This window comes from Styela clava, chromosome 2 (genome assembly GCF_964204865.1).
Source record: "Styela clava chromosome 2, kaStyClav1.hap1.2, whole genome shotgun sequence".
Lineage (NCBI taxonomy): Eukaryota > Metazoa > Chordata > Ascidiacea > Stolidobranchia > Styelidae > Styela > Styela clava.
Window position 1 is genome coordinate 30761551 of NC_135251.1, and position 72089 is coordinate 30833639.

Below are 72089 nucleotides of genomic sequence, written 5' to 3' on the forward strand. Positions count from 1 at the left end.
AGTTTTTGCAACACGTAGCTCTGCAGCCGCGTGCAGCCGATTTCCTTGCCTCGTTTTAATCAAAGTGAGGTTTTAATTGAATCGAGTGATGAGAATGTTTTTTCGCATAACACAGTAGCTGGCTGAAAAGACGGACCACAGTTTGATTGCTCGATTACTTGGCAATGGGTATTCGTTATCAAGAGATATCTAAAATTGTGATAAGTAATTCTTTTTCAATCTGAACTGTAAAGAAGAATCACAATTTTAATCAAGCCTTTTCTTTTTCATTGGGTTTATAATATTAATCCCTCTGCAGTTAATCGACGCCTCAAACGGAATGAATTTGCATTACAATGACAAAGTCGTCGATAACTTGGCGACAAGCTCAAAATCCTACTGTGTCTGGAAAAGATCTCTGCGGCTCATGCTTTTTTTGCGTGTATCGCGTGACCACCTGTGGGGTCGCAACAAGTTCATATCTTACTGGATTATTATACTGTTCTTGACTGTTTTCTAGTTTAAACAAGGAGATATCCATTACGTTTCATATGAATGGTCATATTAATCAGGAAAAGCACGCAGAACAGAAAAGGCACGCGTGCCGATTTTTAGGCTTCTTAATTTTGCAAGATTTGATGGAGCGCATCGCGTAATACGGCGCCAACATGTCGCGAAAGACGTCGTAATATGACGGCAGAAGAGAACTGCGTAATGAGCCAACGCAACTTTGTCTACGGTAAAGCGATTGAAACGGCATAAAAACAACAAGACAACAAAATTTCTTGCGGACCGGCAAAAAAGCTTCGCGGACCGGCACCGGTCCGCGGACCGGCGGTTGGGAACCACTGATTTAGAGCAGTGATTCTTAAACTTTTCAAGCTACGCTCCCTTTTTTTCTAGATCCCCACCTCAGTCTTGCACCCCACCTCAGAAATGATTAGCTAACAATAAGCTACCGTACAAATAACGGTGCTCCATAACTATGTGTACCAATATCATGGAGGTTACTAATTTTGTTCAGCTATTTTACATCAAGTGTAACTGTGTAAGGGACTTGAACTTATGGGCAGAGAATATTCACTTGGCTAGGTACCGGAGTCCCCCAACTTGTAATAAACTAAAATAAGGAAAATCGGAATAAAATTATGGCCTAACCCTACCTGGCACACATAACATGCTAGGGCAGTAACCAAATACTAGTAGTACTGGTACTGTGGTAGTAAACTTATCGACTTTCCTCTCCCCTGGATGAATATGTACCGGCTCAAGGCGCGGCTCAATGGGCTAAGCGTTAGGAATACGCTCGCCACCGCACCTCTAATTACTCTGCGTGGGTTCGCAGGTTCGAATCCCATGCATAGATGGTCATGTGCAAGAGGATTGCTGGACTCCTCGCCGTCGTTGGGTGGTTCACGTACGTAACCGCTGGTCGGTTACCGGTACGGCTTCCTCCACCACCAAGTCCATACTTCCGGAAACAAACAATATAACTAATCCCATACCGGTACCCGACTTGGAATGGTAACCGGACAAGAGGACGTGGTTCGCCATATGGATAAGCCGTCTTATCGGGTTTCCTCTTCCCCGAGATAAATATGTAAATCCTATCCTAAATCCCATGCTATATCAATAAATGGATACAGAAATAACCACAACCCACTTCTTGACCTCATATTCTGTGCTGTAGCCACGTTTTCTCCCTAATAGATATGCATTCCCAATAAGCATATGCTCGTAGTTAGTACCGGTATACTTTCAACGTACCGTACCGTACCAAACTTCGAAACCCAAAACCGAACTTGAATAGAAAAATTAAAGACCGATTTCGCACCCGGCCCAGCTGAAGCAAGGGATTTTTGCAGCGAGCGGTATGCTTTCTCTATATGCAACGAACCATTCAGCTGGACGACGTAAAAATGCAGGGAACAATGCCACAATGAGCAAATCTTTGCAAGTTTCCACTCATTGTATATATGCTCATTGGCCTGAATTGGACCACTTCCCCATTTATCAAAGGCTCGAATTATTTGAATGTCCCGGACTCAACAAACCGCCAATGAGATTTGACTTAGTGTTTGAATCGACCCGAGACTCAGGTGACCTGTGACTCGACTCGCGCCTCGGGGTTTGGATGCTTTTACCCAGTACTGCGCTATTTATTCACTAGCCATGTATCTCAAGAAATTCTAAAAAATTGCACTTAAAAGTGATCCTCACGCCATGTAACAACCCCCATCTCGTCACATCCATGAATGGTATTGTTTCAATCTTGGACTTTGCTTTTACGTAACAAATACCTTTTATTCTTTAAAGGTGGGTTATCACGCAAACATTTTTATGGAAAATTTGATTCTATTCCTTTTTTTAAGATTTTTAACGTTTACCGCTTGCATAAAGTGGACTTAATTTTCTACTTATGAATTTTTAAAAACCGCTTCAACGAAAATCGACCCAGGTTCGGAACGGCCTCTGATGACGTAGTAGTGAGAACTCATTCCAGAAATTAGCTCCCTCGCCATTGGCGAGTAAGGTGTTCAACCTCTGTTTTTGGCGTTTAAATCTAGTTGCTCGTCGCGTAGTTTCATAGAGATTGAAACTATACCGGTAATGTATTGTTAAGCATAAATGCTGAGGCATAAGAAGTTCTGAATGTGAGGGATCAAGACACGGTGTTTTATGTAATGATCGTACCGGTACTGACCACCCGTCAGAAGGCTTTGAAGAACTGATCATAGAGTAAGTATTTAACACTTCATTTTGTTTATCGACTGTTTGATAAAATATTTAGTCAAAGCATGATGATACCCAGTCACACTTTTGTATGAACCAAATACCAATCGCCAATTTGTACATTTACCAAAAGTTGAAAAGAGTGATAGTCTATTACCGGTACCGGTACCAGATAAACGTAGAATCCCAATAATGGTTCAGTTTTTTTATATTCATTTCACATTATTATGCAACAAAACAATGTTGTATGTTGAACCTTACTGAACTGTCTGGTGATATTATCCTGATCTTTTTTTTATGTCAGTTCTATCAATTTACTTTGTATACTTCGTTTTCCAGTGCACACTCCCAGATAGCACAACTACGCCGGAACAACCATGGCCGAACGTTGTTCGAACCACCGGCCCAATAATGGCGAACAACCATGTTCCAGCGAAGATTTGGCCGCTCGGCCAACGTCTGTCCTTTCGCTGAAAAGTAACCGTGACATATGGCCGGGCCTACGTAGGTGACACGTTGTAATACAATCGTGGCACATGGTCGGGCCAAGTTAGGCGATGTGTTGTACAGACAGGGTATGATCTATACTACATAGAAATTTCCCACTAATCTAACATTATTTATATAATAAAAAACAAAAGATAACAAAATGTCTTTATTTTACAAATATGTATACATGTAATAAAATTAATCGTAGTTCGTTGCCAGATCATCCAGAGCTGAAAAATATAAAAATTCTGTGTTAAATTGCAGTATTAGCAAATTACAGCACCAGAGTTCAAAGCCTAGTCTGAATGACTGCATCCCAACAAATTTCCAGAGTAGGAATCTTAAGCCAAGTTTCTGCAGTCGCAAATGTGTGAGTGAAGCTTACATTGACAAGACAATAAAAAGTGAGAAATACAGAAATTCTTGATTCCGCAAGGGGGGCGTAGACAATGTTTTGAGGGGAATATTTGTTCGAGGGAATAATGATGATTTGAGATTTTATCTGACTAAAATGTCTTCAAATATTCCTTGTTGAAATTCATCTACCTTATTAGAAACATCATGCACCATGATTAGTCTATTTGTTTAATTGATTTACAATAAATTTATTTATAACTTCATCATTTGCTGTTGGGGGATGATAATGTAAAAAGTACTGTAAGGGAGCGATGATACAACAAATAAGTTCGAAAACCACTGTTCGCCATTATGCACCAAACTCTGGCAACATTGGATTGGCAATTTGGCACTTGACTCTAACCATAATCAGCTTGGCGATATCTCCTTTATTAAATATTTATCTATACTGTTCACTTTTGTATACAAAATCTACATTCAATTTCTTTACTGTTCACAGTTGTTTACAAAATCATTATTCAATTTGACAATCATAATGATAAAAATGAATGGTGTGGCAACTGGCAAGTACATTTTGTTTACTACCAAACTTATCTAAATTTTCTCGCCTGTTTTTATTTTATTATATCTCTGTTGTTGTTGTGTGTGTGTAACTTAATTTAATTCATGAACACGCTAGGCATCTTTTTGGCAAAACCTTATATTCTTTACGCTTCAATCTTAATTAAGGTTTTGTTTTCACTCCAGATTGTCAGATTCTATTTAATCAATTTTTGTTCATTTCCCTTATGAATTATCTTGAGCTGATTTGGAGTCAAAATAATCTTATACTTATAAAATAGAAGAGGGTAGAGCAGAGAAAGATGGTGGAACAATATGATAAACATATTACATACCTTTAATAGCAGAAACTAAGGGCGTCCCACTCACTCCTTCTTATCCACCGCGTCCTGCACAGTTCAAAGAGCGGGAGAGTAAATTTGTTATAACCGAGCTCATGATTCTCCAAACCAGTCTTTCTTGGAGCAACCTCCGAGACTTGACAAATATCTTATCTGGAATGAGTAAATAAGCACAATTATAAGAATACATCTAATGAAAAGGTTTCCATCCGTTGCAAAAGCTCTATGTTAATTATCGCGAGTATCTACTCTAAAATATACACATGTGTTTTGTCCACATCCCATTCGTATAAAAGTGAACAATTTTAATATTGCAATCGGATCGTATTTAGACATTTAAATAATCTTCCTCGAACATGAAGCGAAAATATGGGGCATATTGTATTTCATATATAAATTCGAAGCGCTTCATGCAACAAAACGACAAAAAATAAAAGGCACTCAATAAGATGAGACCCAGCAAAGGTATTTTCACCTATTTTACTTTCATGTTCTGTTTAGCTTTCCAATTAATTATGGAGTAATCTGCAATATTTTAACATTGTACTAAAACTAAACAAATATTCTAAATCTCAGAGATTTTTACATCGTGGATGGCATGTGTTACCGGTCAGCAAACTCTTTTAAATTAATTTTGCTTGCATGCTGGCCGCTGGGGTAAAAAGGTTGAGAACCACTGAACTAAACAGTTAAGTACAACCACGTTACACCAATGCCCCGCAAACTTACAGTCGATTTTCATCAGAAAGATTAAATAGAATAAATTGATTTTTAATGTTTTCTCGTTGTGGGGTCGCAAGTATCTGTAGTCTGTGATTTTACAAAAATTGGGGTCGCGGAAAAAAAAGTTTGGGAACCACCGCCGTAAAGTGTATGTAATCAGCCTATAAAAGTATTCAACTTACGAGCCATTTTTTCATCCTTGAATATTCTGGATCAAAATGTAATCTGACAATGAATTGACAATGAATTTCATCAATTCCTGTATGTCCGAGTCCACACTATAATCAGTGGAAAGTTGCAGATGCCGTAGCTTGTAGCATAAGAGTTTCTACCGCCTGTCCCAACAATTTTTCCATGGACTGGATTGGAGCATGGCTTGATCTCTGAAAATCAAGTTAGTGTTACACAATATATAGTACATGATTGACTTTCAGATGATAAACGTGAACGGATGGCCTATACTAATTTATTATACGTATTTTCTGGCGAATAAGTCTACCCGGCGAATAGGACGAGGCCTGTTTTTAAGCCTGAAAAAATGGGTTTTTGCATATAACCGGCCGATGAGTCGGTGTAGTAAAATCGCATCAACGTCGGGAATCTCAAATTACCATGCAATGCCTTTCGAGCGGTCGCCGCGTTTGCGCATTGGTTAAAATAGCCTATGACTTTTTTTTGTAGCGTAATATTCAGTCCATATATGATAATGCAAATATGATAATCACAGCATTGAAATTTCAGATTCACAGCACGAGAATGTCGATTTATTTAAACTAACCAGATGAGGACGTGGGGGATGCTATCACCGAAGGTATTTTATTGTCCGGATTCAATAATAAGGCGACAAAAAAATGAAAATGATCATACTCGCCTAATAGACGACCCCCCCCCAAAATCAGGCCAAAAATTTGGGTCTAGAAAAGCGACCTGTTCGCCGGAAAATACGGTTTTAACCATATGATGTTGTACTAGGTAATTATTCAACCGATATATCTAGCTATTGTGCAATATTTTATGGCACAGATATGCAAGGAGCTACTATAAAACAAAAACACCTGTTTTGGGCATTGTCCGCATTGAAACATTGAGATGCTTGAAATGACACAGTGTATGAGTGCGTGAAAGAGGGAATTGAAGCAGGTGAATTTTCCAGTCCATTGTCATAGGGCCTATTATAAAAATGGTATATATCATTAAACTTACAATGATAATATTGACACTTGACAGAATATCTAATCGGTAATAATTGTTTAGAATAACCGAAAATATGTCCAAATATTTGTAAAGGATGTGTCGTACAATAGCCTACTTCATGCTTTTAGAGTCGCTGGGCATTGCACAGTTGCATGCACATTTGGCAGTCATTGTACAGAGATGGGCTTCGTCCCAATCGCCCGAATCTTTTTTGCTAGCTGTCTACTTTCCAATTCACTTTAAAATATAATAACACTTAATTAAGGTTGGTTGGGTAAGCTTACATAGCATACATACTGAAAATAAATCATATTAATATATATGATTACCCAATATAATTCTATTGAATTTTAAAACAAAATAGATATTATTCAAAAATCAGTAATTTATTTCTCAACAAAGCTGAAAATATGAATTAGAGCAGGGTTGGGCAAAGTTCTCGGACCACGTGCAAAAATTTTGCGCACCTAGACTGGCGGGCCATGTCGCATCTCGCATGTGTGGTGTAAAAAGTTATACTTTAGAAACAAAATTTTATTTAAAGTGTTACAAAAACAAAAAGGGAAAACAATAATCCTTGAGCTTTTTTTACCCAAAAACATCAAATTTTAGTTTCAGTTTTATTGTGGCAATTGTTAAAACATATTTTAGATTTCAGCCAATTGAGATCTGTATTTAGATTTGTTGAAATTCATCAGACAGAAGGTTCACAAATGTACAACTATTCAGATTACTGGATTAAGTCGTCCAACGGGTTGGATTTGGGCTGCGGAAATGTTTGCACTTAGACAAATAAAGTAAATATAAAAAATCATATCCAGGGATGAAGGACCAATACCGGTACTCGATAACGAATACTGGTAAATAAGAGATGGCAATCTCAGAAAGTTTAACAAAAAAAAAATGCCAAAAGACCAAGTACGGTACCTCATCTCGTTCTGTCGTTACCGGTACCCACGCCCACGGTGTCCAGGGATAAATATGTAACTTTTACCGGTATCTACCATAGGTACCGGTGACCTGACAACGCACTTAGGGTACCGGTACCATGAGATTAACTTACACGGTTACAACTAGGCTATCTCTACTTTCGCCATTCTACTATGAAAGCATTAAGATTAAAAGTTCAATGTCACTGTCCCATCCACGGCAAAAAACAGGCTATCGATTACGAGTACCGCCAAAATGAATGGCGACCTCATGTGCTATATTCGAATCGCGCGCCCATTTCTGCGCATGTTTCGTTGAAAGCCAATCATGGCCTTACCATGGTAAATGGTTGTAAAACCGCGTACAACGGTTGCCGGCGGATTATAACGTTGGCCCAACGTAGTTGTGCTATCTGGGCTGCTATTAACAACACAGTCCAGCTGTTATCGATCAACAACTAATGGAGATTCGTGACAACACATTTATTGGCATGAATGAATTACATATGATGAAAACTTGTAATAAAATTTTAAAAATAAATAAAAACAGATTTGAATAACTGCGCGAGGTCTTGCTGTTTCGGGCTGTGGGTAGTAGAAGTTTGCATGGATTCCAACATAATTTTAAGGCTGAAACGATCCTTCGACTTAGAGGTCTTATTTTAGTTCCATGGAAACACATCAAAAAGGTAACTTGCGAAAATTATATCCATAGTTTTCTGCTTCAAGACAGATCCATCCCTGTGAAATCTGCTGTAACCACCAACTACACATTCCATTCGTTACGGTAGTGTTTGCGCATATACCGGTATAATCAGATAGTTTATATATACCGGAAATATACTAAAAAGACTAGTTATAGGATCAGATAAGCAGAGTAAACACACATGAATTATAAAATCTGGATCATTTGAGACAAAAAATGGCCTGGTATGCGCTTTTTCACTAGAAAATATATTGCAGCAAAAGGGCCGGCACAGAACTCGAGTACGTCTTGACCTCGATTAGTTGAGTTTACTGCAATTTCTCATAATGCAATAAAATTATTTAAAGATATTGGTATTGATTTAAATCACAAAAGCTTCCTCCAAATCCGCCGCCCAATAGAACTAGCACACGGTTCAAAATAAGTACACAGAATGCTGTAATTACCTTTGACCTAATGCAAAGTTTCGCCGACGAGTTCTCACCACTACGTCATCAACGGGACATACTTATTTGCGTTCGATTTCGGCAGGGTCGACTTTTAAAAATTCGAGTCTCGCAAACGAAATTATTTTATGCAAACGGTAAACGCCAAAAATCTTAATAAATTATATAGAACCAAATTTGCTACAAAAATGTTTGCGTGATAACCCACCTTTAATTCATAAACGAGAATATCGGTCAGAGACCGAAGACTTATCGATCGAAAGTTAGAGGATCCCAAAACAGCGCTCTTACTCGATAGTGACACCTTGTGTCCCATCACTAATTAATCAATAACTCGCTAATTATACGACATAATTTGCCCAAAATCAATAGGCTTCTGGTCCGAGATAAGATGAATGCACGTGCAAAATCTGGAGCAGGAGCTCTGGAGATCTCGCTTTCGTGAGATATCGCGTGCATCTAACAGACAAACAAACAGACATACAGACAGACAAATACCTATCAACATACTTACCGATTGAAATCGATAAGTAATAAGAAGATTAAGTAAAACTGAAAATAGTATATTGATCTTCGTTGGGAATCGCCTGGTAATGCAATAAAATACTGTAATATGTATATCACATGGCTCTGATTTATTCTACGATCATACTGTTGAAGCATTCGATAGTGTATTGTCAATTTGATCATGAAATCGACTAAGAGGTAGTGAATTCCACATAATTAATCTATGTGTTTAACATTTTAATCTCTGGTATGTGCGCACATAATGGAAGTTTACTGAAGTTTAAGTTTAAAGCTGTCCACATTTTTTCTTGTCAATCAATGAAGTCAAGAATATCCTAATCACGGCCAGTTTTCCACCACCTTCTCATTAATATAGTTAGACCCCTTATTCACAGGCCCATTTCTATGCGTGTGATATCTTTCCAGTGACTACGTCATACTATAACTCATCTTAGAGAAAAATACTACATTTATCGCGAGATTTTCTGTGTAATCATTCATCTCAATAAAATTTTGTTCAATTCGCTTTCTCGAATATAGAAGAAGTATCTGAAACAATATTGTGACAGTTTTCAATGTTAACAATTTCTAAATATAATTGTCAAGATGCCTGAAGTAACGTTTTAATTCAATTTAGTATAGACACGATTCTGATGAGAATTTAATCCAAATTTTAATTAAAGTATGGCGACTTACAACTAATAATGTAACCAACCGATCGACCGTTTTTTTTGATGAAATAATAAACAGCATGGAAAAGAATATAAATTTATAGAATATTTTTTGCTGTCAAAGTCAGTATAGGCTTATTGAGACATTGTTTTTGTCGTGCGAGTGCCACCTCAGACATTTTTTTATTTTAGGTTCGGGCCTTCCAAATACATTTTTGCGTATTACCGATTCCTCTGCGAAACCATTACATGCAGCTTGTTTTGACTTACTACTCACAAACATGTGAATGAAATTTACAAAGCAGTACCAAACACAAACAAAGAATATCCAAGAATATAATATAAACTTAAAGCATATAGATAACTTATTTGCATGTTATGCAATGTGGGCAAAAGTAGGAAACAATTACTTATCAAGTTGATTTTCGTCATCTTTAGGGGAGAAAATTGCTATATAAAGTATAATTTTATTGTTATAGTTGTTTCATTATTTAATAAGTATGGACCTACAGGTATTAAAATACTCCCATAAAACACCAAAGACGTTGTCTCGCTAGTTTCGCAATTTTAAAAAGCACAAAATCCAATTTTTAAGATACTGCATATCACTTCAATAATATACCAGATTATCTCATTAAAGCAATAAAATGTTGTTAATGCATTTTATAAAGCGATTTTTACGAAAAGCAGCATTCAGTTTTTAAAAATAATATTGGTTGACAATTCAGCCAATTATTTGAATTGATATTTGTATGAATGAATAATAATTCAGTACTACAGTTTAGGAATTAAGTAAATGCAATTTGCCAGAGTGAAGTCCAATAAATTTCTGTTCATCAACACAGAGTCAATCAAAAACTGTCGACAACACACTGGGGTAAAAGTTTTAAGTTCTTATTCAATTTTAAGATTGTCAATTTGTCAGAAATAGATTGTACTCACAAATCGCTGAAAGATCAATATGTGTGGGATATTTCAATATGAAAACTTGATCGATATTTCTGATATATGTGCGGCATTTCATACTGGTAGCAAGCGTATTAGCTATACGGGATCTACCGAATGAAAAGGGCGTTTTTGCGATAGATAATTTGTTTGCAATAAATCGCTTACATGGTTTATACCAGTGGTTCTCGAACGTTTTAGAAAAAATTGCCTAACGGCCTCCTCACGATATTTGTGATTATTCGAGGTTCACTAAGGAAATAATGAAAAACAACTCGCTATAGCAGAAATACATTTGTGTTAGTGTTCAGCAAGCTTCTTCAATTGAATAGAAACGCTATAACAAGTGTTCATGTTTTGTATGCCATTAGTATAGTTCGTGGAATGAGAGCAATTGCTTGACTTTCACCAATTCACCTAATTTGGGTTCCGTTTGGAACAGTGCCCAAATCATGTCTCATTTCCATTATATTTCGAAATTTTGTTTTAATAACGAGTAACGTTACCAAACGTGATTTCCTCACATTAACGTTGCATCAAAATAAAGCACCGATATTGTTGACAAGTACAGATAGTCATCACAAACAACCCGTTAGTCATCACACATTCCTGTGACTGAATGAGAGAAGCGAAACGCTGTCCTAGATTTCCGCTCAAAGTATCCAAGGAATAACTACCTGTAATCAAAACGGTTGAAACTCGGGTCAATTCAGGTCAGTCATTTCAGACATCACGCAAATAAGCTATCGTGGGAATGGGCATTGTTTTTGTTTACTTCAGTCAGATAAGATTTTTAGTCGGGGCAGCAAATGTTGTTGCATAAAGCGTAACTGGCACATCACACTTAATATTGATTGATTGCAGTAATTCATTTGGTTTTGAGCAAGGTATTCCTTTCTTAGACGATAGTGTTTACGTACGTTGATACATCAAAAGCTCAGTGATATTCGTGACATGACCCCCATCTTCCCAAGTTAATATAGTAAATATACTACGTACCACAGCCCATCATGGCTTGGTAGTAAGGTTAAATTTGAGTAAAGTACTTGGTTGTACTTTCTGAATTATTGTTTTTATACCTTTATTTCCTTTATATATAACTAACGCAGTTCCGTGCACCAAGTCTATATGGTTTCTCGTTAAACTTTCGAATGATTCTTTCCTCACAAGAACTATTCTATGGCAGAAGAAATAATTCTCGGACCAGTTGATAATATTCACAGGGGTCAAATCCTGTTCTTCGCATTGGTAATTGCTGTTTTATAATGTAACAAATTCCTATCAAGTCCGGCTTGAGATTACTAACCTGGGATGTAATTGTAAGCATATTATTATGCTTTTCAACGCGATGACGTTATTTCGTACCCTGGACATTATTTTACTCTCATGTTTATTTAGTCTACAAAAATCGTAATAAACTGGGAACAGCTCAAGCTCAGCATTTAAGAAGGGTCTTCCCATCAATTTGGGAAGATACAACAAATGCGCATTCAATACAATTATGGTTGTTGGATTTAGGAAGTTCGCACGGGTGCGTGCGAAACAAAAACGCTAATTCAACGTTCGGGGGCCACAGGTTTTCTCTGCATTTTTGACGAACACCATATTGGTATTGCAGACCTCTCATGAACCAATCTATACTAATTTCTGAGCAAAACAATAATTGTATACACAAAAATGGAATTAGCTTCAACACAAATGCAGCAGAAAGCTACTACTGGCCGTCTTTTCGTGGCGTCTTCCAGAAGGCGGGTAGACCCAACCGATAAATGTAAACGAAAGTCTGCCGAAATCGTAAAACCGTGTATAAATTAACAAATTGCCAACTGTATTTCTGCTACTAAAAATTTACTTTCTGATGTTTCGCAGTGTAGCGTGATCAAAGTAGCTTTCACGCTAAAAGTTGTTTCTCTGATGAAATACATAACATCAAGTAAATACATAATAATTTCGATTTAAAGGCTATATTTTTTATATTTTTCTATAATAGATTTTAAGGTTTCAAACTAATTTTGAAGGAATAGGTAAGCGAAAGTATCAAGGAACAACTTGCATTTTCTAAATATTTTGACTGAACAAACTAACTGGAGTGCAAAAACATGATCTGTATAATATAATAACATTCATTTACCTTTTAATGCGCCTTTTCTCAATCTCAATCTTTTCTCAATTGAGCCATGGAAGTTTGACTGTTCCCATTAATAGCATCGTGGTTTACATACCGGTCATGTTACCTTCGAAAGATGCGCTCCATTTCGATGTTGTGCGGGAGGTCACAAGATGGAATCGGAAATTTCCATGTAACGGCTCCTAACTACAAGAATTCAAAATGTCTTTCTGTTTTAATTCATTTGTGTTTGTAACTCGCGATTGCGGCGCCTCACGACAAAATAAACCCATTTCCGGTCTAAAATACCTCGCCAATCCGCGGACATAATAATGTGTGATCAACTGCCCGATTATACTTCGTTTTGATATATATTTCGCTCAGGCGAATTCGTTATCGTCGTTAGAAAGGTATAAAATTCCAGAAAGTACATTTAATTTAGTATATTGAAAATACATATATATAAAGTATATTAGTATATGAAATAATACATATTCATCGACTCGAAATCCCCGCGGTACGGCTCCTGAGTCAGTCGTCGAGATAACGCCACTCGTTAAAAGGGCCGACTTTTTTTCCTCGGATATGTAATGGTTTTTCTGTTGAATAAAATATTAATTCATATGACCGACATATATATTTAAAATGGCTGCTTTATTTATTTAATTGTGATAAATTAAATCTGCGATTGCGTCGATAAAATAAAGGCACCACTACTCCAGAATCCCATGGCAATCCTCGGACATAAAAATGTGTGGCAAAGTGCCCGATTACATTTTGGTTTGATTCGTATTCTTGCAAATTACACCAATATGAGCTGTCCCTGCAACTCTTACTCCGCTCCATCGTAATGCTGCCACTCGATTAATTTTAAGATACTACCGTTAGAGAAATTCCTGAGCCTGTGATAAAATCCCACAGAGTAAAATTTAGTCGATAGGAGTCGATAGTTTTAGAACACTACAGGTGTGCACAAGAATTTATGATGTATATTATTTATTTGCAATGTCTAAGAAAGTGTTTTTAATCTGTCGCGGTCCGTCACGCTGACGGAAACAATTGAGATTTAAATAAAATTCAATCGCAAATGTCATTAGCGACTTTTTTTTTCAGCGGTTGAAGGCCAGGGAAACGTCCACATGCATAATAACCAGTGTTCCCTCTAACACAGCTTTCAGAGGCTGCGCACACGCATAGATTTACTGCGCACAGACGTATTTCGATGTAATGTAGCAATGTTCTTTTGTTCTTTTTTCACCCTTCATTTGAATTCAAATGAAACCATCTGTTACAATCACTTTCATTTACTATTTTCCATGTATGTTCATTGTTATCTACTGATAACATATAGCCTTCACTAAAGCATTTATAATCTATAGAAAAACTTATTGAATAACCAAAATTTTCTTAAGAGGCCCACTTATTACTCCGTTAGAACGCCAAATTTCTTCATTGGTTTTTGCACAAATATTAGTCATTTCCAAAAAAGTGCGCACACACCGAAATTTCTGAGCACACATACTACAAAAATTAGAGGGAACATTGATAATAACTATTAAAAAATGAACTCCTTTTCTTTAAGCTAAAAATGAACTAAATTTGAGCTAAATTTTGAACCTGGTGGTTGTCCAAAGGTACTGGCATAAATTTCGGTGACGTTAGGCAAGCCAAAAAGTCTGTAATTGCTGTGTATTTTTAACACGCAGTAAATGGGTATTTGCATAGCTCAGTAGTGATGATTTAAACAATCGATTGGAATTTTACGTGTCTTATGTAAACGTTAAAGCAGAAAATACATTAAAGCGCAAAGAGCATACGTTGATTGTGTGTTTAGTTTAACTTGGTTTGACTTTACCAGGTATTGCAAACTGAGCGGAAAAAGGAGAATGTATGATGACCGCTATTTGAGTATGGCTTTATACATACGACAGTGAATGGCAAAGTTGTACTTCGATGCCTTTTTATGCCTTAACAATCTGAGCAATGACGCTATGAGACGAACACTTTTACAGCGCTATCTTAATAAATATAAAGCAACCTGCCTATCACGAAATCATTTTTTTAAAGACAAAAAGGGGGGGGGGGGGGGCGTAAAGTTTGTAAAATTTTTCAAAGGGGGGGTCGCGGCTCGAAAAGTTTAAGAACCACTGCTAGTGCAACATCTGGTAAATTCACTCAGGAAGTCGGAGTGACAAAGTTTGAAAATAATTATCATAAGGGACATAAAAGTATTTCTTCCACCAAAGATCAGATTTTGCCCATTGCTTAAACATAAAGGATCCTAGAGGGGTTTAATGTACGGTACAAATTGTATAAACTATATATACATATAAAATTAAGCCTATTACCGGCAAAACAAAGCGATCTTCAGTGTAGCAAGTTTAGTAACGGTGGCAATTCTAATAGTTACTTGATTATATTTAAACAATATACTTATAAAAAAAAAGACTCTCGGATGTAAATTAGCGGACGCCTTTGACTGTTTCGGCCCTTGATATAGATGAGATATATTTCGTAATAGAAAGCGAGTTCTTCTTTTCAATTCATTACATTGAATTATTTAACTAACTACTCATAGCGGCGGATACCAAATCTTGTACAGGCTGCTAGGCCAGCGGTTCGAGAGGATGAGCCTACAGGCCGGGTCGTGGTCCCCGTGGCTGGGAAATTTCTGTCAAAAAGCCTATCTGCAGTTTCAGCAGAGCTTGGTAACCACAACATGATAAAGCAGTGGTAGAGAGTTCTCCGTCTCGTCCACGGTAGATACATACCACGCACTGTATGCTTCATTTGGAGTTCAGTTACTTGCAAAGTTGCTCTGCTGAGGCAAGAGGGTAAAGATTGAAAACCACTAATGTTAATACAATGACCTTCAGTCCCGTTAGTTTGCTGTTGATGGGAAGTCTACGAGGACAACGCACAAGTTGATCAAGTTCATTTGTAATGTTTACAGTGACGAGATATAGAAGTGCGCGTGCCCGCCGTGCTAAGATAATGTGAACTGGTGGAAAATGATACATCAGCATCAGATGTTTTTATTGTTTTGACTAATTTGAGAAAAAGTTCAAATACCGATAGGAACAAAAATTCATTGGATATAATACACACCAACCTCTTACAAATACAGATTACGTGGTAACTTGCAAAACTGACGACGGTAGATCATTTTTCAATGCAGCAATAATATATTTAGGGGAAAGTTCGATTTCGATGAAAATTCAACATTTGTGATATGAGGAAATCTAAGGCAGAAAGGAAAAAAAATTGTAGAATTAAAACTTGATGAAATCGCACTAATTCAAGAAAATTAAGCATAATTCAAAGTTTTAAACCACTTGTATATTGCAAAACGACAAGCAGCAAGTGGTACACAATCCTAAAAAGTTTCAATCATAAGTTTTTTAATATTTTCAAAATACTTCCATACATGCTTTCAGTCGGAACAGGTGTAGCAGAGTATACAAAGCTTGATCAGCAGCTGCTGAATCCGACGAAGAGCCAGTTTTAATAAACAAATCAAACAAATAGTTTGTTTTAATTTTTTCATATTTAGAGTTAAGCTCTCAATTAATCTAAAACCTATTTTTATATGTCACAGTGTCTTTTATTGAAATTTTGGCAATGATGGTTTATCGGTTAGAGCGTTGCGTCTAACTATATTGGCTTGCGATACGATCTATCTATTAATATCAAACTATCAATTTTAAAATTTAATGAGATATAGAGCTTGTTGGGATAATTATATCTGCTTTCTGGTTATAATTACCCACAAATGGTAAATACAAGATTAGCAAACACAATTATCACAACTCTGCTGGGCAGTATGATTGTATCCATCTATCAGTTGTTCTCATCAGAATTTGACGAATGACAAATAAATGTTTGTCACATTTCACGAAGTGAATTAGTTGTTCTATTGCAATTCTCCTCTAACGAGCTCTATATAAGTGTTTTAGCGCTCTCCCTCGTGTGCGTAGGCCTAAAACATTCGATAACTCTAAGATCACAATTTTTATGTCGATAATAGTCCAAAACAATATAGTTTTATTAAACTGTAACTAGATAGTATCCAATATTGTTTCACGTCCAATTGGCGACACACCATCGCGCTACAAACAATGGTGACGCATCACACAGCTGGAAAGTTACAGCGTTGGGCGTGATTATGTTGGATTTCATGATAGCATACGTCAGCTAGGTTGTAATACATTAAACAAGCAACACCAAACAGTGAAATTTCGTTCTACGAGTTGATGTTCGTCATGAGCTATGTTCAGAGTGGTGGTGTGAATACGATTATGAAAGTGAAAAAGTTTCTCTAAAAAGTCAACGAAAAATAACACCATTTGAAAAATGCCTGCAAATCTCGGGAACTATATTTCAGACATGATGAAATTTTAATGCCAAGTTTTTAATTTTTGTGATTATTCAGATATTTTCTCAACGCCAACATTTAATTCAAAATTATCAGAAAAAGGCAAGTCTGCCATGGGCGCTGTCGATGTATTGAAACTATTCGAAAAAAAGTCTAAACTATCTAAGAAATTTTCAATGAAGAAGATGTAGATGTACTGGTATTGCTACGAGAGTTATTAGTGTCGATTGTGCTTGAGTCCTGCTGAGATGTCCAAGAGTTACCACATCCTGTAGAATTTGTCTGGTTCAGACTCTTTTCTTCGGAATCGACACAACATGTTGATGCAGGTTCCTCAGGCGTATCTGCAGAAATAATGTTTTCTGACTCAAAGTTCTCAGAAAAAGACGCTTTTCTCTGCTCATTAAAAGCACCATTGGTCATTGGGGGGTTGGTAACAGAAGCTATAACAGGAACGCCTCTTCCAGCAGACGATTTTGTTGTGATCGCTGTTGTAGCGAGAAAATCCAATGTTTCTTGAATACAACCTGTATAAAAAGTATTCATCAATATCTTTTTGATTACCATCTGCAGTATGGTAACAGTATGAAGTATATATGCAGAAGGATATTATCAGATGATCCGACTGTCAAAAACACGTTTTGCAAATAAATTATTTTCAGCAATCAGAACTCGAAGTTTAGGGCGATCACTAAAGTACCAAGAGCTACTGAGCTGAGACACGTACAAGACAATAGTTTGGAATTGCGCGTTAGTAAATATCGAGTATTGCAAGACTTAAAGCAGGCGTAAAATTCATTTTCAATGCAAAAGAAATACAACGTATTTAGTGGATTCTGGCATTTTAAAATTTCTTTTAGATCTAAGTGAAGAATTGACTGATAGATTTTATTTGTTATGTATTACCGTTTGAATAACTGTTCAAATGTCGAAATCAAAGTTGATTGCTGGCCGAAGCACAGTTTATCAAGAAAGAGAAGAAATTATCCAAGATAAAAAAAATGAAACATAAAAATGAAGAAATATGTCAGCGAAGCCTGTTATGAAACAAGATATCCGAAACATTGCAAAAGTGAATTTGCTTTACGAAAACATCCATCGACATCAAAATTTTCAACTCTGTGTCAACTCAGTTCCTGTTACAACAAAGGATTTTACTTCCTGCATTGAGCTGAATGTGTGCTTTATACATTTGATCCAATACGGGGAGTCGCGACTGCGTCAATAAAACAGTAAAACATACAAAGCAAATTTTTAGAAATAAAAGTCAATGATGACACGCCATATTCGGTTTACGGCGCTCCGGAAATAACTCCATCGCGCGATATAGTTTGGGTTTATAACCTTGGATGAGGTCGTTGAATGATGGAGATATATGGTGAAATATTGAGATAATGACTTCAATTGTGTTGCCGAAGCGTATTTTTACCAAATAACTCGTCTCAAATGCCGATGAAACAAAAATTGAATGGCAAAGCGATATAGATTGTAGTTGCGAATCCGAATTGTGTATAAGGTAAATTACGGTAGTATGACACAAAATCACTGATATCTGAATAAGGTAGAAAGCGACTTTCTTTTGCCGAGACATTGGCAGCAATTAACTGTGCCAAAAGTTACTTTTCGAGCGCATTTGGATGAAAAAATTAGAAATGGCGATACCATTTTTTATTATATCTTCGTTGGCGGACGAACAAGCGGCGGAAGCCTCTGTTCTTGTTGGCTTTACTTGATTATCTTCAGTGAAACGTTGTAATATAATTTCATTGTTTTCGCGCTCTTTCATTTTCTCGTCATCCATGGTTGTGATTCCCAACATTTTGTGTAGTTGAGTTGGACTATGGCCGAGAACGTTTTCCAGATCGTTCACGAATTTGTAGACATATCTCCTGTAACCGGATTACTTGGTTTAATTTAATACAATAAACGACGAACTATTTAATATAAAATTTATTTCAGTGGAAAAGTGTTACAGTGTGCTTGAATTCAACAAACTTTAGAAAAAAAGTATTATCACATACGTTCCGAAAAACCTAAAATTATGTTCGAAGTTTAATCGATTTTGCATCGACATAAAATCAACATTGACAAAGATTGAAAGAAACAACATCTACCTTCCTGGACATTTCATTATTATTCCTTTGTCATAATAATATCGTATTCCTCGAGACAATTTTTCATATGTCATTTTCGGCTTGTTTTTACGAATCCCCCAACCTCTAGCAAATTAAGAATTATATTGAGTTAGTGTTCATTCGTGAAGGTTTCCATTCCTGATGGTTTCACTAAGAATAGTTATATGGAAGTACTTCATATTTTCTTCGACTAAATTGACGACGTTCAGTTAGTTTCCAGGTTATCTGGCACGATTAGTGAAATTTTCTTATTTTGTATTATTCAAGTTGGGAAATTACTTTTTCGGAACAAAGACGTGACAGTTTGTCATCAATTAATGTTACTGACGATTCGACCTGCTGCCAAGGAACCCTCATATTAAAAGAAATACCGTCACTTCTCAAGCATGCCGTTTGTGTGCTAACATCAGGCAGCGTCAGTTTGTCAAGATTGTTGAAAATTTGTGATAAAGTTACTGAGTGTTGTTAAACCGGATCGAATTAAAATGAATAAATACATATTACATTTGCTTTGATTGCCTAAACACGGATGAATTTTATTCATTGAATAGATAGGTTGAGCAAAATGTGATCATAGCATTGTTCGGAGGTATTTCTGCAAAAGGTGTATATGCATGGGTATTTATAGATACAAATGAAAGAATAATAGAAACTTTTCTATAAACGCTGAACGACCCACATCGGATGAAAAAATGAAAAATTTTCATCAATTAATAAAACAGATTCAAGATTGTTTACTCAGACCGATATAATCAGAATTATCGTTCTTATGTTAACAAAAATTGGAAAACATGAAGCCGACTGACTAACTTTGCTACTTCGTCAGGATCGATCATCTTAAATTGCCATTTTTCACCTGTCCACATAATTAAATTTTTACACGCTGGATCACAGAGTAGCTCTAGGAGAAACTGCCATAATTGAATCGGTCCATTACCTGTAAAATATAAAGAATGTTATTGATACTGGATTTTGCTACAGCGCGCGTTTAGTAGCATGTTCACTGTTTTATAGAAACCGATCTGCATGTACCGGGAAAGCAAAGATGACAAATTGGTACCAGATGTATTTAGTGCGAGTCATGGTTTACCATTGTCTGTCGCCTTCTCTCGCCAAAATAAATAAAAATTATACCAGAGGGCAGAGGCCAGAGGCATATATAAACCATCTATCTTTACGTTTTGTTTACGCGCTACGTTATCTTTATATTCGAAATTAGAAACTGGTTAGTATGAAAATAAAACAAGTACAACACATACCTGTATATCCAGTCAAGTCTTGTATTGGTATTATTGGGTTCACTTGAGCATGAACTGTGTTAATATGGGGTGTTAGGTGAGCTCGAGATACTTTTGAAGAAGGGATTGATATTCTGTCATATGGGTGACGTTGTGGGATCCTGATTGGAGATTTTGTATCGTTATGCGGATGTGTAAAACATTCGGGAGAATACTGATAATTACCAACGCTGTGCCTCCGAAAAATCGTGGCGGGACTAGGAGAAAGAGGTGGCATACTATCGCTTGAAATATACTGTGGCCCTTCGGGTGTCATTGATAGAGACGGAAAAGAATTATTTCTATTAAAGTTTTCTTTAGGCATTGGGTCGAAAAACGGTTCCCGAGGCAACATATCGTTTGCCGCTACACGTGATAGAACGGTATGCGCTGCGGAAGGCACAAGTTTCGTTGTTTCTCTGAGTTTTCTACCTTCTGATGATATGTATAATTCTTTCTCGAAGCTATCATGCCCTTTTCGATTAAAATCACTCGTAACATATTGAATTTCTTTCTCGGTGATATTTTGGAGTTGGCCAGTATTCGTATTGCTGGGATTCAACATATACGGAATATAATGTCTAATCACAGACGACGATGGAGAAGTTCTTGTTTGGTCCTGGGATGACTGATAACTATTTTGTCTGACATTTGCGGAAGTAATCGTAGACTGAGAGTTACACGCTCCAATTTCAACGAAAGTCCGATTTTGTTGCTCATTAGACATATTACTTTGATTGCAGTTTACACCAGATGATCTAAAAACAAAAATGTGTTAAAGGTGTCCAAGACAGTGATCCGCGTCCCTTTCTGACGGTCCGCCAAATATATTACAATATTATATCTCAATTGCAAAATGCAAGACATTGATCAAATTATTTTCTGAGATTAAACTCTTATTAATGCGTAAACAAATCTGTTTAGAGGTCCTACACCACTTTCAAGTCCTGAACGGCTGGATGTTTCGTTAAGTTCATGACATCATAACTGAATAGTTCGAGAGCATAATAGTACTTGCCTTGTTGAATTTTGAACTGGTTGAAAAGCTCGCGCGTTCCGTAATTTGGCAGTTTAATTTAGTTTTTGCAAAGTCAGTGCCCGTCTTAGAAACCTTTGGATTGTTATTGCCTTTGCAAAGGATATTAATTCGTACAATCTTAACGTAGTTGAGGAAGAATCCATGATTAAACATTCCAGCGATACCACTTTGATGTCAAAGCATAAAGACTTGAATTTGTCACAGTTTTGTATATCGCTCAATAAATAATATCCTGAGCTCAGTGATAAAACCTTTAAATCCAAATCCGAATGATATTAAAAAGACAGCAGCAAATTTATCCTTAGGTTGAATTGTCTGCTTTTAAGTTGCATACTTTTGTCGCAATTACACTCGTTTAATGATGTATTGTGTTTTTGACAATTTGGGTTGATTTTCAAGGTTAGCCAGTCCGCAAAATTAGTTTTGAAATTTTACCGGTCCGTAAACTAAAAAGGTTGAGAACCACTGGTCTAAGACGAACTTGAAAAGGTGCTGCGGTACAGTCTGTATATTGATCAACTACATCCAGTCTTTTAAATTATGATAATATTTTGTGCTTTCAAAAATTAACTATACTAACGTTTGCAGTGTTGATACGTTGTAGTCATCAGTATGTTTAAGAGAGACTGGCGTGAAGTACTCGGCTTCGCAATGTTCCTCCTCTTCGTAAGTTGGGTGGTATGATGGGTAATACAAATTTGGTACGCTTTCATTGAATTGTTCTGGCGTATTCATGTGGTGTGAGTTATTGGAAAGAGAAACAGACGAAGCTTTCGATTCATAGCTTTGATTGAAGTTGTTATTATTATTGTCGAGATTTGAACAATAAAAAGATGGATCATATTGATATCCCACCATCGACGAAAATGCATCGTAATCCTCATAGTTTGTTTCCCCACAATTTGGCTGATGTTCCGTATCGAAAAACTTTAAAATAAAACAGAAAATAAATTACGCTTCGATACGACCTTCGGAAAAAAACACTGGAGATTTTTATGTTTGAATGCAAATATAAGTGCTGGTATTTTTTGTATAGATTTTAATTTTTCACTGCAGTTCCGATAATCATTATCATCATCATCATCGTTTTTTATTAGAACTCGCAGATATTTCATAAGTATCATACATTGTGCAATTAAACAACCGAGGTAATAACAATTTGAACATATGGCTTTCGCAACCCTCCAACTCCCAATTAAATCATCCAATTTCAGTTTAAGTAGCTCAATCCACAATACATCTATTATTTCCATATTGTAACATGCGACTATCTTTTAAGCGTGCTTTTATTAGTATGTGATATTTAATTTGAAAGTTTTCGTAGAACGGCTAGACAAGTACTGAAAGGCAATTTGATGCCAACCGCATTACAGAACATGTGAAAAGGAAATCATCTTCCTCGATTCAACGTAACCGTACGAGGAGCCTGGATATTACCAGACACTGCCATACGGATGAATGTCATTTATTCCAATTTTTATTTCCTGTTTATGGGCAAGCTCTTAACACATATATCCAAGGAAGCTGAAGGATTGTTTAACTTTTACTCAACACGAACATGTATTCGAAATCGAATGAATATTCTTTTATAATTGCTGAACATGGTAGTTTTCAGATGACGTACTAACATTGTAATAATGTACCAATACCGCCGTGCTGATGGTAAAACGTCCGTATACCGTTAAATTCTCATATGCCTAACGGAGAATAACGCAACCAAACTCTTCTCTCATAAAGGTAACAATTGATTGAATGTATAAAATCTGGTTCTGTTCATATTAGCTGTTTGGCATGTTTCAGAATTTCCAGATGTAAATTTTTATTCATCCATTTGATTAAAAAATTGAGATAAGTATTGTCGAAGCTCATAACAGTCGATTTAACCGATGGCAATATCACAGCAAAACTCACAACGACAAACGTTCAAATAAAAGGCATTTAACGTAAGCTCATTCACCTGTTGTGAAGGATTGAACATATGTGGTTGCTGTAAAGAATCATTTACTTGTCCGTGGTATGAAGCAGCTGATTTAATGGAGGTGCTACCGCTCCACATGCCTTCACCGTGGTCACTAAATCCGGAATCAACTGACTCGGGACTTGAAAGCGTGTTAGACTGAAATACCCCAGGGCGTCGAAAACCTAAAATACATGTAATTTCATTAATATTCGATAGTATTCATTAAATATTGGCACATTTAATGCACGGTAATTTCTAGTATTATATATATAACAATTGAAATTAGTTAGCTAATTAGTAAAATTTATATGGTATCTAATCGTTGAAACTCTTCTCCCCGATCTGTCAAACTAGGTGTTAGAACCTTGGGTGTCGCAGCTCGATAACCAGTTTTTGTTCCCCGCGGCTTCCCTTCCCCAGTAACTTAAATATCATTTTTTCTTTATATTTTTGCATGTTTTTTTTTTGTTTTTTACTATTTGGAAAAAATAAACTTGACTTGACTTATTGGGAATGTAAATTTGCCATTAACACTAGGAACTATAATAGAAGATTGAGTCTGTCGCAAAACTATCACTCCGATTTTCTTGCACAATGCCTGCGATATTTATGATAGATCTTATGTTACATAGCAGGTAATTATAAGAAATGCCACCTCGGTTCGTTTGCACCATACAGTGTAAATAATCAAATATTTAAACTCAAGTTCATGAGTGAACAACATATGAGCCAAACATGCGAGATTTTATATAAGAATGTCTAACGAACAATGCTATACCACGAGTACTATTGCGCCTAACGTAACAAAACTTGTTAATTCGTATTATAGCGGATTCATTGCCTCGAAATTCTTATATTTCGGCAAAACTGACGGTAAAATACAGAATAAATAACTAGAATATTAGATATTAATATTACGCAAAATTTCAAAAATCGTCATCTAGGATACCTTACCAATTTTACCAATATAAATTATGAAGTCTGTTCGGTGAAAATGCGATCATTTCGCGATAAAATTGAGAGAATATATCCTAGATTGTTGACCTTTTTAAATTTCGAACATTCCTTAAATACACATTAACTAGAAAATTTCCTAATAAAGAAAACAACTAATTTCCATGTATGATTATAAAATACGAATTAAATCAATTTGAAATATTGGACATTTTGTAAAGCAATCGTTTCATTGAATAAATCATGCAGTTCAACCAATTCAAACCGTTCTTTTATTTCTTGAACTTCAAAAAATGAGGGTATTCACATGCGGTCGCGTTTATTCAATTCAGCATTTGCACAAAATTCAGGTTGGGGGTGAGGTGATATTTTCTCTAAGATGACCTTTGAATTAACAAAACTCTACTTTATCGGTAGTTCACGCATTTGGCGGAATTGTAATCTTTCTTTCAATTCTTCAAGAAGTAATTGCAATGACTGCAGTCAACATTAAACCACGATCAAATAGCACAAGCTACTCTGTTCTACAATAACGTGAGACCTCTTTGGTGTCTGACTACACATTTTGGTGCAATTAAAGTGCGCTAATTTTAAGGCCATCAAGTATTCATATGACAAAACGGAAACGAGTATGCACGCGTTTTCATTGTTCACGAAATTAACAGGGAAAGTATGCATGCTCGCTATTCATATGTTAGAATAGCATATGGAAACATGCGCTCGTACGAAAACCGGACAAACGGTGCGAGCCCACAAAATTAAACAATGCAAATAAAAGCAAATGCCATAAAATTAAAAATACATCAAAAAGAATCTGCATTCAAAAAGCTGAATTAAAATCAGACCAACATGCCTAAAATAAACTTCGCTTAACAGCATACATCAATTACGGAACATTTGCACGTCAGTTCTGCCTGGTTATGGCTTATGGGTATAGTTGAAATGGTTCCGTTACAATTGAACCAACGTGCATTTAAACCTGTAATTTGAACCCACGACAATTGCACCTGCATACTATTGCACCTATGGAATTTTTTCATTTTTACGGATATTTGAACCCATACTAACCCTAACCCATGGATTTTAGCACCCTCATATAGATTGAACCCACGGATATACGGGTGCAAATGTATGGGTTCAAATGTACGTGGGTTAAAATGTACGGCCACCAGTTGAAATTGTAAAGAAGCTAATACATAAAACATGGTCTGCGTAGTTAAAAACAGTCAGGTTGTTCTAGAGTAGTTACGAGTATTGTAAGATATGTTTATATATAGCAGTATCCAATTTTTCATTCAAAAACTTAGCTACGCAATATACAGTTTTAAGAAGATGTCATAGTAACCTCAATCATTGCTATCAATATATGTTGGGTTTTTCGTCAAGACTACGATCGAGCACCTAAAATATACACGATATTGATGTGAATTTGATTGATGTGAATCAAGAATTATTTTTTGAACATGAAGTTATACAATATTTTCTTTTAATTAAAACTATAACAGCGGCGTCATTTTTTACCATTGCCAAAAAGAGAGAGATGCACAATTTGCGGCCGTTGAAGATAATCTACGCGACGCTGGTTGTGAGTTAGCTGCACAAGGATGAATACCAAGAGTGGATGAGATATATCATGAAAAACTAATTCCTTAATCATACAAAACCCATAAAAGATCTTGATCTCACTGGCGGTTGTACTACTAGTACAAAAACCTATTGCGGTAGTCTATGGATAAGTTGTACACCCCTGCATTAACTGAATTTAAAACAATGTCGACTTACCTCCACCAGACCTATTATGAAAATTTGTTTTAATTTTTCTATTTCCGTTCTCCGTATTGTAGCTGTGTTCGTAGAATAGCTTTCTTTCTTTTATTACACTAAAACGTGTTTCACGTCCTGGAGAAATTTGATTTCTGACATCCATATCGACAATATTCTCTAATGCTGTGCTTTTAGCTTGCAGAGTACGGTCATTATAATTTTCTACCTTTCCTTTCCAAATTGCTTTATTCTCCGCGCACGAGTCGATAGTTGACGTCAGTGCCTTTAGCTGGTCAATGCTTGATGACGCTATTGACATTTGTCCAACATCATTGAATCCTGTTGTTGGTGGAGGCAGATTCTGTTTGCTCTGCTGGGCAGATATTTTGACCGTGCACTTTTCGGGAACTTTGGAGAAACTGCCGTGACTTTTATCTCGTGAGTGTGTTTTATTACTCTTCATTTTGCTGTTACAGCGACGAGGCGTTCTTTTGAAAGTATCACTAATATTGCATTGAACGTTAGTTAGACATATTCCTGCGACACCAGGAAGGCGCGTTTTGTCATTAGGAAACAATCCGGGATTGGCTTTCGCATTTACTTCTCTGACAGGAATAGAAAATGATAGCGCGGTCATGGAAGATTGACAAACAACGTCCGACAGTGGCGGGGCGTCAGAACACGATTGTTTTCGTATTTTGTCAGCATCGCGAACTCCGAATGTTTCCCGGTTTTCAGTCATTGAAGTGATTGTCATGCCGATGACATTATGCATGTCATCTACTGGAAATGATTCCAATGTTGGAGTCAACTTCGTGCTGTGAGTATCCATGTTTTTTGTTGATCATGTCACGCCACGAAATGTCATGTTAAAAGTTGATTCGAGATATAGCGGTTAAATAAAATCATGAAGCAATTTGATGTATACTTGTATATTGAACTAGGACTAGAAAAAATCAAACTGATATCAGAACGTCGTTTTATTACTTTGGTGAACTACCGGTATGTTGAAACCAGACACCTTGCGCGAGTAGCACTAGTATTTTACGTTAAAATTCAATACATAATCTGCCCAATATTTTTTGATTGATTTTTTATTCCTGCTCACATATTATTGTGATATATGCCAGTATGTAAACTTACTGCGCAGTCTGCAGTTGAATCTTCAAAACCCATACATCGTTCAGCCCTTTCAAACAGATTTACACTAAAAACCCTTGGATATCGAAAACCTACTATTTGTAAGCAAACGCTCAGACTTGGCAGCCTCAGTCATGCCCAATCATGTCGAAAAAATTCCGCAGCCCATGTAGCTCCATACTTCAAAGTTCAAAGTGGTAGATTCTTGTATGGGTCGGACGTTACCTGAATTTATAAACTGAACTGCAACTACGGTAATTTGAGGAATTTAATATAAGTTGAATATGAATTATTTTTACTGTTACATTTTTTGCTTACAATTAGTAATATGATTCATCACAAAAATAATTTATTTGTCATAGAAGGATTTCTAGTTTATTTAATGTAATTAGGTTACTCACAAAGTGTTTGGTACCTTGCCACAAATATTTCAGACCGGAAGCAGAATGAACAGTCTTAGATATTACGTGAATACCTTTTTGTGTATTAAGTAAGAAATCTACCTAACCACCAAAGCATCGTATACAACCAGACGGTCTAAAATGTTCTACATCTTGCCGAAAAACTATTGTCTTTTACCTAAAACGTTTGCAACGAATTCCAACTCGGGAATTTCGCTAACTTTTCAGTAAATAATGAATTTCGTCACCGTTTCTTATTTTCAGGTTTAGTTACAGTCGATATATATCATATTGAATGACCGATATGGATATATATATAACTCATATTATAAATAGTATATTTTTCTAGCTATGTGCGGGGAGTTCAAGCATAATATAAAGCGATAAATTGATTCAAAAGATTTGAATTAAAATGAAATAAATAAAATTCTAGAAACAAAGTATATTCATGTGCATTTCTCATTACGAACTGACCAGATAGCAAATTTCGTATTTTTAATGCATTGTTGGATATCCCGTTAATCGATCTACTGTACGTTGTTATAGCGTGTTTGCAACTAAATCTAAAGCGATGCTAAAATGGAGACGTGAACGGTTGATGACGCTGTAATCAACTAGCGATTACGATCAGAGATTCTCAAAGACAGAAACAATTTCAGCCATTTTGGAACAGCGACCTGCGTAAAAGGTGGATTTATAGCAATGCCTTAGCGAGAGTGTTCTCATTATATATAACGGGTTCAACCATCGAGCTCCCTACGCAAAAATTTTGAACACAATCATAAAGAATACTTGGTTTTGGATAATTTACTTCAATATTCCTAATAACAATTTCACGTAGCTAATTGTTACCTTTATCATGGTTTTCAACGCGAGTTAGCAAAAACCAATAGCAATTGTTACGTCCATTACGTTTCCCTCTGATCCTACCTGCTTTAGTTAAACCCTAATTATGCCTCACAAGCAGTCAAAAGAAACCATGCGCAGGCGTAATTTACCTTTTCTCAAGTAATTAATTTATGTCCAACCAGACCACTACGACAATTTGGTGATCTCATTTGATAATTCCCTAATTTCTTCTGCACAGACAAACTAACACGGTTTTGTGATTGACGTTTCCTTTTTTGCCGACTTTGCCAAGATATAAATCGTTCTGTAGGTATCATCCGTCAAGCGAATACTAAAGTTAAATCACGTCTCATACCACTGGCATACCATGTCCAAGCTTGGTAAATATAACGTCCGTTCAGAAATAGGAAAAAATGTAACCGAAAGACCAAGACACGTTTTGTGACATGGTAACAATGCGTGTCCGCAAGAGAAGCAGCAAACGCGGTGATACGTGCTGCAAAAGTGATGGGCAAGTTCGTGTAACGAAATTGTAATATACTTGTATTTTATCTACTCAATAATATAAATTATAAAATTAGTCCATTCAGCAATAAAACAAAAACAACCCATCAACGATGTGACATGGGTTTAGCCAACTAACTAGTATTTTTTTTTTATTGAGAGAGACTTTAACAATACCACTTGTAGTAGATTCTTTTGGCAGGAACCCGTCAGTTATAAGACGATACTTTATTGATTAGGTCTCACGTCTGGTCATAATGTTTCGTCAGTCTGTTGCTTAGTCTTTTTTTCTTATTTCATAAATGAAGTCTATGAACAACAGGGTTTTGTTCGCCACTTAGTTTCAGAAACGTGACTACAGTTGACAGCATTCTGTTCAACGTTAGACTCATGTACGGCCATGTATTTTTGAAAACCGACGATGAAGTAAGTCGAATTAAAATGATTAGGAATTGTGCCTATACCTGCATATTTGCCATCCATGACTAATACTGTTTAAATATGGCTTGTACAAACTAGACATATAGATATAGAATATAAAAATACATAACGGTTCTGGTAAAATTTCAAAGATTTACATTTTTGCACTTTTTTGTGTTATGTCAGTTTAGAGGTTTATTTACCTGAATTCCATTCTGGCGCTTTGTTATTCATCCACTTCCACTTCCAAGTTAATGACACTTTGATTGTTTTTAATTACCTCATAATTTGGTTTGGCACCTTTTCCTGTTCTCTGAATTTCATTTGTTCACGTGTTTCATTTAGTGATTTGGTGCTTATGCACTGCTCTGTTCACTCGCGTTTATATTAGCTGTGAAAGGGCTAGTTAGTAAAGCTAGTTGTGAAATAGGAGTGAAACACGTCCGAAATGATCTGTTGATCACTTAGGTTAAGATACTACCATTTATTCGACTCTTCAAAATGGACCGACTTATAAAGCCAAGTGATAAAGGCTAATGATATATGCAGCTCAGTCAGCATGTACTGTCCAACTATTCATCGCCATATGATACGTGTATGTAAGAGTGGGATCAAATGAAGATCCCATCAAATTGTTGTCAATCTGTTTACTTGAAAGCTAAGGATGCTGTTTATTTATGCACGATATAATATAGTTAATCGCACGCCAAATCCGGGTGGAAACTTTGCAGAATTTCTTTGTAACTTTGAAGTTCTAACTTGTTAGAGCCGTCCAGATAGCTGGCATAGTCTTATGTCACACTCGATCAAGCACAGACCTGAAGGAAACCTTATTCGAACTCAGGTGCCCCTCTTTTAAAAAGCCCATACGTTAGACAGAGCACATATGCATATACTCCCACCCATTCTATGACTGTGGCATCTGTTCAAAAGGATCACACTGTGTAACAAAATAAAAACATTTGTTGTCCCCAGCTTTTAATCTAGATTTCCTGTTAGCTTCTGACATGTACATTGAGAAAATCCCTTTAATTCTTTTCAAATTTTGGATTTGTGAAAATGAAGGAATTTCCCAAAATCAAGATTTTGTGATATAAAACAGCTAAAACTTTCATTATAACGGAGTCTCGTTCTAATTTTTGATGCTTTTGATATTCCAGATATGTGTACAACCCATTTTAAATCAATACAAACCCATTTTAAATGACTTTTTAGCGACTAAAAAGACTTTTATTTTCTAATTTCCCACTATAGTTCAAGTCGATTTCCCGAATAGGCGTTGATGTGTAATCACCAGGCTTGTCCATGGGATGGGATAGCACACATTTGTATTTCCCAAGGGACACGTGGGGCACGAAATACCTTATGGTTTTCGGAGAAATGATGGTAAAACATTTCGTAATGATATATTTGAGTATAACTCTCTTGTTAGTTATAATGAGCAAACTATATTCAGCATTAACAATATTCTTTGTGAAGGGGTCGATGGACATATGTATAATAGCTATGAACTTAAAGTTAATAATATCAGTAAATTTTGTTGTTTTGCATGTCTCTTCTTGCATGTGGTCCAATTTAGTAGACGCTAAACATGAATTTAACAATTTTTATTGAATTGTATTCCAATGGGTATCCCACGGGATGGGATAGGCATAAATTGCTATGAAATGGGATGGGACAGAAATAGATGCCCCATGGACAAGCCTGGTAATCACCTGCTCTATACAAGTCTCCAGCTCAAGATGTGGATAGCATTGTCATTCCCAAAAAGTCCTATCTCAGTGACTTCACATAAGTGTATTTTTGGTTCAGTAGGACCAAGATGCTTTTCAATGATGAAAAGAGCACAATATGATTGTCTCATGCAATCTGTATTAAATTCTGAAATAAAAATCTGCAATCAAATGTTTTACTTTGGTGAAAGAATGACTGCACACTTTGGCAATTTCAGCGCAAATATAGCTTTCGCAAACTTCCCTTCAAAATTATGCGAGACTTTTGCACAAAACATTCTTAGTCACAGCTATAATCTAAGGTTTGGTGGCGTGATCGAAAATTTGTTTGATGATGTAGCCCTTGGAAAAAACTTCGTCATGAAGGTTATATTCAAACTTGAACCTCACCAAACAAACTGTTCAATACTTTGTGCAAATAAATCAAATGTCGTATGCATGTAAAACCAACTATATTTCCCCTATATTATTTCGAAGCAGTGCTGTTCCTGAACTTTTAGGTTAACGTTTATGGGAAAAAGTTGAACAATACATATTTAAGTTAGTAATAGTAAGATACCGAAGAAATGAGAAAAAATGTCTTCAAGACAGTAAAAATAGCTCAATGAACATGAAAAAATAGTACAGATCAACAATCATGTCTAGGAGACACAGACACTAGGAGATAACGAATTCGAAAATCAGACACTGATCCGGATTCTGAAAAAATTAACTTATTTTGATTGTCGATGGCACTAATTACATATTTTTCAATTTTTGTGACGAAGTATTAAACTTCCTGTCTAACCTTTCTGCTCCTTGCTATCACCGCACGTATTTTAATTCGGATATACCGGTATACGCACGCGCAATGAGGATTGGCTCGAGTTATCTCAAGGTTGCACGCTACGCTTAGGATAACAGCTTCAGTCTGCTATTTTGGTGTAGTTTTTGAAGGATTTTATTATCACAAACAACTAGAAAAAATTACTGAGCCCTAACGTGATGATTAATTAAGCAATCCTGAATGACCTAACCTCTCTAAGTGAGCGTGCTTTTAGTTGTTGGTTGCTACGTTATGAATAGGCGTATGTTACAAAAAATTGAAATCTATCAGATCTGAATAAAAATTGCACCAATGGTTAGATCTGTGTAAACATAGGAGACCAAGTTTGCAAAAAAAGTCAAAGAAATGAGGGAGATATGGGCATTTCAAGAAGTTCCAGAAGGCTAATATTCTCTATATATGGTTATGTCGGTGTTCGATATCCAGTACCAAATCATTTCGTAACTTTTTACCCTGAAATGCTCTTTTTACCTCATTCTATATGTATGGTGAATATTTTGAATACGATAAATAAATTGCCCAACCAATTAACTGATCACACTAATCAATTATTTGATTTTAATCACTACATGTAACAACGAGTGTATATTTAAATTCAGCGATCACTTTAGCAATTGAATACAATTTGATTTATTTAAAGTAAACTCTACAAAATTGAATTCACCGATGGGTACTGCTATTAAATAAAAATCTGGTTAAATCAAACAAGTTCAAATAATTAGAGAAAAACAATATCTCCGTGCATGAAAATCAATTGTCAACGCGTATACGGGGACGAGTCAATCGGTGGCATCATCACAATTTTCTTTTTTTGTCCTATACGCTACTCTAAACTTTTTATTCCATAGACCTTGCGAATTAATTCGTTGTAAAAAATAAGTGTTTCATCTAGTGACCACATATGATAGATCCTCTCTCCAACAACTGTTACTTCCCACGATAGAGCTAACAAATTTTTCATCCGGAAAATCGAGGTGTGGATAACACAGTTCCACACTATCTAAATCCGAATTTTCAAATTTCCCTCTTGTTATTTTATCACTTCCATGTCTCGCTTTTTTGTTTAGTTTTTTGCCTTTTTAGAATCTCAACCTTCAGCTCTTCCTGCTCACTCAATCTTATAATTCTCTGCCTCCTTCTATATATGATTGTTTTTAAAATAATTTTTTCCCGCGTCCATCATTCATGCCCTCCAAATTTGCAATTGCATTTATTTTACAATACAGACAAATACAGAGTGTCGCAGTAAACACAATACTAATTTGAACTAAACATAGCCACTATCGCTCGTAATTAATGTTGTGTAATCTTGTTGAAGGGTTTCCTGTCGCAACTTCTCTGTGATATTAATATCAAAGCATTTTTTGTATTACCGTTCAAGAATATCGACGGTGGTCTGTGAACATGTAGACATAATTTCAATCAAATTTCGTTTCTCCTTTAACTAACTAGTTTTAGCGGGGTGCTCATGATAAGCTCGTCTCCAATAAATCTTTGCTGGTAAAAAATCTGACGAGGGCCATTCGACACATTTTTCAGTGCCCGATTAACATTTCGAACAATATTAATGCAATCGACATGATCTACATCAGGGGTGGGCAACATATGGCCCGCGGGTCGGGTCCGGCCCGCGACGAGATTTTGACCGGCCCGCTGACTGTATCAAGCCACACTCTGTTACGTGGTCCGGCGCATCGTTCCTGAAAGTTGCCAATCGCTCTATACTCTCACCGCACTGTCAGTGCGAGCTGGGGAAATAAACAATTGTCTTAGTGGACAAACAATTGCGTTAGAACACTTGTTGAACAAACAATATGAGGTCAAAGCAGAGAGCGCTGTAAACATTCCCCAGTACTGTTATCAGTTATATTTAGATTCTAAATATAAATAGATTTTAGAAAGTAGATTTTAAATAAAATTTTATTAACCATGGAATATCCCAAGAAACGTAATGTTGACAAAGAGTGTCGAGCATTTAACAAAGATTGGATACCAAAGTATTTTTTTAAATAATCCGGCCCGCCGAGGACCTCATTTTCCCACATCTGGCCCGCCGATTAGAGAAGTTGCCCACCCCAGATCCACATTGTCCGCGGTCGAAGTGTAAAATTTGCGCGTCCAGGACCCGTTAGATGTTGCCCTGAAAGTCAAAAGCCTGTAGTTAGATGTTAGATCCTCGCGATGTCACTACTAAAATCTCCTAATCGCTTTATCCGGACCTCAGGCAGGGATGAAGAACGTTGTATATCGCGAAAAAGTCTCCAAATGTTTACCCAAAATACCGGCGTTGTGTAACAGAATATGTATTGTAACCGGTAACTCCTGTATCGAGAAGAACATGGAGTATTTCCTCGTTGAGGAAAGCAACAAATGCATGTGGATCACCCTTGTATCGAAACTCAATGAATAGGAGAATTAAATCTGCAGCTATGCAGTCATTTCTTTTAACATTTAATCTTAGTATATATCTCCATCTCTTTTAGGCGAAAGCTGCGTGCAGAAGCAATGGAGTCAAGTGGATGCAGATGGCAGTTTGATACATTTTGCGGCACACCTGTCACTCATGAAATTGCTGATATTGTTTATCAATTTTGATTTCATGTCTTCAAATGTAAATTGGTCATTGAAATATTATACTTATGTCTCTGCCAAACTATCTACTGTGCAAATGTGGTTAGTATAATCACTGGCCGTCCAGCCAGCCAACTCATCGATCGCAGCAAAAGAACATCCTGTCTTTGTTGGGAAGTTAATACTGTTAAATATGAATGCCCTTTTGTGTCGTTGCATCAAAACCAAGTGTAGCATCTTTTTCACGTAAAAGAACTTTCGCTGCCTGCCATCTCACATATATTTTTGGTGAAATATCAGATTTTTTTCTCCCTACATATGCCGAGTGCGTGCTTTTTACGCGATGCAATTGTTCTTTTTAAAACGTTGCGATTTCATTTCCGCTTTAGATTTCGGATAGTTTTATTTCGATTTTCAATTATTTTTCTTTTGCTTTTCATGTCCTGATTTTTAAATTTGTTTGGTTATTTTACCTTTTTTTTAAAGAATTTTGATGCCTTTTTTGTAATTCCGTCTCATTTGGGCATTCGAAAAGACAAAATAATTTAGTTGTTTCATCATTTTTGTTTTTCTGGATGTGAGTTTTTTGTTCCGGCTCGTGTACTAGTTGTTTCTGCTGATTTCGGTACTAGAGTGACATTTGCACTGGAGTGTTGTATTGAGTTTCGAATAGTCATCATACGCGATTAAAGCTTCAGTACTATAAGATAAAGTACATTATAATTACTTTTTGTATCTAATGCGGTCAAAATACCCGTGGCGATCAGAAAGAATTCAGCGTAGGTATTGCAGAATGCTTGGGCTTCTTTGCAATCGGTCAGTTTTTTTTTTTTCAAATTTAACGGAAATCTTTGAGACAACCCATTCGATGTGTCCATATAAATTTTCTTAGTGTCCATAACCGATATCATAAATTTGCAGTACGTATAAGTTGAACGTAATTTTTAAAGAACAGTATTATTGCGCTCTAAACCTAGTAATCCTTTAATCAGTTCATTATAGTTGGCATGAATTATATCAAATTAGCAGAGCAATGCTATAATACTGCCAGTCATATACCATATCGATTTCCATATTGCGAGTGATTTCCAATCGTGTTCCAGTCTCCGGTTGTATAGTGTTTCAAGAATATTTTATGTATTATTCTATTGTCATATATGTTATTCCTCTGAATACTTCTTACCTTCCATGCAACTAAACATGACTGGACAACATGATTTAATTGTAAAAAAGGAAGTAATATTTTCATCCGCATTGCATTTCTTGACTATTAAACCCAGGATTGTCTCATATCTATCCACAGAAATGTGTTCCGATCTTGGTATCATCTTCTTAGCTGATTATCTTTGTTACAGAAGATTTAACTGAATATTATGTGTACAAATAGAAAATGTAGAATGTTATCACTCTCTGGGGAATTCGCTGAGGTTTAGGGTAGGGATGGGCAATTCAGAATACCGAAGTGGAAGATTCTAATTCCAAAGTATTCGAATCCAGAAGTATCCGATAACAAAATTCGGTTTCCGCCTCTTCGGGGTCAAGTGTTTTTTTTTATATATTTCTGGTTTTTAATATATCAATCAAAGACAAGCATTTTCTTCCAAAGAACCCTAAAAGCGGCAGACATCGAACACGGTAATCTCACCCGGCAATGAGAATAAGGAAACGGAGTCGCAGTTCTTACCACTTCATGGCAGCTCCTGCCACGAACGAACTACGGCGTCTATTGTCATAGTTTATGGCGCTATTACTGGTATATTCACAAAGTTATGTACCAGATTTTAGTTTATCATGCGGAATTATATCTACTCGAATCTTAAACCCAACCCCAAATCCATCAAAACTGTATCCATAAAAAAATTGTTCCAACTTACCCAATATATTTGTCGCCATCATGGGCAGCCCTGTCTTTACAGCCGACCTGCCGTGGTTACGGCAGCAAAATTTTACCCGCCATTGGTTTTCAATTTGCTGCCGCGGTATCGGCGGCTCGCCATTGGTCTGTGGCAGCTATAAAGTCAGTCGCCACGAGTTTGGCCATAGCGGCCATGGTTTGGAAACATCGCCATGGTTTTGCGGCAGCTTCAGACGCCACGAAATACTTAAAAACTGCACTTGAGAAAACGGCGAAGACTCGTTATTACACCATTTTTGCGTTTTCCAACTTCACTACTTAGTGAGCATAAAATATTAAGTACTGATGCCGACTTATTGGCGATATTTCTATTACCATGCTTCATTTTACATTAAATGATTTTTGGCGGCCTAAGATTTCTCCTAAATTAAAATGATGTTGACGTTAAAAGTTATAACATTATTTGCGATAAATCCAGATCAAAGATTATTTACGCAATCTTTAAATACCGTACTTTTATGTCACACACCTTCTTCCTTCTCCGAAAATACAGAGTTATGCCGCAAAACGAGGCGTTTTTTGAAATTTATTTTGCACTCCCAAAAGATTATATATTTTTGAAACTCAAGTCGATGATCCTATAGTCCAAGATCGACACTCGCTTGATGGAGTGTCGGTAATATTTGAGTCCACGATCGATCAAAATAAGTTGCCGCTCTCGGTAAAGAAAGGTAATCATATCCGGCCAAATATTGCCAGGCATTATGCAAAACATATTGAGCAAGGCCAAGTCTGGGTAGATATATAACAATAATAACAGAAAATCAAGATTTGGTAATTAGAAAATGAATATTTGGATGTTACTCAGTACAAAATCCCGAAAGCGGCAATATAATCTACTCGGCACTCTCACATTAATAATTATTTAATGCTGTTTTGTATATGCATTTTTGTATCCCACCGTTTACTATTAAAGTATATAATGAAGTCTTAATTAATTTATCATATCAGTACGTATTTAGGGATCGCATAAATTTTAAACAGTTCAATACAAACAGAATTCTGTCAAAATTCTTGAATTTAATTGCTCAGGACATTCCCAATTAAATATTGTATAAAGATAGTAATACATTTAGGCTACAATATTGCATTTTTAAATTTTAATCTATCAATGTGGTGGGTAATTCCCACTATTAAAAAACCGTTACTACAAAGATAGAATACTATTCGGTATTGTGATAGATTTGAGCATTCTATATTAGTAAATTAATTTACATTGCCCGGGCTTGGAGATATCTATCTACTCGAAAGAAGGATTTTTTTTCGGATTTTTTTCAGGGAGTCCGGATTCTGATTACGGCCAGTTACAGTCAGCCACTGATGGCTAATATGTAAGAAGCTATTATTCATTTGAAAGCACCGGAATTTTTCCGGCTTGCCTACTGAATTTATTGCACCTTGGTTGAGATGGGGCAGGGCCAGATTTACCATTGGGCAAACTTAGGGGCCTGGAGCCCCAACATTCAACTTTGAACTATTATTATTCATTGTAAATGGTTTTTGAAATGTGAAGACTTGCTCCATAATGAAGCCGGTTCAAAATTTTATGAAACTGATATTTGTTTAGTTTTTCCATCAGGTTGATAATTCTTGTCCTAGATATTTACCGTTTATTTAGAAGGTTAAAAAAGAATTCAGTCGAATGAAGGAATTTGTCTAAATTCGAAACACTAAGTCTTTAACCTCCAAAACAAGGTTTGCTAATTTAGAAAAAAATGTACAATTTATACCGTAGTGATGCAGTTATTTTGTGGAAAATATATAGAACAACAAATTGAAAGATTATCACTTTTTATGGTAGACCCGTTTGACACCCAAAATGTGTAATCTGCAACGCCCAAACTAGCAGCTTTAAATATGGTCTGCTTGCTAGTAAACGATTGATTTTCTCGTCGTCTTTTTTTTTTTTTGCACGGGAGGGGATGGCCAGAGAACGTAAGGGTATTGGGATTTGGCCAAGAGAAGTACACAGCATAAAGTCAACACGAACTGTTGCAAATAGCCAGAAGTCTAACACCTCTCTCGCACATATCTCCATGAGCCCGATAACCTACAGAGAATAATATGCGTTGTGATGACTCGCGTATTCATAGCGATTAGCAGGATGAACTATATCTATGTAACATCAAGGTACAACGGTAGGGTTGCTTTGCCAGTAATATGTTTGGGATTTTTCTGCATAACTTTTGGTCTTCTGGAAGGAATGCATACTAAGCGAATGAAAACCTGGTCCCAGATTTGTGAAGTATACATTTATTCATTACATAGCAATATAATTTGTCCTCAAAGTTGGTCAGGTATTGATGGCGCGATCACTTTCACCTTGATTCCTCAATCAAACTAAAACACAGAGTGCAAATGCATAATATATTTAAAAAAAAGACTTCATATTTCGTGATTCACGAGAAAGCAATATCGAAAAATTTTATCTGACCGTTTCTGTTTTGCTTGCCCTACCGTAACGGACATGTACGCGAACTTCTGTCGATATATTTAAGCATTGCTCTCTACGTTATACATATAACCCTGAGCATTCCAAGAATTCACAGTCGTAAGACAGTTTTTGAGGCAAAGGTATTTTGGTAGCGATTAAAGCATCAGGTAAGTTTCGACGACCTCTAAATAATTTTATACTCATCAGTCTTATGTCTGTAACGTATTAAATTAAGATGATCTGGACAAATTCGTTTTCAATATTCAAGTGCTTCTTTCATTAAAAATTAATGTGGTATAAAATGCAATATTTTTCTTTAAACGGTAATGCGGAGAGAAAATTAAACTATAGTATCATATAAATATTATACCATGCACGAAGTTATGAATATTCACCGCACATACTTAAATTATGGTATTAAAATTGTGACTTATGTACACACTGCAACTCATTCTGTATGAAAAATTAATGTTTAAAGAGGTTTCTTCAAAACCCTTTTTAATGAGTTTCCGACATCAGCATTGCGTTTTTTCATTCCAAAATATTTAATTATTACTGAACATTACAAAATAAAAAGACTTTTGACATCTTTGAGTCTTTAGGACATATATGTGTTAGGTTTCCTTGAGCTACCACGACCAAGCTTTTACTTTCGGAGCAGAAGCCTTTGTCAGGGCACTGATTATATGACATCACGAAAAATACACTGATTCGGTATTTGGCTGCAGTAATATTAATATTTGGAAGATGTTATATAGTTTGAGTGCATAGCCCAAATTAACAAGCGATCGCAAAATAAAATCATTTTTTTAATGTCGGACGCTAGAATTGTACTCTTCAGAAAATTGTATTAAAATTTTAGTGGTATGAGTTCAGGTCAATTTCAATAAAATTAAAAAATTACTACGGTTTAATCATTTGAAAATGCTATACATAAATTTAAATTACTCTTATCAATCGAGCAGCGTAACAATTTTCGTATAGTTTAATGATATCGTGGATGTCTCGAAACTCCAACAGTCCGTGAGTGCATTGAAAGCTGCCTTCACTTCTGCGTTTTGTTTTCTGAATACTATATTTCACTCCAATACCTAATCAATATTGGAAGTTTGGAAATGTGTCGTCCATCTCGTATGCGTTGAAATGAGTACAAATGATAATCCACGAGCCATAAATATTTGAAGACGTACCAGATAAAAAAAAAATTAATGATGAATCGATCGGTAAAGTTTTTATCAAAACATTTCATGCGCAGTAATATGATTTTAAAGACAGGGTACCTTTCGTATCGAACTCACTAATTACCGGATCCTTCATTTAAAAAAACATGTTATATAGCTCTAACACTGAAAATGTAAACGTTACCCATTTGCTTCTACCGTTTAACTCCCAAAACAATATCGAGAGCGGGGTAGTTGTTATCACAACATTACAGCGGGTTAGCTTGAACTCCATTGCTGCCTGGGTCCATACTCTGTGTGTTCTACCTCAGTACTATTAAACGTACTTAACGGAGTATAACCCCAACTGAATCCTCAGAGGCCAATGAGCAAACAATGGATTGCAATGCCAAATGTTCGTATATTGCAAGAGTTGTACAATCGAACTTAAATCCGAAGCAGATATAAAGAAATTTTCTTAAACTCCGAGGCCAGTGTACTAGACTAGAAAATATACTCTTAAACCTTAATATAAGTTATACGGTCGAAATCCAAATCAGTAATGCACAATAAGAAACATCAAAAACACTTCATTTTCAACTTTCGGGCAAAGGCTGGAAACACGTCACAGATCGGTTGAGAAAGCATTATAAAAAGACGTTTTAGGTCGTTTATAAATCCTTATGAGAGAAATAGGCCAAATGACCTATTACATTGAATTTAACACGCCATTGATACGAATGGACTAAATAACACTAAAATCCATTGTTACATTCCACATTCACCACAGCCTCTGTGTCATATTTTATACCGAACTTTTTTATTTACGATTTTTTGATTTCACAAACCTTTATGCACAAAAAAGTCAATTCAAGAGTTTGCATTGGAGAATTAGTTTTTGATTTTAAATAAAGACCACTCTGGCTAAGGATACATACAAATATCAGGTGTCACAATATTTTCTCAAGATATGTCAAAACTGCGAATTCAATTGCATCAATAATGCATGTGCCAAAATGATAATAATAATGTGAAAACATTCAGTTTTCAATATAGTTCATTGTGTAAAAGTGTCCTTCATTTATTCATAAAACATAGATGAAGATATTTTCGGTCGCACGCCGTGTACTTTAGGAAAGCGAATCATGCATGACAAAGAATAGAAATGAACAAGTTTTGTCCGAATTAAAAGTAGGCCACATGCGTTTTTATTAATTCATAATTGATAGGAATGGCGAATGTTTTTCCATTAAATATGTTATCTCAAGTGCCCAATTCTGTCGAGTGTTCAATATATATTTACTTCCCACAACGTTGCGCATATTGTCGAGGAACCAGTAACTTAAGATCTTTTCGTGTCTTATTGAAATCAGCTTGGTCTGAAGGTTTTATGAACATCGTGTCGTCATAAATGAGCGACTTTTTTGCACGTACCAGTTAGAATATAGTTAATATAAAGAGGCATGGAGTTTCTGGTGAGTATTATTATACACTCAATATATATAGCCTATATATTTATCATGTGGAAGTCGCAGGATTTTTTGTTTTATGATTAAAATATTTCTAGGTCGGCGATATCACTGATTCACTAAAAGCATATCATATATATTCATAAAACTATACCAAATATTACTACAGAATTGATTCTAGTTTTACACAATTTTCTTGTAAAAGAGAAAGTTTTTGCTCCTTATTTCACTTTGTCACGCCTTTATCACATTTGTTTTACTTTGTCCGTCACTGTACCTTGTATAAGATATTTAATATATACATATTTTTTTTCTGATGATACATTATAGTAGAACCAGATATGTAGAAAATTTCCAACAAATGATGTACGATCATTGTAAATAAGTAATTTTCAATTGTAATAATCATCAGATACGATAATACTTAGTTCTGTTGACATAACTTTGACATTTCAATCAGGACACCAGCAGATCTGCCAAAAAGTATGATCCACAACGAACAGCAAGGTACAAACGAGCTGATCCTCGTGCTACAAACGTGGTTCTTGGGTACGATAACAACAACAATTGGGAATCGATTACCAAAGTAAGTTCCTTGAGTTTAGGTTTCAATTATTAGAGAAATGACGATAGAAAAAAGTTGACCGTGAAAATTTTTATTTCATTTACTTAAGAAGAATTCCAGAATTTAGGAGTCAATACATTACCTTTCGAACCGTCTGAATCTGGAGATTTGTTCAGAAATATTTGTTTCAAATGTAATATTAATATTTGAATGATAAATGAAAAGAAAACTGAAAAACTTGTTTTAAAACGGACTCTTTGTTCAAAACAGGCTGCCTTAGGTTAAATAAGCAAACAAAATCCTGTTTGAAACAAGTGAATGCTTGTCAAACCTGCTATGGAGATGTATACCTCCATGCATGCAAATAATAATATTTAGATGGCGCTTGTCAGTTTATGTATTAATACAAATGACAATCCACGAGCCCTAAATATTTTAAGATATACCAGATAAAGCGAAATTAATGGTGAATAGACCGGTAAAGCTTTTATCAAAGCATTTCACGTGCAGTAAAATGATTTAAATACCCATACGTCGAACCTCGTGAGAAGCGCCACTTCTTGTCAGGCTCTTCATGATAAACTGCTCATTTCGAAGCTTAACACGTAGTTCAGTTGTGTGTTAATTTGAAATTGAACAAAATATTCACAAGGTTGTCCTAAGAGGTTTTTAATTGATTAATTTTACATTTAGAAAACACAAAGGAGCGTTAGCGAAGGAACAAATAAATTGGGAACAGCAGTAACTAAAGATCGAAGCATGACGACAGCACGCAAAAGAGGGATGCTGTCATCTTCGTTATCATTTGGCAACGAAAAGACGGATTATCGAACGGAGTCTACTGTAAGTTATACGCCAGAAATATTTCATTATATATATATATATATATAAATTATATATATTGTCGATGTATACGACATTCGATAATTTTCTAGTCCTAAAACCAGACAGGGTCAAAATCAAACTCTAAACAAGAAACGCTATCTAAAACATGAACGTTTTTTAGTTGTAATGTTCATATGAATGAAGCTCAATAAATATCAATGATTCTTAGAATTATTCTACGCACGACCTACATACCTGGGGACCGCGTACGAAGTTACAGCGAGATTCATACTCATGGACCGATAAAGAGAGATCAAAGCTACAAACCCTGAGGGTAAAAGGAAACCCTGTCTCTGGCAATACTGTGAAGTTCGAACCGTACATAAAGTTACCGCCGATTGGAAGTGGGCCGTTTATTGACGAGGTACCAAAAATCAGCAAAGGTCACGAAGATGTACGACAACATCCAATGAATGGAATACGGAGTGCAAATATGACAAATGGATCTGTTCGAAATACGGCAAATATCAATTTCGGTCGATATTACCATGATAACTGACTGAATAGCGAGTATTCAACATTCGCATATTACTAACTGAATTTGTTGTTTAATTCCTTACGGACTATTTATTGCGATTACTTTAATTAACTACGGTATAATTACTATTACGTTTTGTTTGGGGGACAAGAGTCACGGTCATTTCAACGGAGACAATTGTTAAACTTGACATGACAGGTAATAATTATTGAATTGATTGTATGAGGTTTCCTGTCAATGTGAATAACTCAAAGTAAACCAAATGCAATTCATCTTAACATCGCGCACTCCCATATATTCATGTTTTTGAATTCGGTCTCATCCGAGACATTGCGCAACGAGAGCATATATGCACTTAAGGAAATCATTTTAAAGATTCAGTTTGCCGATTATCGTAAGCCACTTTTTAAGTGGCAATGAGACGTGTTTCTTCAGAGTAAACTTAGGCTATGGGTTCCTAACTAGTCTTCTTTCTTAAACGATTGACAGATTTTGCTTCAAAGGCAGTGTTTTTACCTCTTTTCACCTAGTAGAGCTAATGCAAGATAATGTTATCATATATATGGGAGTATTTGATGCTTGCGATATTGATGGTTCTTTATTATAACTCGATACCGTGAGTGGGTAGACCACCTTGTGCAGAGATCAGCAACCTGCGTGTCGCATGTGGCTCTTTGTTTTCGAAGCTCTGGCTCCCGTGGATCAAAATAGTTACAGCAGTTTTTCGTTGGCATTGAGGAACTGCCAAAACAAACTTTTTTTAAGTTCTTCTCATAGACTGTGTTCTTGCCTCGGGGAGACTAGGGTTACTGGCGAATGCACCGTTGATATTTCATATAAAAGTACCTCAAAACCAAATCCCTCGTATTTCATTTGGCTTCTTTTTAGTAAGAACTAGATTATTTGATCATAAGTGGTTTTTCCTAAGTTTTAATAACTAGCACTACTGTTACCAGCCGGAAGTTGAGATTATTTGTTAGATCTTTAGTAGAAAATCCCCACCAACGCCCAAAATAAGTAATTATCCAGTCCGGGTTTGAAATGCAGATTGCGCTGAACATTCAAATCATTTCCACCCCTAACTGGATATTTACTGGTTTGTTATTATAAAACGCGGAGGTACTGTCTTTGTCAAATCTTCAACCTAGGCAGAGAAGTTAAGGGACATATCACATTTACTGATAAATCTTCTGAAGACTTTGTGTATCATGAACCGACAAGTTTCGTTTCTCAGCCAGATCAGTTCACTTTTTCTATTGACACACTGAAAGGGTATCCAGGCCGGACACAGCGACTGTCATAATGGCGACGTAATCAAGTGAGCGACTGTGATAATGGCGACGGCATTTAAACAGCGACTTATCTTTTTGTACATGAATGACAAAACAAAGTTAGGGTGTGTGGGGCGGGGGGTTTGGCGTAAAAAGTGCGTGTGCCCGTAAGCTTTGGATTTAATTAAAAAACTGATGTCGCAGTCGCTATTTTGACAGTCGCTCACCTGATTACGTCACCAAGTCCATGCTTCCGAAAACAAACAATACAGGTAAAACTAATCCCATACCCGACTAGGAATGGTAACCGGACGAGAGGCCGTCTTATCGGCTTTCCTCTCCCCCGGGATGAATATGTAAATCCTATCCTATCCTATTATGAAGTCGCCATTATGACAGTCGCTATTTGGAACCAAAGCCACTAAATTAAAATAAACCCACAGAGTTTTTTACGTGTAACTGTAAACTTTTGATAGATGGATCAAGAGTAGATGTTGCGGCTCCAAGTAAGTTTGTGTTTGGAGGAAATGGCCCTTAGAGTTTGCCCACCGGTGACCTAGTTCTTCGCCAAACAGTCTGAACAATAAAGCTGATATATATAGCTATCCCTATACAAAATATAAAGCGCTCGTATTTGAACTGTAGACTCTCAAAACAACACGCCAACACCTAATCAAAATATCATCTGACATGAACAAGGATGCCAAGTAACACAATGGAAAGAGTTTCCACAATTATTGGTGCACACAAAAATACAATCTATTAACAAAAGAGAATGTGAACTAGGGTTAATTACGAACACGACATGAAAGATAAATAATAGAAATATTGAATCATTGACTATCTACATAATTAATATTAGCATTGAATTCCAGGCCCAGAAAATCTGACACAGTTAGAAAGACTCGAAAAACATATACCGGCAGGGATGGCCAATACCGAATAGTTCACTATTTCGAATACATTCGAAATTATTTTTTTCGAATATGAAATTTCGAATACTTCGAAAATAAAATCCACTAATTGAAGCTTATCTAAATGTATGTAGGAATTTCCATACAATAAGCAATGGAATAACTGCTATCTACAAGTTACAACCTCGCTATATTACCAGGCATTTCATATTTGCAGATTATTGCAGTATATATTTTATATACCATGAGTCATGTTAACAGAATTAAATTAATACGACAATAGTGGTATCGATGATGGATTTGAATATTTGCGCAACACAAAATCACCCTAGTAAAACGCCCATACTTTCAAATACCAACCATTATCCAAATTATTTGTCGAAAAGCGGGATAAAGTATGAGGTATTTTTCCGACTTGTGACAATTTTTTCGTGAGTACAAAAATACGAATCAAAAATTAATTATATTTGGGAACTTTACCACACATTTTAAGTCCGCAAATCGCCGTTGTATGTTTGAGTAATAATACTTTCATTATTTCATAAATATGAAAATAGGAATCAAAAACTATTTATAATCGGGTAGTTTACCACACATTGTAAGTCCACAGATCGCCTTGTATTTTGTAAATACGAAAATAGGAATCAAAAATTAATATTAATCGCGAGTTTGCCACACAATTTATGTCCACAGATTGCCGTGATATTGTGCCGAATATAATTAGTTTTGATTCTTATTTTCACACTCACGAAAAATTGTCACAAGTCGGAAAAAGAATTTATATTTTATCCCGCTCTTGGGAACTAATTTGTATAATGGTTGCCATTGGTTTGTATTTAAAAGTATGGACTTTTCACTAGGATGATTTTATGCTGCGCAAAATATTCGAATCCATGACCGATACTACTACTTAAAATGCCTTACTGTGTACATTTAATTCTATTATCATAACTCAAATGTTGGTAAATCGGGCAGTTTACCACACATTTGAAGGCCACAGATCGCCGTTGCATTTTAGAATTATTAGTTTTATTATTTTGTAAACACGAATCCGAAATTAATTATAATTGGGCAGTTTACCACGTATTTCATGTCCACAAATACCCGTTGTATTTGGCATTAACACTTTCATTATTTTAGCAATATACAAATAGGAATCAATATTTAATAATATCGGTCAGTTTACTACACATTTTATGTCCACAGATTGTCGATACAACCATGAGTTACGTTGAACAGAATTAAATTAATACGGCATGACATTTTAAATGCTGGTACCAGTCATGGAATGGATTATTTTGCGCTATAAAAAATCATCCTGGAAGATCGATACTTTTAACTATCGTTATCAGAATTATTTGCCAGAAATTATTTTCTAATAAATCGACTTGTTTTTCCAACTTGTGACAATTTATTGGATATCGTAACAATTACGGCTATAAATACCGTATTTCCCGGCTAATAAGTCCACATGGCAAATAGGACGATGTCTATTTTTAGCACTCAAAAAAGGGGTTTTTCCATATAGGCCTCCAATAAGACGGGTAGAAAAATTCGCTAATAATTTTATATGTTTAGAACCAGATCATGTTAGTTTGGTAGAATCATACTCACAGAATTAACTATTTTTAACAATTGAGCGGTAAATTTAAGTTGTAAAGCGGCAATCATTTTGGACAACCTATTAACCCGAATGTTGAAATAATTTTGGAATGTGATAAGTACTACACTGTACGTCCACGGGTTATTTCACAGCTGTGTTTTCCTGTCCCTGTCGTGTTTTGCTGAATCGGCAAAACGAAAGGGTCACAAATCACTTTATCTTGGTGGCCGTGTTCCTCTTTAAAGTAACGATAACCAGCCTGCGATTAAATATCATGATTGGCAGACCCTAAGACCCAAATATAAGGTTACACAAATCATGCTTGAGAAGACTCATGCGAATAATAAGCAGGCCACATAGAAATAAAAGAAACATACTTTCTCAATTTTTCGACGTAATGGAAATGAATTTGTAAATTAAAAGCCTCGTACACGAATGTCGGCAATGTCCACCCACGTAAACGTGCAAATGTGTCGCAACACTATGCGACGTACGGTCGCACAGAATATAAACAATCAAAGTGCCGATTTAAAAAGTCGTTTAAAGATTCCCGTGAAAAAAAAAAAAAAAAAACGAAACACCACGTTTACGGCAAAAAGTGGCTACTATTCGGAATTATTCGAAAATCAGCCGAAAAGGTATTCGAATACCTTGATATTCGAAAATTCGATTCGTTTTGGACAACCCTGTATACCGGTAACTAAAAATAAAGGTATAGCAAGCATGTTCAAACGAAAAAAATTGATATCTATAATTACAAAACCAATAAGGATTTCATCACATAAATGGCGAAATCTTTCCTGAATAATTATGACTATCTGGTGTCACATCCAACTACAAACAATTATATTGTGAAATATACATTTTAACAAGAATAAAAATTATTGCACAGCAAACACACAATACACATCTTTACGTTTATTGATCTTTCTTTGTCGTATCATAATAAGAAGGAGGATTCTGGGCAGGAGCAGAATAACCAGGAGGAAGATAAGATGATCCAGAAGCCATAGCTTCCTGAGACTTTGGATCTGTGGGTTGGTATGACGGTTCAGCCGGATAAGGAGGAATGGGAGGACCTTGATTGTATGGAGGTTGGGTTGGATACTGCGAGTACAATGGAGGAGCTGTTGGTTGATACCCCATGGGTGGTGGAGCATAACCTGGCTGAATTGGCATGCCCTGTGGAACCCCGGTGACAATGATTGGGGCTGGTTGGGCAATATACATCATCCGAGGATTCTTAGCCATTTTTATAAGACTTTCACCAACTTCGATTGCACCTCCAGCCTGTTAACATAAAAAACAATGAATGTTTATAGATTCTCACAAAGTAGAAGTGAAATAGTGGCAATATGGTAAAATAGAAGGTCCTCAGCTTATGATGCCAAGTGCCAACACAGATGGGCGATATCATATTTTGTTTAATTTAAAGTCCTGTACAAGGCTTTTCAGCAGGATAAGCTAAGTTAAATCCAAAACCAACTAAACGGAAGGATACTTCAAGTTATGAAAAGATTTGAATGCATTGTGAAATTGGGGAGTGTTAACTTAAGGTGATACAATGTACACTTTAGATTAAGCTAAAGAAATTAAAACCTCAATCTGAAAGAATTACTTTATATGGCAAAAATCTAACAAAAGCCAGATTTGAAAAGCATTGATAACATCAATTAAAATTTATGCTGAAAAGGGCTCACACTGCAATACAGCACAGAAGGAAGACAAAAGACTTTCTGTGGAAGGATATTGAGAAATATTTTCTCAAATTCTAAAAAAAATTATTTCAAGCTTTTGTATAATGGTTCTGACTTCTGATACGAATTCAAATCACTATTAAAAAAACTGTTAGATAAGTCTAAGATCAAAGAGTGTTGATTTTGTGTGGAAGTTTGTGTTGCATCTTTTCCAAAATTTAAATGAAAATTTAAAATCTGTATATTGACTAACGAATAACGATGCCCATAAAATTACATTCAGGAATTTTCAAAAAAAAAAAATATTCAGGCAAAGAAATTGTACAACTTTCGATCAAGTTTGATGATATACATTTATGAGTTACTACATCAGTTACTAAAATATGCAAGGACATGTGGGATGCCAAAATTATAGATGAAAAACTATACCGAGCAATACTCCCAAAAGACCCGAAACCAGGAAGATTAAGACTACAACCCAGGTCCAACTACAAGTCCACAAACAAAACCATCCATCAAGGCCGATAATATCCGGTGATGGCTCCGCCACAGAAAAGCTCTCCGCATTTGTGGACTACAAACTAACTCCCCTCATGACTACCAAATTTATACCGTCCTATATAAAAGATACCACGGACTTCTTAAACAAAATTCAAATATGGGACATATCCCAACAGGCTCCCTCCTAGTGACAATGGACTAACATACCCCACGCAGAAGGAATTTCGACCCTGCAAAAGATGTTACAAATGAATAAAACAGACCCGGATGTGATCCACTGGACTATTAAGGCAGCTGAGTGCGTGCTAACCAATAATAACTTCGAATTCAATGGCCGTAACTACATACAGATCCAAGGAACGGCTATGGGAACGAAGATGGCACCCAAATACGCTTGCTGTTTTATGGCAATACTAGAAAAGGAAATAATCGAAAAATCACCATTCAAACCCTTAACTTATTTGAGATTTATAGACGATTGTAAATTAATTTGGACTTCAGGAATAGAAAACCTAGAAAAATTCGTCAAATTCGCGAACTCATACCACCCATCATTCAAGTTCACATTTGAACATTCCCAAACCAAATTACCGTTCTTAGACACAATGGTCCACTTAATTGATAATAGACTAGAAACGGAACTCTACTCCAAACCAACGGACACCCACCAATATCTTTTACAGTCATCCTGCCACCCAAGACATGTACACCGGAACATACCCCATGGACTCGCAATAAGAATTAGAAGAATATGCTCAACCACGGAATTTTTCAACAAACACAGTGACATCCTCAAGCAGCATCTAAAAAAGAGGAATTAACCCGAGCACCTGTTAAACAAAGCCATAGAGCGAGCAAGAAATACAGATAGAACCACGATACTGACACCAAAAAAGCCGACACACCTCTTGGCACAGCGTACCACCCACTCCTCCAAGCAATCAGAATAATATTTCAAAAGTACCCATACATCCTACACCGCGACGCGCGACTGCAGAAAATATTCCCAAACCCCCCCATTATAGGCTACCGAAAATGTCCAACACTAAGGGATTTATTTTGTGCGAGCAAAATTAAAAGTGGAACACAAAAAAGCCGACCAAAAAGGATTTGAAAAATGCAACAGAAAAGGGTGCACGACCTGCCAACATTCATTTGAAATCTCAATATTCAGAAGCACATCGACCGGCAAACAGTTCCAAATCTTTAAACAAATCAGCTGCAACACGAGAAATGTAATATATCTAATCACCTGTAAAAAATGCCAGGCACAGTACATTGGAGAAACGGGAAGAAAATTAAAGTCTCGTACGGCAGACCACCTTAGGGACATTCGGAAAAAGACCCCAACACCAGTTGCCAACCATTTTAACAGGCAAGGGCACAATATAGACGATTTCAGTATTCTAGGAATTGACTCACTAACCCACGACAAACTTTACAGGAAAAACAAAGAGCATTTTTGGATTGACAAAATGAAGACTCGGCAACCACAAGGAATCAATAGAAAAGATTAAAACTCAAACGAAGAAGTGGCCTTAACGCAAATATGAAACCAAAAAACAAACAGTACCATCAAAACAACAACAACAATACAAACAAATAACGATGAAAAACAAACAAAGGAAACTACCCAAATAGATGAACCCCAACCCAACCACATCAGTTAGACCTGCTATTCTAAGATGATACGATAGCATCCATATCCAGTTATAGGAAACTCAATAATAGGCTAAATTTATATGATCTTTTATATTTACAGTTATATCTTGTATTGTTTGAAGAAGTTAGACCATGATCTAACGAAAGCTCACAAATATACTTACTATTTCGTTGAAAGAGATCATGTTATTTTTACTGTGCCACATACGGATCCGAAGTAGAAAGTAATCAAGGAGAAAGGACCTGCAGTTCAATACACAATATCCAAGTTCCCCTAGTACATTTATGTACTTGAGAATTTCTCTAAGGTTTCGTGAACGAGTCACATGAAAAAACAAGTCGGTAGGCGCCCGGGATCTCCGCTGATACTCAGCCCCGCGTCTGTATTATGCTATCGCGATGATCCAATTCGTTTTAGTCCCTGTAGCACTCTAGTGGTCACCAGTAACTTCGTTCGAATACAAATCTCTTTTATTTCCGAGACCATTTACGCATGCAATAACAATCACCGATATTGCCTGTTACCGATGGCGATATTTCCTGTTCATTTTGAACGCTGTGCGTCTGCTTTTTAGCGTTGCATGAGGAATAAAATGTTGCTAATTATTGAAACATGTTCACTAAAATTCCATCAATCAATCAATTTAATTCCAAAGGCTTCACCAGTTTATAGAGTATCGAGATGAATGGCGGCTTGTTAGAGAAAGCATTTTCTCTCGCGAGAGGTAGCAATCTCAGAATTCTAATTTTCGACTTAATTTACAAGAAAATTGCAACAGAATGTCAAAAAATTAGAAATTTTCTCACAATCGGATGTTTTGTGGTTGCTGCCGTGGAAGCGAAACAACAATCCAGTCTTTCAAGGAAACGCATAATACTAGGATGACACTCGACAGGTTAACTCACATAAGAAATTTCACCCAAATTGATCTAGCCGTTTAGAGGCTACATCTAAGCAGACAGACAGAACGATCGAGAATAAGGGTCTCCTATAGAGCGGAGCTCCAATATACAGCATTGGGACTTCAACTTGGGGCTGTATGATAACCTTATATGTATTGCATGGCTGTTACACATGACACGCACAGCTGATTTCTCTCTTCGAGGTCCACTTGATTGACCATTCTCAAATTTAAGAGTCAGTATTTTTTTCCTTCAAGTCAGGTTCATTTTTTTAACCATCATAAGGTTCTGCTTATTTCATACGCATAATACTAGGATGACACTCGACAGGTTAACTCACATAAGAAATTTCACCCAAATTGATCTAGTCGTTTAGAGGCTACATCTAAACAGACAGACAGAACGATTGAGAATAAGGGTCTCCTATAGAGCGGAGCTCCAATATACAGCATTGGGACTTCAAATTGGGGCTGTATGATAACCTTATATGTATTGCATGGCTGTTACACATGACACACACAGCTGATTTCTCTCTTCGAGGTTCACTTGATTGACCATTCTCAAATTTAAGAGTCAGTATTCTTTCCTTCAAGTCAGGTTCATTTTTTAACCATCATAAGGTTCTGCTTATTTCATTTGATCACTAACACTTACTTTTCCGGAAAGGAATACATGTTACAAATACAATGTTAGTTGGTGAGATACGATAGAAGGAAAAAAAATGTGTTTTTGGTCATTATACAGGATATGTATATTATAGATTATAGTTATGTTTCAATGCATCTAATACAGTAATATACATTCCAAGGCTCAATTAGGGAGCCCAAATATTATGTGATGGCATCAACCAGGAAATGAGTTTAAAAATTCAAGGTAAAATCAGCTAACTTTTAATTTCATTATTTGTACTTGAATAAAATAAATCAATATTACCTTGAATGTCATTTCAAATTCTGCGGAACCTTGCCATCCACCTCCTTCTTCAGCCATTATTTTTCCTTCCAAGTGGTTCGCGCCAAACACAGGTTGCTTGATCTCAAAATCCTTTATGAGTTTGAATGGCATGCTAAAATTTTGTAGCATGTCATTTGTTTTGCTGTTCACAAAAAATGCTCTGAAATTCGTAAGATAAAGCTGGCCGACTTTCGATCCCTTCAAGTGCTCAGATGAATATTTGACCTTCTTGAATTTCAGTTCAACATCTTTGTGTTGTTGCACAGTCAGCTCGCCTTGAAATAATTGGAGTCCTGCCGATCTATTGATAGACATGACTGCACAAGTTTTGCAAGGTCCAGGTGATGAAATATTACCAACTTATAGTTTCAGGGTTTAGAGTAAATCTAGAGAGGTAAAATCCTTTTAGTTTTTGTTATTTGCATTAACACAGTTGAGTAGTATCATGTGCATAAAATTGTAAAAAAATTCTCATGCGGCTTCAATTATAAATGCTCATTTAACTGCCTTTCAAATTGCAATGTTTCGATGTCTGACACTGTTCGAGGTTGGTGTGTTTGTTCCGGGAACTTCTTAAATAACGCCCAACATTGTATAGTTTTCGCTGTAGGTCAGTAGGTACCGTACATAACCATCCTATTACAGCATCATGCAAAGGGTTGCCAGATCCTACTGTCCTAGTGATCAAAAAGGGCCAAATTGAGACGAAAAAAAAGCCAGCAAAAGCCAACAATTTTACTAATTACAAAAGCACCTGATGTAGAGCATTTAGTGAGCCACACAAATGTCTTTTCTCATTCAGTCATTGAAAGTTGTATTTTCAGTTGCTAGCTATCATGGCGATTTCCGCTTCAGCGAGATGGAGGGTTGAAAAGGGGTTAATTGAATGGCAGCACCAGAACCTACATTTGACATTATACAGTCAAACTGATATCTATATGAAAGAGTTGGGAAAATAAAAAAAATAGAAGGAAATATCAAGCGGACAGCATCACTCAACAATTCAATATATATACACAGGGTGACGCTTCAGTTTGTGATATACCTTAAAACATTCTCACTGAACATTTTGAAAACCATCATTTTTATTTAAAAAATTATCTAACCATGTGCCCGCTTACAGGTCTGCAGGCGGACTACTGATGGCTAATTTTAGCGTATTTAATCACAATCGTTCGTGACACTAAATTCTGATTACTGCAACTAAACTAAAGCTCCTGGGAAGGCATAATGCAGGAATGACAATTAAGTCATACAACTATATTTGGGAACAGAACTGAACACTGACAAATAACTAAAAGCATGGCAATGTTTACAACCCCGCTTGAACATCTGTTTGAGCGGCTGCAGAAACTGCAACTATTTTTTGTTGGTTATGGTCATAAACAAGAAAATCGATGCTCTTCCAAATGTTAAATAGCTAAGCAATAGGCTATTGTTACACACTAAATATTGTATAATGTATTTCATATGATTTTTAATAATACACATTGAAGGAGACTGAAAAAAGTCAAGAAAAAAGCCAAACGTAAATTCTGACGCCAATCGTGTTTGAAAAAAGCCAAAAATGGCGAATTTGGTGTTAAAAAGCCACATAGCAACCCTGAATTCATGCAGTCATGGCTTGAGATATAACGTTATCTGTATACAGGTATATGAGGTAACGCCGACTGCGCCGAGGCTTTCTACCACAGCACCAACAGAGATATACCTAGCTGTGCGGTAATCAATACCTGCAATCAGGTGAAATTTCTACAACCATCTCGGGGTCGTGATAATAATATTTTCATTTATCACTTGTGATATACACCGATCCCTGCTGTCGATCTTTACACACAACAGCAATGGGCTGCTAGTGCTAGACAGTATCTGCCACTATGAAAACATTTTCTTTGTCATACCTACCAAGTCACATAGTCACTTTGTGTCATACGACCTCTGCACGTGACTTCACTTTCGGTCGTCAGTGCAGTGGCGCAATGGGAATATATTAGGGTAGTAAGGGTAAAAGGTTTTTTGGCGTCTTTGACAACTGGGTCTTTTGCGCCAAATATCAAAAAAAGTAGTCAGTATGATACAATAAAATAGGTTCACAACTCTCGTTTGGTGGATATTGCAAAACTAATGATAAATGGAACCAAATCAGGAACATTGAAAATACAAATAATTTTCCGGGGCACATTCATTTTTGCTGCTTCATGTCTTAATTCGCAATCGTAGGTTACTACACTTGGGACAATATAAAATAAAATGGGAAACAGTTTCATTCGTGTCACATTAACTACAGTGCCCTGTGGAATGTAGCCGTATTTTAAATAAATGATAGTTGAGTCTGAGATGTCCAGTTTGAAGACGAAAAAATACTATTTCTTTTTGGCGGGAAAAATTGAAATAGACAGTCTTTTGGGCTATATGAGTTCGAAAGTTTTTATAATGGCTTGTAGTATCGTTAGCTTGATATGTTAAATACTATTTTGCTAGACATGCTTGCTTGCATAATGTCTTAGCTTCTTCCAATGACAGGTGGAGAACTGCATTGATGACAATTCCATTTGCTCCGTCTTTCGCCAGCCGATCCACTGCCTCATTACCGCTAATACCAATATGTGCTGGTATCCACAGAAACTTGATATCCGTCGTGTGACAAATAATAGCATGAAGTAGTTGTATTTTTGTCGATAAAAAATGCTTAACATTCCAAATATTCTGTATGCTTTCCAATGCAGAAAGACCAATCAGAATATTAATACTTTTTAAGGCCTATTTTGCGATATCCATCAGTATATTTCTCCAGATAATCTGGATATAGAGGACTTGCACGGGTCACGTGACTTTGTTTACTGGACGGCAAAAAAACAAAAACGTCCATTTGAGTCAAACACAACGCCCAAATATTTAAAATCGAATGTGACAGGTATTACTGAGTCCTTGATTCTAAGATGGATTGTAGGGATTTCCTTGCGCTTGGTGAAAAGCACGATACAGGGTTTTGTGGTGGAAAGTTCAACCCCCCCCCCCCCCGCCCTATCACACCAAGTTATTATGGCATTTAAGTGAGATCGAACTTTTGGTACTATTTCCGGGATATGCAATCCGGTCTCCCAGAAAGCTCCATCATCAGCAAAAAGTTTCACCAATGAAGGGACATTTTGTGGCAAGTCATTGATCATAACGGAAAACAGAATTGGGCTGAGAACACTGTCTTAGGGAATATCGTTTTGTAGCCGACATCGACGAATATACTCGGACTTGAAATGAGCGTGTTGTGAGAAATAATCTAATCCATTGATGAATACTGCCACGCACTTCAATTTTGAATAGTTTATATAACAGACCCTCTCTCCACACCATGTCATATATATTATCTTTTATATTGAGCGGTGTGAGCAATGAGATTAAACCACGTCATTGGCGTGAGAAATAATTTTTAAAGAAGATGAATAGATGTTATTTAGATTATCGGAAAGTAAAAATCAAACATACATGGTAATCCACATAAAAACACACGACAAAGATTCAGGAAATGGTGCAATCCAAGATTGCGCGAAAGATGTATGCTCCGAATTGAAGAAACCGGTATGAGATACTACAGCTGGCATAAAATTGAACCTTTCCACATGGGCCCTTTGTTAGCAATGGGTGTTTCGCCAAATTACGGATTCCTTATTTATTTCCGTAACAATGATCAATAAGTAAACAATTACGTAACAATTAATATCGACGCCCAGCACTTGTTTCGCTCGGGCAGTTAGATATCCAAGCATGGTTGTAAACATTGCCTCGTTTTCATGGCTCTATGTGTTATTTATCAATTTTCAGTTGTGTTTCCCAAAAATAGTTATAAATCAAATAATTTTAATTGTCATTATGACTTTTGAGAATCTTCAGTTTAGTTACAAAAGTCAAAAATTAGCCCTGCAGTCGCTGCGATAGACTAGTCTAAAATTAGCTATGAGTATCTGAAATCGGAACGTAGTTGATAATTTTTAATAAAAATGATGGATTTGAACATATAAACCAGTTTGTAAGCGCCAACTCTCCAAAACTTCCTCAAATTAAGCGGTCTTACTCCTTACTAAATAGAGCGCAGAAGAGACGGAAACAGCGCAGAGGAGAGGGAAACATTTTTCTTTCATTATTTATTAGCGTTCGTGAAATTTTAAACAATTTGATGGGAAACAGTATACAGTAGTAGGGAATGATCATGAGTTTATATCAGTAATCTTCAACATCTTTGAATAACCTAACAGACGCAATATGAGCACACCCATAAGCAAAATCAAAGAAATTTTGGAGCTCCAGAAATATATGCACCAAGATGGCGCACAACCTGAACACAGTATGTGCACCAGGTTAGGGTGCGTCATGTTGGGTTATTTAATGAAGATTACTGATATAAACTCGTGATCATTCCATGGAAAACAGTGCAGAACAGAGTTGATTTATTTTGATTATGTATGTATAGTTGACCCGTTCTAACGCACCCCCTATAGAAGTTTGGTTCTACATTGTACGAGCAATTTGTGTCTGTTTGTCAGAAAGGCATATAATTTATCTAAAATATCTATTTTTAAGACTTTAAGTAAATGCATTGAATTTCGAATACTCCTGTTTCCCATACACCTGTCGTTTTCAAGCTATCGCCATTCAATGAGTCATCGTTTAGATTTTTACATTCTTCAAATAGATCGCTTCCAGTTGTTTCAAAATTCTTTCGATCTTGTCAAATAGCAACCTCCACCTGGTCCGACAGTTTACTACGACCATGCGGCTCGGAAGATTGAACCGCTTCTTGGCAATTTCAAGATCCCGCTTTTTTGAAACTGTGAGAAAACCATGCCACCACCCACCAGTCCTTTCGATACAGAAATTGTTCGAGTGACGTGAAAATCTTTCAGCGAGTTTGTCATTGCGAGGTTTGAATTGTTGCCAAAGCAAGAAATGCGGGTCAATCCAATAAGGCTGCATGCCGATTTCACATTCGTCCCGTTGTCTATTGTTACCGCGATGATGTTATTTTTCTGTCTGTAACTCCTAAGATTGAAGCATACACTCCAGCGTGTCTGCAATATTTGATCCAGTGTGGTCCGGTATGAAGTGCGTTTCAAACGGTATGAATCTATCTCCTAATTTTCGTTAATGTAATGCACTGACAGGCTAATTGGACAAACGTGAGCAGCTTCCGTGACTTAACGTTCTACATTTATTCTGGCCTTCTCATACAAAGCTGGTATGGCTGTTCCTATAAAATAGTTCCAGCTTGGTAAACGGTACCGTTTGTCTGATATTTCCAACAGCTCGCGAAATCCCTCTTTCTAAACACTGTAGCTTGGCATAACGTCTTTAGTTAGACCGTAAATATATGTAAGACAAAGCGTTATTGCTTCTGTTATGCTACAGAGGTCGCTTGATTTTGATTATTCGGCACATTTTTTCAAAGCAGCTTCGTACGTTAAGATGCGTTTTTGGTTTAGTATTTTCTTTCAAGCATTCAATTTCCCGAAGGTGGTGACTGAGCAGAGATGATGTCGTACCCCCTTTAGTTGGAAGCTTTCTGCTGCACAATTTACAGGTGGAGAAATCCTTTTCTAAAGGTGTTTGTACACTGAAATACTTCCACACCGAAGACTTTACTCCGATTTTTTCAACAAAAGCATAGGCTACCTTCCATTGCGCTCTTCCAAACAACGAAGCCGACGACAACAGCACGAATGAAGCGGTCTAGTGAACAGTATATACCTCGATGAGTGCAAGCACAGCAAAATTTTTGCTGACTGATGTGACTAACCATAAGAAGTGACGCTGCAGCTAGCAACGAGGGTCGTTACATGTTATGAAAGCGTCGACAGACAATTAAACTATTGGCTCAATAAAATACTTGGAATAAAAAAACATTTATGCATTTGCTAATGTCACATGGTGAGCATGAAACAGCAAAGTAAATGATGTACGGCATTTCTGAATGTGGCTGCAGTCATATAATGGAAGTCCATAAAATAAACAGATAAAGTGTATGGAAAATGAAATTCCAGACACGTCACATGGATGTCTCTTTAGACTACTGGTAAGAATCAAGATATACAGTTTTAATGGATTTTTTGTACAAATTATAGAGTAATCGTTCGAGTAATCTCAGGAAGCGAATTCCATAGTTGGGCACCAACAAATTTGATTGAGTTTTGGGTAAGTTTGTTGGAAAATCGAGTAACGTAATAAGTGCATCTGGCAGAGGACTGTGTACCATATGATTGCATATCACTCTGCTTCGAGAAATAGTTTGTGAATGCCGGAGGGAGTTTTTTGTTTTGGTGTTGGTGCATTAATTTCAACACTTTGATTTTATATGCATCTACAATTTTAATTATATGAAGGCTATGGTAAATAGGACTAAGATGAGTGCGGTAGCCAAAGATTTAAAAAATAGTGCGGATTGCTCCGCTCTGTAAAATTTCGACGCGACGCAATAAGTTCTTATCCGCTGAACCCCATGCCACTGTGCCATATTCAATATGGGAATGAAATAAAGAGTAGTAGATCATACGTAAAATGGTTGGGAATGTAAAATGTCGAAGCTTATAAAATATTCCAACTGACTCAGATAATTTAACAGCCAGATTGGCTATTTGAATATCGCATTTCATTTTGTTATCTATATATACCAAGATATTTATAGGAGTTGACGTTTTCAAATATCGTACCATCAATTCTTATGGACAGATCATTTTGAGAGTTGCTTCTATAAGGCGGTATTAACATTTTTCAATGTTTATTGTTAATTTGTTGGCCCTTATCCAATTTGCTACTTTTGAAATTTCAGTGTTCACCCATAATTGGATACCGGAATGAGATTTGTCACTGTCAAGGAGATTAGTGTCATCGGCAAACAATTTGGAAACTAGCGGGCAACATTGGGTTATGTAATTAATGAAAACTTAAAATAGTAACGGGCCCAAACAGCTGTCCTGAGGAACTCCGTGTGTCACTGGTATAGGAAGTGAACAATATGTTCCTACTTGAACATACTGTGGTCTGTCGTCTAAATAGCTAGAAATGAGTTTATTTGCTATACCCCTAATATCGTAATGTCTCAACTTGTAAGCCAGAATGTTATGATTTACGGAATCGAAGGCCTCCTTTAGATCTAGAAAAGTTTATTGTTATTTTGTTGGCCCTCATCCAATTTGCTACTTTTGAAATTTCAGTGTTCGCCCATAATTGGAGACTGGAATGAGATTTGTCACTGTCAACGAGATTAGTGTCATCGGCAAACAATTTGGAAAATACCGAAGAACATTAGGTAATGTCATCAATGAAAACTGAAAAAAAAAATAGTAACGGGCCCAAACAGCTGCCCTGAGGAACTTCGTGTGTCACTGCCACTGGTAAGGGAAGTGAACAATATGTTCCTACTTGAACATACTGTGGTCTGCCGCTTAAATAGCTAGAAAAGAGTTTATTTGCTATACCCCTAATATCGTAATGTCTCTACTTGTAAACCAGAATGTTATGATTTACGGAATCAAAAGCCTTCTTTAGATCTAGAAAAGTTGCACTAATAAACTCTTTACTTACTAGTTTATCAAAAATATATTAGATTGTATCTAAAATGGCATGCAAATTGAGATTTATCGTTTTTTATGAATCATGCGCTCAAATATTTTATCAATCGCTGAAAGGACTGATATAGGTCTAAAATTGGATATTTTCTTTTATCGCCAGATTTAAAGAGTGGGATTTCCCTAGCAACTTTGAGAGATGATAGAAAGATGCCCAATGAGAGGAAGCAATTAAAAAATTCTGCCAAACAAATTGCAATGAGATCAGAAACTAATTTAAGAAGGAGTGCTGGAATGTTATCAGGCCCTATTGCATTTCTAACTTTCAGATTTGATATTTCTATTATCCGTTCATTTGCAGTGGACAAACTCAGGAAAATAAGACTTATAACTGTTCATTTAATCTGAAAATTTGGGAGAGTATTTGTTAAAATCAGTTGCAATCAAATGTGGACGTAGAGGGGCATGGCGGTCGATCAAGCCAACAAGTGACCTCACAAATTCATCAAAAACAATATCAAAGTTTTGTGCATTCAGTTGTATCTGGCAAACTGGTTATTAATGCACTGTTCCTTCTCATGGAAGGAGTCGGTCGAAAAAGATGACATATCCCTTAACAGTATGCAGTGATTTGAGTAAGTTGGTTTCATGCGACTAACACAGTTCATAATTGGGAAGTGGCTAGAGATATCCGACAGTATAACATAAGAATTAAGTTGTAAGTTTGTCATGTTAGTATATATATGGTCAATAAGAGTTGCCGATGTATCACTAACTCTCGTAGGCTTGTTTATTAAGGAAATAACATTGTGGATTTAGGCATATTGACATAATTTTCAGTTTGGATATTACTTGACGTTAAAAGTAAATTTATATTAAAATCTCCTAGTATCAAAAATGTTTATTTGCAAATTTAGACAGAGTTGATTCGAATATGTCAGTAAAGTATGGGGGTTGCTTGCAAAAATTTCACAACAAGTGTAAAAAACGGTCACAAGCAAGATCGCACCGGCGGCAGACATCTATGGCAAACTGCACACTTGGTCAGACCACTTACGACTGCCGACGTCATCACGCACATAGCTCGCGCACGGTCAGATTTCCATCGTAATTACATGGCCAAAAAATCTGGCCGGAAAACAAAGCAAAATTTGATTTGGTAACGTTAGATAACAAAATGCACCGGGTTAATTACGTGGTTCTGTATCGTTAAGTTCTTGCCTGCGCACTCGGATGTAAGTTGATACAATGAGCATATATACAATGAGTGGAAACTTGCAAAGATTTGCTCATTGTGGCATTGTTCCCTGCATTTTTACGTCGTCCAGCTAAATGGTTCGTTGCATATTAAGAAAACGCATTGCTCGCTGCCAAAATCCCTTGCTTCAGTCGAGTCGGGTGCGAAATTGGCCGTATTAACTTGACTCGAGGTCTTTAATTCTTCAATACATATTTGATTTTTGGTTTCGAAGTATGGTACGCTGAAAGCATACAACTAAGAGCATATGCTTATTGGGAATGCATATCTATCGGAGAGAAAACGTATCTACAGAACAGAATATGAACCAGTCGCCGAGAGGAGTGCGGTTATTTATGTATTTATTAATTGATATAACATGGGATTTACATATTTATCCAAGGGGAGAGGAAAGCCGAAAAGAAGGCCTAAATATATGGCGAACCACGGCCTCTCTCAGTCTTAGCTCTGTGCTCCATATGAATCACATGGCTCTGCGAGCTATTCGTTTACTTATTAAAAATACTGATTTTAACTATAAATTACTCTGGGATATCTTGCCATTGAAAACAAAAGCCAGAAATTGGAAGAAAAGCAGGGAATGAAATGTGTGTATTATGTAATGGCGAACCTTAGTTTGTTTCACATATTTTCATGTATTGTAAATTTACAAAAAATTTTTATGAAGATTTTGTTTTAGATATATTAAAATTGATTAGAATACATTTTGTTATCAATATGATTCTTGCATATTATTTTATTTCAACGATCCTTTATATAGTCGTATAGATACTGTTGATTTGGATGCAATTATACTTTTGTAATCAATAGTGAGAAATATTTCATGACTGCTATTAACTATGTGAGCTATTTTTTCTGCAATGCAAAATGTTTCCTTCGTCTGCTATTTACTATGTGAATTAATTTTTCTGTAAAATAAAGTATTTCCATAACTGCTTTTACTATGTGGGCTGTTTTTTCGATACTCGTAGTATGTGTACCAGGTTAGGTTTCGATTCTCCTTATTTTTGTTCTATTAAAAGTTCGGGAATTGTCTGTGTTACACAAGTGAATATCCCCCTACCGATAGAATTTAGTCCATTTACACAACTTGATATAAAGTAGGCGAACAAAATTAGTTACTTTCATATTGGTACACATGCTTCTGGAGCACCATTTTTTTTGTAATGTAAAATATTTAATATGTGAACTAATATGTGAATCCTGTCCTAAATGGTATAATTTAGTAATTAGTGAGACGAGATGGCAATATACTTTTCGCATTCAAACTTTTGAATAATCTATTGAAAAGCATTTAAACTTTTGCAAAAGTCTGTGTTTCAGCTGCTACCAGTTCCAAATTGTTGGAAAAGCAGAAGTCAGTTTGTGTTTCCATGTTGAGTAGATCAGAAAATAAAACAGATTCACACTGAAAAATTGTCTGAGTATGTGCACTATTTACCACTGAGCAAGTTTTAGTGGCATCTGTTTGGGTTTCATTATCATTACAAAAATCCAACATGACGGATGCATTGTCGCTGATCAAGCTCATTGCTCGCAGGCCAGTTTGTGTTGCACCGTCCGCCATCACATCAATAAAACTAGTTTGAGTCTGCATATTGCAGGCATCATCCAAAATGGTATCAAAAACATACAAAGCTTCTGCTCCACTGGAAGTTTTCTGTCCATGCTGCTGTGGTTGACCGCAATTATTATTAGAATTATCATTAAAATTACTAATTTGTAATGGATTCGACAGAGTTTGACATTCCGCATTCAAAGTTTCTGCCGAAATCATTTCTGGCTCTTGCAGCAAAATGGAAAGCCAATCATCATCTGTTTGTGTTTCTGTTTGTGTCATATTTGATAATACATTGAGATGATCCTCATCCCCAGGATTTGTAACCAGCATTTCAGAACAATCTTGCAATGTTTGAGTGGATATGTGTGAGCTCACAGGCTCAACACTGCTACATTTTGCTGATTCTGTATCAAGCCAAGCCATAAATTCCTCAGTTTGACAAGATGAATCGTGAGCAACATGTTGTTGAACTGTTAAACTTGTCAGGGCTGATTTCGTATTGTGTGCATTTGACTGGGAAGCATGATCCACCTGACTGGGATATCTATTATTAGCATCACGACAATTAATTCCAGAAGAAACAAGAGCTGTTGAAACCGTATCAAAGGCAACACCACTCGCTTCAAGACCACTAATGCAAGTAACATTGCTTGAAGTATTTGGCACACATACTGGAGGCACAACAACAGATGGATGAATGGAATTTATCACATAATACTTCAGACAATCAATTTTGGGTAGAATTTTCGAACTTGATTTCTTTATGGAAATTTTCTTGATCCCAGTGTATTCTCCTTGTGACACATGATTGAAAGAATTATTCATTGATGAAGGCATAGGACGGAAACCTCCTTTCGGCAGAATTGGGACTGGGCCCTTTTCTTCTCTCTTTTTAAATAACACAGTGTTTGATTTTTGTTGTATTCGTTTCAGTTTTTTAGGCATGAAATATTCCCTGAAAATGATACATAAACCAATAAATGCTGATATTAGTTATACAAGTAAACGTGTTTAATTTTTTCAAGCAGATCGCATGCAATAGACCCTGGATCATCTCTCTCTAGTCACTTGAATCTGTTTTATGTTGGCTTTTTGTGCTTTATATGCTAATTGCAATTGTGGCGCGCTTTGAATTTCTTAACCAAACCATAGGTTTTAATAACTGTTCATGTATCACTAGTTCACTACCCAATTCTCAATTGCTGAGCTGATGTTTAATTTTAATTCAAAATGTCGGAGTACTTGCAATGTTCATATAATAACTTACTTTAAAGCGCTCGGACATTCATGCTTAGATAAACTCAGATGAGACATAAATCCTCTTTTTCCTCGATAAGCAATACCACAAGAACATACAAATTTGATGTTACAATTTCTTTCATGTTTATCCCTCAAACTTGCTTCAGCAAATTTTTTATGGCATTTTGTGCATGGTAGATTTTTTTCTGCATGGTGGGTGAAGTAGTGCTGAAAGATATAAGTCAGTGATATGAAATGTTTAAGAGTAAGACAATTAGTATCAGGGATATACAAACATTCTGTAGAAATTCAAATTTGTAATATAATATTTTCAGTTTCTTTAGGAAAACTAGTGATAAATTAAGATGATGTATCAATGATCAATGAATATACCATATATTCAAAGTACAAAAATGACTAAGATGAATTTCAAACTTTGACGTTTTTGAATAAGATTTTTTTAGATTTATCATTCTACAGCTCGCACATCTGATACCTTGAACACCCGAAACAAAATGTAAAATTGCATGATTGCTGCCATTATTGATAATAATTCATTTGGCACTAATTGATTGCGTTGCGATATTCTTTCACATTCACCAAATTCCGTTCAGACCAACAAAATTCAGGTAAAAATGTTAATATGGAACATTGTAAATATTCTAAAGAATATGCCTTTGCTTATAGGACTGCTCATAGTGTTGCCATTTAGATAAAAAGTTGATCATACTTGTCTCAAAGCTTGATATGTTTTGAAAGGCAATAAATCCTTGTCTTGTGATCTGTGGGTACAATTCACATTCGGACAAAAGTATTTTCTGGCTTTGCCTTCCTTTCCTCCATATTTGCTTGCGTTTATAACCTGAGTATGGTACACAAAATTAAGAGAAAAATGCACATAAATGGGAGCAGGTGAAGTCACAGACAAAGTCAAACCAGATTGGCAGGGAAACAGATAAATTTGCTTTCTCTTCGAGTTTGTTTGACTGCTAAATTTCTTTCTATCTGACTAAGGCGAAATGGGCACTATTACAGTACTTTTCACAACTTTTCATGACTCAAATTGCAATTCAGTATCATTTGTCCTCACTGAGGATCTGTGATAGTGTAACGTTATAGGCAGTGGTGGGATTGAAATTTTTTGTCAGCTGGTTCCCTCACAAAAGTCATATTTTTCAGCCGGTTGTGTTACAAAAAGTCATATTTTTTTAGCAAATAAACTGATTCTTTAAAACCAAACTATCTAACAACCTATTCTTGAGATTAAAGTAGTTGCAAGAACAGGATGTAACTCCAGGTTCCAGCGAACCGGATCAATCCCATCACTGCTAACAGCCACATTAAAAAGCAGCAGTTGTACTTATGACTTGTACTTATAGTTATGACGCAACAATTCAATTTTCAGACAAACAATCACAAGAGGAAAACTACTACAATTATAAGAATTTTCACAATGTATAACTGTTACGTGTGAACTTGATCAGTTCACAATTTGAAAAAAAAACATGTGAGCTTTCGGGTATTGAATTTGGACCGCAGATGCTTCTTTATTTTGAAAGCACCTTTTTTTTATTTCACATTTGTGAGGTAATGCATTAAAAACACAAATAAAACAAATTTGTGACATCATAGCAATATATGTCTCTCTGAGCATCGACTCACTTGTTTACTTCCCTAGCATTTCAGCAAGATGTCAATGGTGGCGGTTTCTCATGATATATATGTTAGACTTTATCATGGGTGTCACAGCTCCTTAAACCAGTACTGGTTTCTCGCGCCACCTTTCACCCTAAAATGCCACATTCAAGTTTCTGTTCAAGTGTATTTTCTTTATGGTGAAGAAAATAAATACTGATTACTGGCGCAAAAACTGAAGTTTTAGCGACCACTCATACTCATTTTTCACAGATTTTAGGTATGGTGGTAAACAGTAACAAAGAAATATTATTTCTCCTTCAACCGACAGACAAATAACTTTGTCATTGAACACGAAGTCGACTTATGTATGAATGGTTGCGCTAAAAGTATTGCGGACATCATGATTTATTTAAATGTTGCTTGGAAAAAATCACCTCCTCCCGCAGCTATGCTGAATTTTCAGTTTTAAAGGTGATTAAAGTTGGTAGAACCATTGAGGTGTATAACGCTTTTAAATATATATATTTTATCAAATTTCTTATGGGTCCTATACCCGGCCGAATATTTCACATCTCTTCAGCAAAGTCGGCGCTGCATGATATTGAGATTCGTTGTATTTTGTCAAATGATGCATTTGAAGTTTTGTTTGCATAGTTAAAAGAAGTTTCGAATATATTTCGGTCTTTTTTAAGTTTTGTGTATGGACCTTAGGTGAAAATAGTTGAGTAGCCTCGCTCTAGCCTATAATCAACCTGCAAACCAACGCAGGGTAATCAGAGATTGTTCCATTAAACTGTTAAACAAGTCAATTCTGAAAAAAACGCATAATAAACAGGCGAGATGTTATTATAGGCTGGTTCACGTTGTATAAATATGGAAAAGAAATATGAAATGCGAACATGCGTACGCTGCAATTTCTGAAAAAATTGTATGGTTGTCTATAACAGTACAATGGGCCGACATCTGTACATTGCAATATTGTGTAGCCTACTGCCTGACGGGTAAATAAGTCAAACTTTCAGATTGCAACCATTAATTAAAAAATAGTAAGCCTAGCAAGTCACTAAGGAATACGGAATACAAACTTACCTTTGTATTGTTATTATTACACATATTATGCATGACTTGAATATGGAACTCAAGAGCAGTTGCATTTTTGAAAGTCTTTTTACACTCTTTGGAAGGACAAGAAATTTTTTCTGCAGTGATTCCTTCACTGGAAGACGACATCGAATTAACTTCGTATCTGAATTATCCATTTATTTGTTTTGATAATGAAAAAGAACATAAATAAAATATTAGTAAAAAGTATTATGAACAGTAGACCTACATTGATAATATGATATAGGATAGTTATAAAGGGTCTCGTGTAGTTTCGTACCTAACTTACTTCTAGTTGGCGTAGCATAACAATTTTTTAACATGCCAATCCTAACCCTCACCTGACTACCCCATCCAAAAATTACGTCACCACGACGTCACAATCACGTCATAGAGCAGTATGTTAGGTAAGAAACTACATGAGACCCGTCAGTTCTTTATCGTCGACGCCGATGCCATTTCGGGCGATCGTACGAGTATTTGGCAAGCCCTAAGACGTGATTGTGACGTAACTTTTTGGATGGGGTAGTCAGGTGAGGGTCAGGATTGGCATGTTAAAAAATCGTTATGCTACGCCTACTAGAAGTGCGTTAGGTACGAAACTACACGAGACCCCCAAAAATTACGTCATTACGACGTCACAGTGACGTAATAGAGCCCTTCAAACTATACGAACTGCCATCCAAGACGTGCAAACGAGCACCCGAAATCGAACAGTTAGTTCTCTCGTCGCAACGATTCCAATATGAGAGAGACCGATAACGTCAATCAGTTCTTTTATCGTCGGCGCCAATGCCATTTCGGTCGATAGTGCGTATATTTGGCAAGCTCTCTGACGTGATTGTGATGTCGTAGTGATTTAATTTTTGGATGGCGTAATCAGATGAGGGTTAGGATTGACATATCAAAAAATTGTTATGCTACTCCCACTAGAAGTACGTGAGGTACGAAACTACACAATCCCCCACATCTTATACATACATACACATTTTATAAATACCAGAATTTATACATAGTTGCACAATTAATTTAGTTCTTTTGTAAAACTTGCTCCACTTCAACATTTTATAGCGCTTTTAATTGTGTTCTTTACATTCTGACATTCAGATATTTAAGCTTGACATCGGCGCGGCGGTGTGGCTCAACGGGCTAAGAGTTAGGAATACGCTCGCCACCGTACCTCTAATTACTCTGCGTGGGTTCGAATCCCATGCAGGGACGGTTATGTGCGAGAGGATTGCTGGACTCCTCGCCGTCGTTGGGTGGTTCACGTAACCCCTGGTCGGTTACGGCTTCCTCCACCACCAAGTCCATGCTTCCGAAAACAAACAATATAACTAATCCCATACCCGACTTGGAATGGTAACCGGACGAGAGGCCGTGGTTCGCCATATGGATAAACCGTCTTATCGGCTTTCCTCTCCCCCGGGATAAATATGTAAATCCTATCCTATCCTATCACATTCTGAAAAATTATTACATTTCGATGCAACCAAATCTTATACTTAGTTAGTCGTAGACAATAAAACAATGGCATTTCTTTCTACATTTGATAAACATGCATAATAAAGGCTGAAAGATGAAGCGAATCTATTAATACACACGTTTGATATTCAATAAATTGTCACTTCAAGTTATTTTCGTGACAATACATAATCATAGCCTATATTTCTGTACTTGTTTCACAAATGGACAATTCGAGAATAAATGTGAATACTATTTTTGACTCTATACCCTGAACACCAAAGTTACCCCAGCCCACACTCAGCCTGACGTCAAGGGGTTAACCATCTATTTTACCACTTTATAAACGTTAATACATAAAAACTTGGTGGCTATGACAATATAGAGACCATATTGGATATACACAGCGCAAATGCAATACCAAGCACGGACCAGTTACCCCTAGTATGGCCTGTCAAAAACGAGTGTGGGCTAGCGTCTCACGAGTGTGGGCCGTCACACGAGTGTGGGCTGGCATCCTACGAGTGTGGGCTAGCGTCACACGAGTGTGGGCTGGCGTTCTGACAGTGTTATACGGTAAGTTAAGGCATCCTAAACGCTCACAGATTACTAAATTACATATATCCACGTTTATCTCAGCACCAGAACCTCTCAGAGTCCGGCAATTGATAGCACAAAATGGCCACAAATGCCGGGAAAATGATTCAAAATCAACTGAACAATAATATCTCTAACCAGTGTTACCAGATATGACGGTAAACAAGCCTGAAATTGACCGTCGAAACTCAAAAATAAGAAAATTGAAATTTGAGCTAAGTGTCTGTTCTTTTTATGAAAAAAAAAATGTAGTTATGAATAAACCATAATTGATTTGCACAAATACATCTTGTATAATAAAAAATAAACATGATGAAAACATTTCACTAGCAGATACACATTGTCTCGAAGGCTTTTGATGTCGAAATTCAACAGTTCATCGAAAAGAAATCAACGAAATGTTTACCACGGAATTAAATTATCATAATATACAGTATATGATCTTACAAATTTCAAAAAATTTTACCGTAGAGAAAGACTTCAAATTTAAAATCAAAATTAGCACACTCGACCGTTATCAATATTTCGCGGTAATGGTGTTCAACGTCAAATTTCAATTGTAAATTGAAAATGATCCTATGGTTTGTTCCTTAAAAAATTAAATAGTCTCATTACATAGTATTTCATCTAAAATATATTAAGAAAATAAAAAAATTTTACCGTCGGGAAAGACTTTAAAATTAAAGTCAAAATTAGCACACTCGACCGTTATCAATATTTCACGGTAATGGTGTTCTACGTCAAATTTCAATTGTAAATTGGAAATGATCCTATGGATTGTTCCTCAAAAAATTGAATAGTCATATTACATAGTATTTCATCTAAAAAATATTAAAAAATAAAAAAATTCTACCGTCGGGAAAGATTTTAAAATTAAAGTCAAAATTAGCACACTCAACCGTTATCAACATTCGCGGTAAAGGTGTTCCACGTCAAAATTTAATTGTAAATTGAAAATGATCCTATGGTTTGTTCCTCAAAAAATTTGATAGTCATATTACATACTATTTCATTTAAAATATATTGAAAAATAAAAAAATTTTACCGTCGGGAAAGACTTTAGCATTAAAGTCAAAATTAGCACACTCGACCGTTATCAATATTTCACGGTAATGGTGTTCTACGTCAAATTTTAATTGTGAATTGAAAATGATCCTATGGTTTGTTCCTCAAAAAATTGAATAGTCATATTACATAGTATTTCATCTAAAAAATATTGAAAAATAAAAAAATTCTACCGTGGGAAAGCCTTTCAAATTAAAGTCAAAATTAGCACACTCAACCATTATCAATATTTCGCGGTAATAGTGTTCCACGCTAAATTTTAATTGTAAATTGAAAATGATCCTATGGTTTGTTCCTCAAAAAATTTAAGAGTCATATTACATAGTATTTCATTTAAAAAATATTGAAAAATAAAAAAATTTTACCGTAGGGAAAACCTTTAAAATTAAAGTCAAAATTAGCACACTCAACCATTATCAATATTTCGCGGTAATAGTGTTCCACGTCAAATTTTGATTGTAAATTGATCCTATGGTTTGTTCCTCAAAAAATTTAATAGTCATATTACATAGTATTTCATCTAAAATATATTAAAAAATAAAAAAATTTTACCGTCGGGAAAAACTTTAAAATTAAAGTCAAAATTAGCACACTCGACCGTTATCAATATTTCACGGTAATGGTGTTCTACGTCAAATTTCAATTGGAAATTGGAAATGATCCTATGGATTGTTCCTCAAAAAATTGAATAGTCATATTACATAGTATTTCATCTAAAAAATATTAAAAAATAAAAAAATTCTACCGTCGGGAAAGATTTTAAAATTAAAGTCAAAATTAGCACACTCAACCGTTATCAACATTCGCGGTAAAGGTGTTCCACGTCAAAATTTAATTGTAAATTGAAAATGATCCTATGGTTTGTTCCTCAAAAAATTTGATAGTCATATTACATACTATTTCATTTAAAATATATTGAAAAATAAAAAAATTTTACCGTCGGGAAAGACTTTAGAATTAAAGTCAAAATTAGCACACTCGACCGTTATCAATATTTCACGGTAATGGTGTTCTACGTCAAATTTTAATTGTGAATTGAAAATGATCCTATGGTTTGTTCCTCAAAAAATTGAATAGTCATATTACATAGTATTTCATCTAAAAAATATTGAAAAATAAAAAAATTCTACCGTGGGAAAGCCTTTCAAATTAAAGTCAAAATTAGCACACTCAACCATTATCAATATTTCGCGGTAATAGTGTTCCACGCTAAATTTTAATTGTAAATTGAAAATGATCCTATGGTTTGTTCCTCAAAAAATTTAAGAGTCATATTACATAGTATTTCATTTAAAAAATATTGAAAAATAAAAAAATTTTACCGTAGGGAAAACCTTTAAAATTAAAGTCAAAATTAGCACACTCAACCATTATCAATATTTCGCGGTAATAGTGTTCCACGTCAAATTTTGATTGTAAATTGATCCTATGGTTTGTTCCTCAAAAAATTTAATAGTCATATTACATAGTATTTCATCTAAAATATATTAAAAAATAAAAAAATTTTACCGTCGGGAAAAACTTTAAAATTAAAGTCAAAATTAGCACACTCGACCGTTATCA

The 72089-nt window shown here is 36.0% G+C and overlaps 5 protein-coding genes and 1 long non-coding RNA gene across 9 annotated transcripts; 2 read left to right on the forward strand and 4 right to left on the reverse strand.

Moving 5' to 3' along the window:
• Positions 1-3201: 3201 nt before the first annotated feature.
• Positions 3202-7467, reverse strand: LOC120336676 (uncharacterized). Of its 2 annotated transcripts, none has more exons than XR_013474322.1 (4): positions 6239-7467; positions 5366-5566; positions 4455-4608; positions 3202-3431 (listed from the first exon to the last, which is right to left on the reverse strand). It is a non-coding gene; the product is annotated as an uncharacterized LOC120336676 (long non-coding RNA). The 2 variants fall into 2 exon arrangements; XR_013474321.1 differs by having other exon boundaries at positions 4455-4613.
• Positions 7468-15747: 8280 nt separating this feature from the next.
• LOC120336579 (uncharacterized) lies at positions 15748-27073 on the reverse strand. Its single transcript, XM_039404283.2, has 8 exons — positions 26211-27073; positions 23472-23656; positions 22095-22441; positions 20458-21233; positions 20009-20135; positions 19178-19282; positions 18726-18952; positions 15748-17590 (listed from the first exon to the last, which is right to left on the reverse strand). The coding sequence occupies exons 1-8, from the start codon at positions 27022-27024 to the stop codon at positions 17226-17228; spliced, it is 2946 nt and encodes a 981-aa protein (XP_039260217.2). The 5' UTR covers positions 27025-27073; the 3' UTR covers positions 15748-17225.
• A 14405-nt stretch (positions 27074-41478) lies between these two features.
• On the forward strand, positions 41479-44103 carry LOC120336387 (uncharacterized). Its single transcript, XM_039404051.2, has 4 exons — positions 41479-41620; positions 42075-42200; positions 42873-43022; positions 43234-44103. The coding sequence occupies exons 1-4, from the start codon at positions 41609-41611 to the stop codon at positions 43561-43563; spliced, it is 618 nt and encodes a 205-aa protein (XP_039259985.1). The 5' UTR covers positions 41479-41608; the 3' UTR covers positions 43564-44103.
• Positions 44104-45547: 1444 nt separating this feature from the next.
• On the reverse strand, positions 45548-53452 carry LOC120336112 (WW domain-binding protein 2-like). Its single transcript, XM_039403711.2, has 2 exons — positions 53027-53452; positions 45548-48620 (listed from the first exon to the last, which is right to left on the reverse strand). Exons 1-2 carry the CDS (start codon positions 53360-53362, stop codon positions 48249-48251), a joined length of 708 nt encoding a protein of 235 aa, XP_039259645.1. The 5' UTR covers positions 53363-53452; the 3' UTR covers positions 45548-48248.
• Positions 53453-56393: 2941 nt separating this feature from the next.
• Positions 56394-61483, forward strand: LOC120336478 (uncharacterized). Of its 3 annotated transcripts, none has more exons than XR_005568810.2 (4): positions 56394-59111; positions 59865-60032; positions 60250-60429; positions 60767-61483. XR_005568810.2 is itself a non-coding variant. In XM_078110148.1 (4 exons), exons 3-4 carry the CDS (start codon positions 60275-60277, stop codon positions 61009-61011), a joined length of 315 nt encoding a protein of 104 aa, XP_077966274.1. In that variant the 5' UTR covers positions 56394-59111; positions 59865-60032; positions 60250-60274; the 3' UTR covers positions 61012-61483. The 3 variants fall into 3 exon arrangements, 2 of the variants coding, with proteins under 2 accessions (XP_077966274.1, XP_077966275.1); XM_078110148.1 differs by having other exon boundaries at positions 60250-60344; XM_078110149.1 differs by lacking the exon at positions 59865-60032 and having other exon boundaries at positions 60250-60344.
• A 940-nt stretch (positions 61484-62423) lies between these two features.
• Positions 62424-67593, reverse strand: LOC120335588 (uncharacterized). Its single transcript, XM_039403124.2, has 4 exons — positions 67389-67593; positions 65392-65523; positions 64690-64889; positions 62424-64377 (listed from the first exon to the last, which is right to left on the reverse strand). The coding sequence occupies exons 1-4, from the start codon at positions 67527-67529 to the stop codon at positions 63156-63158; spliced, it is 1695 nt and encodes a 564-aa protein (XP_039259058.2). The 5' UTR covers positions 67530-67593; the 3' UTR covers positions 62424-63155.
• Between the last annotated feature and the right edge of the window lie 4496 nt (positions 67594-72089).

Coding starts and splice junctions, on each gene's coding strand:
- LOC120336112 (XM_039403711.2), bottom strand. CDS start 53,362: ATGTCTATCAATAGATCGGCAGGACTCCAATTATTTCAAGGCGAGCTG. Junction 48,621..53,026: donor AATTTGAAATGACATTCAAG/GTAATATTGATT, acceptor TTATGTTAACAG/GCTGGAGGTGCAATCGAAGT.
- LOC120336478 (XM_078110148.1), top strand. CDS start 60,275: ATGAGATTTGTCACTGTCAACGAGATTAGTGTCATCGGCAAACAATTT. Junction 60,345..60,766: donor AAAATACCGAAGAACATTAG/GTAATGTCATCA, acceptor TTTTATCGCCAG/ATTTAAAGAGTGGGATTTCC.
- LOC120335588 (XM_039403124.2), bottom strand. CDS start 67,529: ATGTCGTCTTCCAGTGAAGGAATCACTGCAGAAAAAATTTCTTGTCCT. Junction 65,524..67,388: donor GTAATAATAACAATACAAAG/GTAAGTTTGTAT, acceptor TACCATACTCAG/GTTATAAACGCAAGCAAATA. Junction 64,378..64,689: donor GAATGTCCGAGCGCTTTAAA/GTAAGTTATTAT, acceptor TATCATTTTCAG/GGAATATTTCATGCCTAAAA.
- LOC120336387 (XM_039404051.2), top strand. Junction 42,201..42,872: donor ATTGGGAATCGATTACCAAA/GTAAGTTCCTTG, acceptor TTTTACATTTAG/AAAACACAAAGGAGCGTTAG. Junction 43,023..43,233: donor ATTATCGAACGGAGTCTACT/GTAAGTTATACG, acceptor AATGATTCTTAG/AATTATTCTACGCACGACCT.
- LOC120336579 (XM_039404283.2), bottom strand. CDS start 27,024: ATGGATACTCACAGCACGAAGTTGACTCCAACATTGGAATCATTTCCA. Junction 22,442..23,471: donor TGTTCAATCCTTCACAACAG/GTGAATGAGCTT, acceptor TTTATTTTAAAG/TTTTTCGATACGGAACATCA. Junction 21,234..22,094: donor AACGTATCAACACTGCAAAC/GTTAGTATAGTT, acceptor TTTTGTTTTTAG/ATCATCTGGTGTAAACTGCA.